At 33.8% G+C, this 69,898-nt stretch overlaps 9 protein-coding genes and 2 pseudogenes across 13 annotated transcripts; 2 read left to right on the top strand and 9 right to left on the bottom strand.

Moving 5' to 3' along the window:
- The first annotated feature begins 293 nt into the window (after positions 1–293).
- LOC146898412 (small ribosomal subunit protein eS19z) lies at positions 294–3,975 on the top strand. The gene is made up of 4 exons (XM_085737457.1): positions 294–443; positions 2,464–2,554; positions 2,677–2,860; positions 3,675–3,975. Exons 1-4 carry the CDS (start codon positions 360–362, stop codon positions 3,745–3,747), a joined length of 432 nt encoding a protein of 143 aa, XP_085593583.1. The 5' UTR covers positions 294–359; the 3' UTR covers positions 3,748–3,975.
- A 6,126-nt stretch (positions 3,976–10,101) lies between these two features.
- LOC146898410 (cytosolic sulfotransferase 14-like) lies at positions 10,102–12,713 on the bottom strand (annotated as a pseudogene). Its single transcript, XR_015023155.1, has one exon. The product of XR_015023155.1 is annotated as a cytosolic sulfotransferase 14-like (transcript).
- LOC146898411 (cytosolic sulfotransferase 15 pseudogene) lies at positions 10,155–11,579 on the top strand (annotated as a pseudogene). The gene has a single exon (XR_015023361.1). The product of XR_015023361.1 is annotated as a cytosolic sulfotransferase 15 pseudogene (transcript).
- Positions 12,714–13,259: 546 nt separating the features above from the next.
- On the bottom strand, positions 13,260–20,561 carry LOC146898409 (copper ion binding / methyltransferase). 2 transcript variants are annotated; one of them, XM_085737456.1, is made up of 13 exons: positions 20,300–20,561; positions 19,435–19,597; positions 19,073–19,338; positions 18,354–18,427; positions 18,154–18,248; positions 17,016–17,113; positions 16,427–16,510; positions 16,048–16,128; positions 15,867–15,950; positions 15,676–15,771; positions 15,453–15,532; positions 14,380–14,468; positions 13,260–13,839 (listed from the first exon to the last, which is right to left on the bottom strand). In XM_085737456.1, the coding sequence occupies exons 2-13, from the start codon at positions 19,568–19,570 to the stop codon at positions 13,496–13,498; spliced, it is 1,527 nt and encodes a 508-aa protein (XP_085593582.1). In that variant the 5' UTR covers positions 19,571–19,597; positions 20,300–20,561; the 3' UTR covers positions 13,260–13,495. The 2 variants fall into 2 exon arrangements, with proteins under 2 accessions (XP_085593582.1, XP_085593581.1); XM_085737455.1 differs by lacking the exon at positions 20,300–20,561 and adding an exon at positions 19,858–19,971.
- A 2,386-nt stretch (positions 20,562–22,947) lies between these two features.
- On the bottom strand, positions 22,948–24,434 carry LOC146898408 (protein MIZU-KUSSEI 1-like). Its single transcript, XM_085734527.1, has one exon. The coding sequence runs from the start codon at positions 23,849–23,851 to the stop codon at positions 23,090–23,092; it is 762 nt and encodes a 253-aa protein (XP_085590653.1). The 5' UTR covers positions 23,852–24,434; the 3' UTR covers positions 22,948–23,089.
- A 6,287-nt stretch (positions 24,435–30,721) lies between these two features.
- LOC146898407 (protein MIZU-KUSSEI 1-like) lies at positions 30,722–31,531 on the bottom strand. The gene has a single exon (XM_085737454.1). It carries the CDS (start codon positions 31,529–31,531, stop codon positions 30,764–30,766), a length of 768 nt encoding a protein of 255 aa, XP_085593580.1. The 3' UTR covers positions 30,722–30,763.
- A 3,612-nt stretch (positions 31,532–35,143) lies between these two features.
- Positions 35,144–36,007, bottom strand: LOC146898406 (uncharacterized). Its single transcript, XM_085736553.1, has 3 exons — positions 35,891–36,007; positions 35,629–35,775; positions 35,144–35,446 (listed from the first exon to the last, which is right to left on the bottom strand). The coding sequence occupies exons 1-3, from the start codon at positions 36,005–36,007 to the stop codon at positions 35,144–35,146; spliced, it is 567 nt and encodes a 188-aa protein (XP_085592679.1).
- A 1,841-nt stretch (positions 36,008–37,848) lies between these two features.
- Positions 37,849–42,232, bottom strand: LOC146898405 (protein LNK3). 2 transcript variants are annotated; one of them, XM_085737453.1, is made up of 7 exons: positions 42,029–42,232; positions 40,651–41,277; positions 39,893–39,981; positions 39,700–39,776; positions 38,831–38,941; positions 38,590–38,735; positions 37,849–38,274 (listed from the first exon to the last, which is right to left on the bottom strand). In XM_085737453.1, exons 2-7 carry the CDS (start codon positions 40,758–40,760, stop codon positions 38,178–38,180), a joined length of 630 nt encoding a protein of 209 aa, XP_085593579.1. In that variant the 5' UTR covers positions 40,761–41,277; positions 42,029–42,232; the 3' UTR covers positions 37,849–38,177. The 2 variants fall into 2 exon arrangements, with proteins under 2 accessions (XP_085593579.1, XP_085593577.1); XM_085737451.1 differs by having other exon boundaries at positions 40,897–41,277.
- Positions 42,233–45,866: 3,634 nt separating this feature from the next.
- Positions 45,867–47,056, bottom strand: LOC146898404 (uncharacterized). Its single transcript, XM_085736552.1, has 2 exons — positions 46,524–47,056; positions 45,867–46,413 (listed from the first exon to the last, which is right to left on the bottom strand). Exons 1-2 carry the CDS (start codon positions 47,054–47,056, stop codon positions 45,867–45,869), a joined length of 1,080 nt encoding a protein of 359 aa, XP_085592678.1.
- Positions 47,057–50,463: 3,407 nt separating this feature from the next.
- BUG22 (cilia/flagella-associated protein) lies at positions 50,464–54,475 on the bottom strand. The gene is made up of 6 exons (XM_085737450.1): positions 54,330–54,475; positions 53,139–53,194; positions 53,001–53,032; positions 51,346–51,587; positions 50,843–51,079; positions 50,464–50,746 (listed from the first exon to the last, which is right to left on the bottom strand). Exons 2-6 carry the CDS (start codon positions 53,189–53,191, stop codon positions 50,741–50,743), a joined length of 570 nt encoding a protein of 189 aa, XP_085593576.1. The 5' UTR covers positions 53,192–53,194; positions 54,330–54,475; the 3' UTR covers positions 50,464–50,740.
- Positions 54,476–55,408: 933 nt separating this feature from the next.
- Positions 55,409–61,243, bottom strand: LOC146898402 (ABC transporter C family member 8-like). Its single transcript, XM_085733120.1, has 12 exons — positions 61,088–61,243; positions 59,010–60,955; positions 58,591–58,911; positions 58,436–58,522; positions 57,741–58,361; positions 57,456–57,620; positions 57,078–57,372; positions 56,778–56,992; positions 56,352–56,657; positions 56,173–56,236; positions 55,803–56,042; positions 55,409–55,720 (listed from the first exon to the last, which is right to left on the bottom strand). The coding sequence occupies exons 1-12, from the start codon at positions 61,110–61,112 to the stop codon at positions 55,590–55,592; spliced, it is 4,416 nt and encodes a 1,471-aa protein (XP_085589246.1). The 5' UTR covers positions 61,113–61,243; the 3' UTR covers positions 55,409–55,589.
- Between the last annotated feature and the right edge of the window lie 8,655 nt (positions 61,244–69,898).

Here is a 69,898-nt window from a genome sequence, read left to right as displayed (position 1 = left end):
CTCACATCCATAGTTTCTTAGAAACACATGGAAATGATTAAAAAATCATAGTGGTAGTTATCTACCCCTGGCTTTAAAATAGAAAACCGAGGGCAGTTAACTATCGCTAAGTTTTTTTGGTTATTTCCATGTGTTTCCAAGAAATTATGGAGGTGAGAACAACAACTTTCATATTGCTCAATTGATGGGCCATATTATTCTTAAAAACAGCCCATATTAATCATAAGTTATTACATTCCAAAAAAAAAAAAATATCGATTACTAATAATGAACTTGTAACAAATTCAAAGAGCATATGAGAGTGAAACCCTAGTTGGCATTGCTGTGTAGCGGCGAAAACATCACCATTAGCATTAGCCATGGCTTCTTCAAAGACTGTGAAGGATGTTTCACCTCACGGATTTGTCAAGGCTTACTCAGCTCACCTCAAACGATCTGGCAAGGTATGATTTTCAATTTTTTTTTTTGTTGCAAAGATTTGAAATTTATTTTAAACCCATCAATTTTTCTTTGTTTTGTGAAATGGGTTTTTAATTTTTTTTATATTAACCCTTTTTTTGGTTTTTTAAGTTGAGTTTATAGTTAATTGTTGTGTTCTGTAGCTGAATCAAATGGTTAGATATTGTTGTTGTTTAAGATTTGTTATGGTTCTGTTACACTTAAATTAATTAATTAATCAATTAGTGTTGGATGTGAAGATAACTACTGTTGTAGGCTTAATGTATGTTTGGACTAGCTTATTTTAAGGAATTAATCAGTTTTTAATTATAGGTATTACTAGTGCTTTTGAAAATGAAATGTTATTTTTACATGAAAAATATGAACCAAACATGCCATTGATTATCGAAAATACAGGCAGTTTATGAAGCAAACATGCTATTAATAAATTGATTAATCAATTAATCAACTAGTTTTATAGGTTTAGGGCCTGTTTGGATTGGCTTATTTGAGTTTATCCACTGGCATAAGTTTTATGATACTTTTTTGGAGAATTTATGAAAACAGCTTATGACAATTTTCAAGTTTTTTTAAACGTATTTTCATAAGTTCTCCAATATAGCATATAGAAACAACTTATAACATTTACAAAAATAATTTAACGTTACATTATCTTTTGCTGTGAAAATAACTTATGCAAGCTTATACATAAGTTCTCATCATCATAGTGCTTGTGCCTGCATATAAGTTGTATATCTAAAAGGTCCTTAATGCATGTTTAGATTAGCTTGTAGTCAAGGAAATTATCAGTTGTTTATTGCGGCATACTAATAGTGCTTTTGAGAAAGAATTGTTATTTCCCCCTATGAAAAAAATTTGAAACAAACATGCTATTGACTATAGAAAATACAGACTGTTTTTTAAGGTGTTGTATACTAAGCATATATGCCTTTTGTGATTATTTCACTGACAGTTTGATGCTTGTTTTTGGGATTATTTTTGGAGAAAAATTGTTTTTGTTAAAAAATGTATGCAAGTAGGGCTGGCAATGAACCGAGCTAACTCGAACAAAGTTCGGAGTTCGACTCGACAATTAACTCGTTGAACTTGGTTCATGAACCAAATGAGCTGAACTTGAGCTGATAATTAAGTTCGTTAATTAAATGAGCTGAACTTGAGCTATATACAGTTCAGCTCGTTTGGTTCATGAATTAACTCGATAATATATAAGAGAAAAAATAAAAGCCAATTATAATAGTGTAACACAGAATGTTGATGCAATGGCAGTCTTTAAAGTGCAACTACCATTCTCCCCTAGTAATATTTATTTTTGAGGGACATTGGTATTATTATTTAGTTTTCTGGTACATATTATTCTTCCATATGGATATGAGTTATCATGTACTAGTCTGATAGAGACACAACGTTTTGGTAATCTTCGTTTTATTTTAGTTCAATCTTTGCCTTTTAAAAAAAAAAAAAATTGAAAGGCCAAAGATGTAGTTTTATTGAAAAATAAAAGATTTTTAAATTGTGTGATTTGAGCTAAAATTTTGAGCCTAACGAACCGAGTCGAGCTGAACCGAGTTGTTCGTGAATCTTAAACGAGCCGAACTCGAGCTCAAAAAAAAGTTCGTGTCGAACTCGAGTCGAGTTTCGTGCATAATGCAAGTATTTATTCCAAACTATGTTTGTCCACATGATTTTGGGAATTGGGTTGGCTTTCCGTGCTATGGATTTTGAAAAGCTAGCATGTTCGATTGTGTGTATACATTATAGCCTTATCAGATTTCGAGCGCAAAATTTCTGATTTAAAAAAAAAAAAAAAATAAAAACTAAATTTGCATTGACATCTGTACCGTTTGATGTTGATTGAAGAGTCCAAATGGGGCTTGCTGCTTGCAGCCACATTGCACGCATTCCGCATTGGTCGTCCCTTATTCGGTTTTGTTATTTGATTTAACAAGTTCATGATTAGTTTTGTGTACATTTTAATTTGAATTTTATTCTTTTGATTCTAAATAGTTGGAGCTGCCTGAGTGGACTGATCTTGTCAAAACTGCAAAATTCAAAGAATTGGCTCCCTATGATCCTGATTGGTATTATGTTAGAGCTGGTGAGATTTATTTCACTCATGAGTTTTCGCTGTAAATTTACTTAAACATGATACTTCTAATTCTTGGTATTTTGTTGCTGCTGGTAATTTTGCAATGATTTAATTTTTGTACTCAATTTCAGCTTCCATGGCAAGGAAGATCTACATAAGAGGCGGTCTTGGTGTTGGTTCATTCCAAAGGATTTATGGTGGGAGCCAGAGGAATGGAAGTCGCCCTCCACATTTTTGCAAGAGCAGTGGTGCTATTGCTCGTCACATTCTTCAACAGTTGGAGAACATGAACCTCATCGAGATGGATACCAAAGGGTAGAACTCTTTTTTCCTTTGCTCCGTTTTACTTAGCTCATAATGTCATTAAAACCTGCTTGAAAATTAATGCTAACATTGTGGTTTTTTTTTTTTCCTTTGAAGATATATCATTTATAGAATGATAGAATGTGAGTTACATAATAAAAGAGTAGATAAAATATCACAGGCCTAGTACTATTTCTCTCAACTGCTTATTGTGAAGTCCTAAAATCTAGTCTTCATACATAAAAGATAAGCTCTGTATCCCCGTGAGCATAGCTCAGTTGGTAGGGATAATGCATAATATATGCAAGGTCTGGGGTTCGAATCCTAGACACCACCAAAAAAAAAAAGATAAGCTCTGTTTTTTATTAATATTTTTTAAAAATACTGTTTGGTATGCGATCTTATACATAAAAGTTTTTTTTTAAATTATATAATCTAGCTTATGCGGTCGGTCTTATACATAAGCCCTCATCATGATACGCGCTTGTGCTATAAGTTGCAAATAAGCTGTTATCCAAACAGCTCTAAATCTACTTGAGCTTATACACCGTACAGTATTGTCTGTAGCAAGTTTAAAGAAATGCAAACCCAAAAAAGATGCAAACTTGATTTGCATCAAGGATTTTGATGTCTTTACAACTCCATTTTTTCTGAATATCAAGGATGGCAAAAGCTAGTTTAATAGTTACTCTAATTATTAGTATTGCTGTGATGTGAAATTATTGATTCTAATCATAGGTTATTATTTTTCTATTTTGCATTGTATTACTATCATTAAGCATCACACATTTGAAGGATTCATTTAAAATATATTTTTATATCCCAGTGGCAGGAAAATTACATCCAGTGGCCGGCGGGATCTCGACCAAGTGGCTGGACGGATTCTAGTTGCACCTTGATTTGTCAGCAAAAGCTTAATGAAACTTTTTATTTGGAGAAGTTTTGATGCCATATTATGCCTAAATTATGGTTTTAGCTACCTAATATCTTTTAAATTTGACATTAAATGTTTCTTTTAGTCATTTAGATTATATTTTCTTACATTTTAAGTTTTATTTTTCATTGAAGATTGTTCAATCTTCACTCTGGACATTATTGATCATTATCAATCTTCACCTTTGACATTATTTCTTTGCCTAATTACACGTTTTCGGATCACACAAAAGAGACATCAATTTAATTTTTGGACCACCAAGGAGACTTAACATTGCCATATTTGACCTAAATAATGTACAAGGTCAATTATAAATTGAACCTAACCTTCACCATATGCAACTTAACATTAGCCTGTTTATTTAGAAAATAGAAATTTAGAAAATAGAAACCATAATTGATTTAAATATGATAAATAGGGTATCTCAACATAGTTTCGAAGAATCTAACCCTTGTTCATCTTTCAAATGTAAGATCAACAACAACTTTGTCATGCATTGGAGCGAAACGCTTGATTTTTTTACATTTACAAGAGGCATTAAGGACACGCTAATGTGTTTCACCAGTGAAAGGGAAAGTTTAACAGTAAAGAGCAATTCTTATGGTAAAGTAGCATTGTCATCTATCAAAGCTCAAGCTTTATCATTTTTATTTTTTTAAGCAAAATCCAAGATCGATAATTATAATGACCATTTTGTGAAATTCTTTAATTACTTAATTCTTAATGTGTGTGTTCATTGCAATCTGTCACTTTTGTACTAAGAGACAACTTGTGCGGCAACTTTACAAAATGTGTAAGTTCGGAAGTTGCTTATGTGAGAGAGTCTTGGTGTAGAAGGGTGCAAATCTATCAAATTGAGGGAGTGCAATTAATTAAATATAGGAGTAGAGATAATTGGGGCAAATCTATCAAACTGAAGGAATTGTTTTTCGCAGCTACAACATGATGTTGTAACTGGTCTGGTCTGTTCGATTTTAAATCAGTGGCTGAGACCGTTTTACCGTATGAAATTGTGTTTGAAATCCGACCTGTTTGATCTAAAACCTAGAGTCGAGATCCACTAGAACATGTAACTACGTGAAACTCTACAACAAAAAATCCGAGTAGGTATGTCGCTGATTCCAACTATGTTGACACCCCAATTTACCACCAACAACGCTTTCAAAATATTATACATTTTTAAAAAAAATAATTCTAATTGTTAGACTATTTGAACAAAAAAGAAGAGTTGTAGTAATTCTTTTATGAACATGAAATGCTTCTTTGTTTTGGTACAAGAGCATAACATTTATTTTTTTTATTTGAATTACTAGAAAAATGCTCTTTTTTTTTTATCAAGTAAAAATGCTCTTTTTATAGGAAAATGAAAAAACATTCAAATCAAATATTTTATCTGGTCTTTATTATAAAATAAAGTTTACCTTTTCAATTTATTTAATAAATGATATATTTAATCTCTCATATATACTAAATATACTCCCTCTGTTCCTATATCTAAGTATCATTTTGACTAAAAATTTGTCTCTAAATATAAACCATTTTTTAAATTATTAGATGTATTTATTATTTTCTTTCCTAAACATACTTCTAATTAATACTATTAGTTTGTCTTAAAATATGAAAATTCAAATTTAATATACATACAAACAAATGACAATTTGATAATATTAACATACAAAATAATTACATTAATTGCACTGATAACTTTTTTAAAAAATGTAAAAGATGCTTACATGAATGAAGTTTATTTGATCTAACAAAAATACAAAAAAGGACGAGATCCATTTAATGTTGACGTAATGTCGTTGATGATTTTCTCGTGAGCTATTATATCACATGGCTGTCCTGATTTCTCTTGATTTTATGTACAAAGTGGGTCTACTGATTTTATTACTGGTGTGTAAATGATTGGGGTGCTATATGATTGCACTCATTATATTTACAATTTTCTTTTTGATAAAAAGACTTCATTTTCATTTTTTTTGTCAAGTAAGTTAGTGGTTAGATGCACAAATTTTTTAGATACATCTAATAATTAATGTATTTAATTTACAATGAAGACCGGATACATTAATTATTAAATGTATCTAAAAAAATAATTTTTTCTTATATATAAGACTGGAGGGAGTAATTAATAAAAAAAGCCACATAGGAGTGGTAGAATAGTGGTATGTCGGCAAGGATGTCAATGCATCACTACACCTAAATTAAATGGGTCCAATTAGTTTTGTTTTTTGCTTTCATATGTTAATGTTAGTCAAAGTTGATGGGGCAGCAGTAAGGTGACATAAAATTGGTGATATTATCCCCGTGAGCTTAGTTTAGTTGGTTGGAATATCGCATTTTATATGCAGGGGTCGGGGTTCGAACCCTGGACACTCCACTTCTCCACAATTAAATTGTGTGAGCTCTAGCCACTAGGCTACTTGACCCAAAAAAAAAATTGGTGATATTGATCAACCACAATATCACAAATGATTTCTCTCTCTCTCTCTCTCTCTCTCTCTCTCTCTCTCTCTCTCTCTCAAGAATTGTGACATTGTAATTGGTCAATGTCACCAATTCAATTAGATTAAACTCTCTTTTGATAATCAACACGAGGTTTTAGGGAATTCGACTATATATTGTATCATATTTCTATTCTAGTTTATAATAATACATTTATATATGCAAAAAATTAATGTGTACTAATAAAGCTTAAACTATTAAAAAAGTTTACAAATTTATATTTTAATTTAAAGTACAAAATATTATATAGTAATGAATAATATTATTCATATTACTTAAATAGGCCGGCCTAATAGGCTTAAGAGGCTTTTTAAGAGGCCTGTGGTCTGGCCTTTTAAGCTAAATAGGCTTTAAAAAAGCATAGGCCTTCTCTATTTAAGAAAAAAGTCTGGCCTGGCCTGGCCTATCGTAGGCTAGGCCGTAGGCCCTGTAGGTCGGCCTGACCTATTCCCATCCCTATATGTTATCCCAGTTGATGTGTCTAAATGTGGATTTGTTTACATGGAGTAGTTAAAATTTCACTTTTTATTTTCGTGAATTTAACTCTGTTGATGAAGATATTACATTATGTATGTAGGCTTGAAGTTCGAACTTCAAACACCCCACTTATTCTTCTTTAAAAAATGAATTCTAATAAATTAATTATTTTATTAAAAATAATCATTTTATAAGATAAACAAGTGAGATATCTAAAAACATCATTTTAGGATATAAGAGAGAAAATGGTGGGCGCCTAAAGAGCAAATCTTATTGTAAAGTAGCATTGTCATCTATCAAAGCTCAAGCTCGATAATTTTTATTTTTTTAAAAGCAAAATCCAAGATCGATAATTATAATGACCCCTTTGTGAAATTATTTAATTACTTAATTCTTAATGTGTGTGTTCATTGCAATTTGTCCCTGTTGTACTAGGAGACAACTTGTGCGGGCTTTAAAAAATGTGTAAGTTCGGAACTTGCTTATTTGAGAGAGTCTTACTGCAGAAGTGTGCAAATATATCAAGTTGAGAGTGTGCAATTAACTAAATATTGGATAATTGGGGCAAATCTATCAAACTGAAGGAATTAGTTTTTCGCAGCTACATCATGATGTTTTAACTGATCTGGTCTATTCGATTTTAAATCGGTGGCTGGAATTGTTTTACCGCATGAAATTGTGTTTGAAATCCGAAATGTTCCATCTAAAACTTAGAGTCAATATCCACTAGAACATGTAACTACGTGAAACTTTGCAGCAAAGAATCCAAGTAGGTGTGTCGTTGATTCCAACTGTATTGACACCCCAATGTACCGCCAACAACACTTTCAAAAATATTATTCACTTTAAAAAAATGAATTCTAAACGCTAGACTACTTGACCAAAAAAGAAGAAGTGTAGTCATTCTTTTACGAACATGATATGTTTTTTTTTTTTTTTTGACAAAATATGTTTCTTTGTTTTGGTACAAGAGCATAACATGTATTTTTTATTTTAATTACAAGAAAAATGCTCATTTTATAGGCAAATAAAAAACATTCAAATCAAATACTTTATCTGGTCTCTATTGTAAAGTAAAGTTTACTTTTTAAATTTATATAATAAACAATATATTTAATCTTTAATATAGACTAAATACATTATTTATTAAATGAATTTAAAAAGTAAACTTTTCTCATAGATTATGGAGTTGTATATCTTTGTGAAATGAGGTCTATTTGATATACCAAAATAAACAAAAAAGGATGTGAATGTGATCCATTTTGATGTTATCGTTGCTGATTTTCTCGTGAGCTATATCATATGGTTGGTCCTGTTTTCTCTTGATTTTATGTACAAAGTGGGTCTGGTGATGATTAATGAAATTCATGCATGTGCTTTTATTACTGTTGTTTTTATTCTTAAAAAAAAATTACTGTTGTTTTTATGTGCAGTGTACCCGGTGTCAATGATGGGGGGGCTATATGATTGCACTCATTATAATTACAATTTTTCTTTTTGACAAAAAGACTTCATTTTCATTTGTGCTATATATAGGAGAATAGCACAGAGATTTGCAAAAATGGACAAAATTGTCCTATAATAATTATTAAAAAAAGCCATATGGGAGTGGTAGAATGATGGTATGTCACGTAAGGATATCAATGTATCACTACTAAATTAAAGGGTTATGATAGAAGACACCTTTTGTGAAGGTGTCTTTTATCAAGTTACTCTATGAACATTTGTTAAAAGACACCAACTACTTTTTATGAAGGTGTCTTTTATCAAAGTTATAACTAAAAAAGTGAAAATCACACCTTGAGGTGTGACTTGATAAAAGACACCACACTACTTTTTATGAAGGTGTCTTGTAACATAACCCTAAATTAAATGGGTCCAGTTAGTTTTGTTTTTTACTTTCATATGTTAGTCACAGTGGATGTGTCTAAATGTTGATTTCTTTTACATGTTGTTTAGTAGTTAAAAATTCACTTTTTAATTTCTGTGAGTTTAACTTAATTAATGAAGATATTACGTTATATATGTAGGGTTGAAGTTTGAACTTCAGACACATCACTTATTCATTTTAAAAAAAATGAATTTTTAACAAATTAATTACTTTATTAAAAAAAAATATTTTAAAGATAAATAAGTGAGACATCATAAACTCAACTTTTTCTTACTTTAATGTTCTTACTAGTTAAGTATGGTAGCTAGAATATGTGAATATTTGTTTTAGTCAAATTCAAAGTTATGTTGTTAAATTGTGGGAGTTTGATCAATTTTTTTAACTCACGTTATTGATAAGGTCCATGTACTTCGATGACATAGTGTGTGGCTATATAATTGTACTAACTTTTTTTTTTGCTATACAGAAAAAGAAAGAAATGACAACTGCACTCACTTATTTTCTTAATCTATAAATAGATATATAAATCTTTCGAATAGCGTTGTATTTTACGATACAGTTCTTGCAAGAAGGGCAAGGATATATACATGTCATGCTTTTTTTTTTGTTTTTTTTTGGTAGATACATGTCATGCTTTATATAAACCAAAATATATAATCTCCTTAATTAGTGAAAATCATGCCGTTGCCTTAAAATTAATATGTGGCTCAGATTTTGAAATATTAAGAATCATCGAGATCTTTACATGGCTCAGATTTATAAACATTTTTGTTGAGTAAACCATCATTTTGGTCTCAGTTTTTGTAAGTCACTTTTAAATTAATGCATGACTCTATTAATATTTTAAAATAGTTATTATCTTTGTCAAAAGTTTCTTAATTAGATATTTGTCTCTATGTTTTTGACACATAACGAGACACTTAATTGAAAAACTTTTTAACAAAGACATGAACTATTTTGAAATATTATCAAAAGTTCTCAAATTATATCTTTGTCTCTATATTTTTATCATATGACAAAAACTATTTTGAAATATTAATAGAGTCGGTGACTGATTTGAGAGTGACTTAAAAGGACAGAGACCAATTTGGTGGGATGCAATTATTTAAGACACTTACATACTCCTTAGTCCATAAAGTCATTATTATTATTATTTAAGGAAAATGCTACAAATGTCTTTAGGGCATTTTTTAAGCATACAAAAGTAGTAATTTTTCCTTTAATAAAAAGTAGTAATTTTTATAGAAAATTATGCGGTTACAAGTTTTACAGATGTTTTGACCTGTATTTTCAAGATAAAGTTTAATTTTGTAGATTTCTTAAACAACGGCCTTAGAATTTTTTAATGCGATATTCTTTTACATATCGTGTTGTGAAATTGTTTTCTTTTCTGCAAACCCACTTATAAATTGTTCCTATAAATAATAGTTTGGTGGAGAGCAAAATTCACCACATTTGTGACTACAATAGTATATTAGCATTTGTGTTCTCCTTCAATGGATTCTACACATTTAAAGAGAGAGAAATCAAAGGATGGACAAGAAGCAAGCCAACAAGACAATAACCAGGTGAACCTCTCACTTCCTAAAGAAAATGCGTGGACATTGTCCCAAAATTTACATTTTCAATGTTTTTGGTGTCCATCAAATTTGATACAACCTATAATCTCTTTTCAAAACAATTTTCAAGCCAAAGACAATGATATTGTTGTTGCAAGCTTACCAAAATCAGGCACCACTTGGTTGAGAGCACTTACATTTTCAATTGTAAATCGCAATCAATACTCATTTGAGGGTCATCCATTACTTAAATCCATTATACATAAACTAGTGCCTTCCATTGAACGTCATCTTTATGCTGCTGATATCAAAGACCAAATTCCTATATCAAAAATAATTGAACCAAGGATTTTTGGGACTCACATTCCATTTTCTTCACTTGCCAAGTCAATTCAAGAAGAGTCCAATTGTAAGATAGTTTATATAAGTAGAAATCCATTCGATACTTTTGTGTCATATTGGACTTTCGTTAATAAAATAAGGTCAAAACATCCATCTTTACAAATTTTAAGCTTAGAGGAAGCTTTTGAAAGTTTTTGTAACGGGGTAACTCCATTTGGTTCATTTTGGGAGCATAATTTAGGTTACTTGAAAGAAAGTATGACTAGGCCAAACAAAGTTCTATTTTTGAAATATGAAGAACTTAAAGAAGATCCTATTTTTCATGTCACTAGACTTGCAACATTTTTGGGCTATCCTTTCACTCAAGAAGAGGAATCGAAAAATGTGATAGAAAACATAATCAATTTATGTTGTTTTGAAACGATGAAGGAATTGGAGGTAAATAAATCTGGATTTATTCGGTCAGACATTGAGAACAAATTCTTCTTTCGAAAGGCCAAAGTAGGAGATTGGAAAAATTACCTTTCCTCTTCAATGGAAGAAAAACTATCCAAAATTGTGGATGAAAAGTTAAGTGGACCGATGAGCCACTTAGAGAGTCACCCTACTAATAATATCAAATAATCAACATGCATGTCACAAATGTTGTTTCTTTTCTTTTGCAGAATAAAGAGCAAAAGAGGTATTTGTTAGGGTGGCTACTTGCCACCTTAATTCCTTATGCTTGATCCTCATTGTTTGGTGTTTGGATCTATTTGGCTGGTTAGATTTAAGTTTCTAGTTGTTATTGTTGTTGTTGTTGTGTCCCTTTCGATTGTACTGTTTTGATTTTTGTTTTTGGTGTATTGTATTTTAATGTTCTTGTTTTTTCTCATATAGGTTTCTTTCTAGTTGTTGATCTTCATTGTAGTTGTTTGTAGTATTTCATGTAATTCTCTTTATATATTTCCATTAAAAAAAGAATGTCTGCTAGACCAAATAATCAGTTGAATGGAAAAGTGTGTTTAATGATCTGGTTAATGTTTTTCTTTTGAGCTTTTATGAAGTTTCATATTATTTCCTTTACCTAGAAAAAGAGAGTAAAGCTTCTTCTAATTCTAACTTCACCATGATGGTCAACAAGATTTGCTTGCTCCCATTTTTGATAGGTTGAATTCAAAGAAATGTCAAATTCATGGGAAGTTAATTTATGTAAGATTTTGGTTAAACAAGTAGTGCCAGATTTTGGTACGGAGGCAACATCGTTATCTTTGGCTTGAAAATGATTTTGAAAAGTTTTTATAGGTTGAATTAAATTTGTGGAACACTAAACACCAAAAACATGAAAACAAAATATAAATATTGGGACCTTATCAACCCATTTTCTCTAGGAATTGATAAGGTCCCGATATAAGAGAGGCACGGTAATAAAAACTAACAACGCAAATAGTTTTGTCTCGAAATGGCCACGGGTTACCCCAACAGAAAAGAAACAACAATGTTTGTGTCATGCATTTAGGCTAAATGCATGTTCTAAAATGTAGCCACTTAAAACAATAGGATCATATAAAGCAATCACTGATGGATCCACATAATTTTTCTTCTATGATTTTGAATAGTTTTTCTACCATCGAAGGAGAAAAGTAACTTTTCCAACGTTTGTTCTCAATGTTTCGTCCTAGAGCTCCAGATTTATTTGGCACCAATTCCTTTATCTTTTCAAAGCCACATAAATTGATTATGTTTGCAATTTTGTTCACGTGAAAATGACATATTCTTTTAAGGTCTTCATATTTTAATAATAAAATATTGTTTGGTCTAGTCATGCCTTCCTTCTGGTAACCCAACGTATGGTCCCAAAACGGACCAAATGGACTTCAATTGAGGAATTTCTACAGATATAAATGATCTTACAATTGGACTCCTTAATTGACTTAGGTAATGAAGGAAATGGAATATGAATTCCAAAAAGCCTAGGTTCAGTCATATTTTTACGTCAAATTGAGAAATTTGGTCAAAGGTATCACCACTATAAATATTGAATTCAAAGAAAGGTACTGGTTCATGGAAATTAGATTGAAGTAATGGATGATCCTTTAAGGAGGAGAATAAAAGATGCCAAATGTACGTGCTTTCAACCAAGTGATGACAGATCTTGGTATTCTGGCAACAACAACAGCATTATATTTAGCTTGAAAATAATTTTGAAAAGAGTTTATAGGTTGGATTAAATTTGATCAACACCAAAAACCTTGAAAAAGATATAAATATTGAGACATTCACCACCCATAATTTTTCTCTAGGAAGTGACAGGATTAGTTGCTCATAAATTCATAATCATGGTTTACCTTGTGTTGTTGACTTGTTTCTTGTCCATCCCTTGATTGAAGACATTGGAGAAGAGCACAATGCTAACGTGACATAGTACTCGTTTGTGAGAAAATTTTGTTCTCAACCAGCTAATATTTATAGCAACAATAATTTGGTTCTCATGTTTAAATTTTATTTTAATTTTCTATAATGACTATGTAGCAAGCTAATTGCATGAATGTTTTCAAATCTAAATCTAAATGTGCAATGTTTTGTGTAGCTTTTCTATGACAATGCACCCCTTAAAAGAAGACATTACAGATTCTTCAAACCTTCACCCTTTTTTATAAGCTTTTAAATCTTCACATTTGACATTATTGATAACTCATTGTCAAACCTACGAAATGAAAGTTCGAGGGAAAATTTACCCAATGTTATCCATTCATTTTCACAAATAGAAAGACTACTATATCTTTTCCCAACTAAAACATCTTCATGTTCACCTAAAATGCTAATCTCTTTATCATGCATGTAATGAGAAGAGCTACTTTCTAAAAAACATCATATATAATGAGAGAAAAAAACTCATATTTATAAAAGAGGCACAATAATAAATGAAGAAAAAAACTAACACAACTGATTTTGCTTCAAAATGGCCACAAATCACCCCAAATAGATCTCTTGGCTTGACGATGCAAGGCAGGATTCTTGCTTTTTGTTACAACCATACGGGCAAATTCACCCTCTGAGGCATCTCTTTTGATTGATCTACACACATTCATAGTTACTTGTTTACCCCTTCTAATAGGCATGAACACAATTCTTCCCCAACCGCCTCCAAGATCAGCGATCTCTGTTTCTTCTTCCATTTCCCTAACCTCTTCATTGTCATCTTTGCCATCCTCGTCGGTTTCCAAACCATCAGATTCATATCTCCTTGCTACTTCACGTGGAGCATCATCATCAGCTTCTTGCAACTTCAACCAGTCCTCTGAAAAATTTAAAAGAAATAAATACAAATTGCAATTCAGTTCCAGAAAACATTTTCTTTTAATTTCATGTTTTCACTAATAATTAAATTGTAAAAATATCACATTCAAAGTCAGTTTAACAAGAGGAAAGTTTCTATTTCCTATTTTCACAGTTAATAACTAAATATGCTACCTTGGTTTCACACTGCAACTTATTTTTTGAAGATTTGTATATATAACAAGTCAAGGAAAAGAAGTTATTTTCAGTTTCCTATCAAAATATTTGAAAACAGGAAACATGGTGAAAATAATTACAAATAGAAGGCATTTTCTCTAACCAGAGTGTAAATCATTTTTGCTGATTCCAATACAACATTTTGAAAACAGGAAAAAAAAATTTAAAAAAAAAAAAGTGTCTTTGTAATTATTATTGAAAATAAGAAATCAAAACTGAATGTTTTCTTCAAAATTATTGACCATATATCATGAAAGGAAACTGATTTTACAGACCACATACTTTATGTTGAAGTATTTTAACAGAAAACAAGATAGCACATTACCGTAGTCAATTTCAAGATCCTCTGGATTTCTTTTGGCTTGCTGCTCCTTCAGAGTGTCAAATGTAATACCGTCAAGGGGCCAAGGTTCCCTGGTCCAAGGGATCAGAGAAAAACAAAAATCAGAATTATTGTGTTGAAGATAAATAACATAAGGATCCATGTATTTATTGTATAGAATAGACATATTACGATCCATGTATCTATCGTATAGAATAGACATATTTTATCGTGTAAATAGAGATCAAATATTATGTAATTGTTATATTTATGACTTTTAAGCCTGTATAAAGGGAGTTTGTTGTGTAGTTGAAAACACAATTTCACCATCTCATGCCACTATGAAAGCATATCATTAAATACTTCAAAAACATTTCTTATGCATTAAAAAAGGACATTTCTTATGCCATTCAATGGTCAGGGAATGAAGAATCAGAAATCTTCCATGTCAACAAACAAAAACAATTAAAAGTTAATTAAGAGAAAGTAATATGCGATATGCATCAAGAGGGTTGTTGAAATTTCACGTAAAAGAACTCAGCATTTTGTGTTGTCCTATTTGTACTCTAAAAAAGTTCAAACATGAAGGATTTATTTAAAACACTTATTTTCAATGTCCAAAATTCAAGATTGGCAACAGGTTGTGATAATTCCTACTTACATTTACATTGAATGTAAAAGGTTATGAACATAAATGAACCTTCTAAACATGAAGTAGAGGTGGTTAGCGATCACATGGGAATTTGGTGGATTGAAAGCCTTATGTGATAGTTCATTCGCAATGCATGGATTAGTAATGCTTAAGACTTGTGAACTGATACAGTCTGATCTGATCACAGGGGAGTTTGATTTTCAAGAATGCCGTTTACTATGTGGTGATGTGGAGTAATTGCTTTGGAGTAGCATACAGTCAAATTTTAGATTAAGGCTTGTTTTGTTGAATAGCCCGGGTGCTTTTTTGTTGTAAATCATTGTATCATTGCAAACTTTGATCTACCCCTTAGACAACTGGTGCTTTGTTTAGAGCTTATTAACCCATTTTACCTTTTCTAAAAAAATAAATTTAAAACACTTGCCTTGGTCTTGGGCCTCGTCTAAAAACAACATAGGAGAATTTTTCATCTTCAAAGCCACGTAAGGGTTCACCCTTCGAACGCTGAAATGGGATGAAATTTAGAACATAAATTAGTTGGTTGTGAGGTTAATCCTTCCTAATATCAATGAAAAGAGAAAATTAGGAATGCAGGGACAACATGACTCTCTTCAATACAGAAAGTAAAATATGGATAAAGGAGAAACCTTGTAAGCACGCTGTGATGATGTCCTTTCCAAGCGCTGAACAAAATGACAATATTTTCCAGATTTTACCAATGGACAAGTACCATCATGAGGACACTGCATCAAGAAAATTTGTCAAATCAAATATACCAATGGGAAACTGAAAAGGTGAAAAATGTTTCAGTAAAAAATTGAAAACACAATGTACTTACTGGAGCAACCACAAAAGCACCGGCCTTCTCAGTAATCAAATCTTTACAAACTTCATTGTTCTTTTTAGAAGATTTACGATGTTTCTGAGGAGAGTGTAAAAACAACCATGATGAGGAAAGGAAGATACAAAGCTTATTCATCATTATTTATAATTTTCTTAAAAAAAATTGGTAAACTTACTCTTTCTTCCATCCATAATATGTAAGATCTCATCTGAGCTATAATACTGGATCCGTGAGGCGTTCCTGGTTCAACCAAAACCTACAAGATTTTGATTTCACAAATGGAGATAGCCTTAGATACAAGATTGAAAAGAATTAATAAAATAATGAAAAAAGTTATAAAAATTTAAGAATTCCCTCAATTATTTCTTTTCAAAGAATTTTTTTTCTATAATTCATATATGTTTTTCTTTGCTCCCATCACTCCTTTTTCTATCCCATTGACTCTTTTAATATCCCAAAATAGTAAAATAACATCATTCCAGTAAGTAAAATAAGTTTGTAGCAGAGAGTCCTCTCCTTCATAGGACAACAAAACTATGAGCTTGAAATCATACCAGAACATCTTGTGTTTGATCCCAAAGCTGTCGAAGTATGGTAATTCGATCCTTTATAGACGGAATCTCTCCCAGCACATAAGACTTCATCCCACCAAAACAGAGCACAAGCAATTAGTATTAATTTATGTAAACCTACATAAATAATTTATATGCCTAATGCTTGAAAAAAAAATTATTAAACAAAAGTGCATCCCTTCCATTATTAGCAAAGAGGGTTCTAAAACTGAAAAAAGAAACTGAACTTACAAAACAAATTCAGCTGAACTATTTAGTTTGTTTCAATCTAAATTTGAAAATTGAATGGAAAAAAGTGACTAAATTTGTTTACTATTTGAACAAATGAACCACATATAGTACATACAAATAGTTGATGATCCTTTTATGTACATGTTAAATGCTATGGTAGAGTTTACAAGGTAGCAAGATGTTTACATCTTCAAATCCATCAAATATAGCTGCTTGTAAATTTGAGTGTAATCCATGAAATACAATATGCATAAACTAACAAATCTCAACTCAACTACTTAAATTGAAGAAGCTACATTTCGCAAAAATATACGTGAATAATCCAAAAGAACAAACTTACAGCAATTACAAGGTCATGCCCTCTCTCTGATTTACTAATATCTTTAGACAGAGCTTGAATACTGTCATAGCTATGAATAAGTGGCAAATCCTTGAGACCTATATAATCAACAGCAAAACAAAATCAATGTAACACCCAGAATTCCTTGAAAATTTCAGAAATGAGCAAGTTCAACATACTCAATTCCAAACATGAATATTCATTATTTAAATTAATGACATAAATCACATTATATAAGGGGAAAATCCTGGGACAGAGTTGATATTAAAGACTATTAACTCATTTGAGTGACTGCTACGAATTAGGTGCCACAACAAGAAAAAGAAGTATTTTCACTTTCTAACCAAAAATAGTGAAAACTGTCAGTCAGAATAGCTCTTCAACTTTTAAATTTTGTAATTTTTGTGAGTATCTCCTATAATAGACAAAACTATTATTTGTTCATCAAACTTTTCCTTTTACAAGTATATTGTTATGCATCTTAAAGGAGAAAATCATGCTTATCCTCAGTAAGGTTAGTAATTGTTTAATCATACAGTGTGAAGGTTCTTTCAGTCATCAACAGGAACTAAATAATTTAGAGCGGAATCATTTCACAGCAGCCAATCTGCAGGTCCAACAGGCAGCATAACTAACGTGTGTTACGTTAGTAAAGACCTAATTCTTAAAAGGTTCTCAACCATGCCTCAAAGAAACTAGAATTACATTCTGATGTTTCCCAAGATTTAATCTCCTTCATCTTTTATACATAATGCAGGATAAATAACCAAACTAACCCCAATTCCAATCGAGACATATGCAGACACCCTAAAAGATTTCAATTATAAGGATCATTATCCATAAACCAAAAACTTATATAACAAATTATGATTATTAAACACAGTGAAATCACTATTGTTATGCTATCCTCAAAGATCTCACTCAATACGAAGACCACTGCAGCACCCTCCAAAACATGGCTTTGGTTATACATCCAATGGAGCAATACCAAAATTGCCAAATTACAAATCACGTATATAATATAAAAAGAGAGCACCGTGCTGTAATTCTGAATACATTAGCAATTTTCGATTCTATTCGGTATTGGCAGTATCTTGGGCAATTGAGTATTTTGTTCAAACAAGTTATCAACATGTACCTTGTATGAGGCGCTGACCTGCACGCTGCATTGACTGTGATGGTTCTATTATATTAACTTTCTCCAAAGATTTTGGCCAAACTTCTTGCAGCGCCCTTTCAACATCAGATTTGAAAGGAAACAAATTTATTCAAGAACAATTCTAAATTTGTAATATGAAAGTTAACCATTGACCCAAACAAAGTTCAAAAGTCTTTTACCAGAAAGCTGAACCAGTCCCAGCACCAAAATCTAAGACCTTGGTAGGGGAGAAACCAGGAAGCCTTCTACTAACCTAAAAAGACATAACATTAAGATTACAGTAAAAAAGTTAAAGTAAACACACTAAAAAGACATAACATTAAGATTACAGTAAAAAAGTTAAAGTAAACACAAGTCAACTTTCATACTTCACACGTTAAGGAAACAGAACCTTAACAGTTGATCCGACACCCACATGAGAGAGAGAGAGAGAGAGAGAGAGAGAGAGAGTCCTACTAGATGCTAGGGATTACCAATCATTATTCACTCCGATACATAAATTACGGTCCCCAATTTGATTTAATTTAGACCTAAAATTTACCACCATTGTTCTTGCTTCCATTTGCAAATTAGCTATTGTCTGATTCCCTATCTACATCTCACAAGAGCATTCATTTATTTTAGCATCAACTTATGCAAATCCTGCCTTTAAAAAAAACACTTCCTCTAGAATTCTAATGTTTTGATATATTATCATGGGTGCACTTAAAAACCATCTTTCACACGTGCAACTTTCCTTCTTTTTTATTTTAACAGACTTCGTCTTCTTATTTTGCAGACCAAGTAAAGGATTAATATAAAGCAAAACTCTAATCCATTTCACCTTATTATGTCATAGTATCTAACACCGATTATTTAATGATTTGTGCTCCCTATCGGGATTATGTTTCCGACCTACCTCTTTAAGTACTCTGTAACAAGCAGAGTAAACGGCAGGCATTCGAGAAGCTACATAAGCTATTGTCTCCTCATCTCTATAGGTGAGGCCAATGTCACCATAGGAGCTCGTAATCTTCCAGCGTTTCGATTGTTCAAAGGACTTTAAAGGGTGTTCGACTATCTCCCTTGATGTGGTGGTTGCCAGCTGCAGATTGACATTCTTGATTTCATTGAATGACTGGGACAGTCTCAACACCTTCCTCTTCATATATGGCTCCTCTTGCTCTATAATCCCAAGACCACCATGAAAAATTTTAATCAGAAAAATATGAATACATGTAGACCTAATGTGAAAAAGTAAATCAAGAAAAGATAACGGACCTCGAAGGTATTTCTTAATGGCACGGCGAAGAGGAAGAGGGACAGTGAGGCAACGTTGAGATTGCTTTGCTGCATAGATGAGGGTTTCAGGGGTGACAATTTTCTGTGCAGCTTCAGCTATTGTCTGGGTAGCCATTCCAGCTCGCAATTTAACAACTCTCTCCTACAGATCCAAGCAACATGTTACATATATCATCATGAATTAGTATGTTAGCAACAGATTTCAAAAAATAAAAACCAAAGAGCCATGAAACTAAAAGATAACATTTTTTTCCACACCAAACGAGCCTTTCATTTTCTTCTTCATTCCCTTGAAATGTTCAAAATTTTAAACTTTAAAGAAGCACAGATGATGCGATCATAGAGGGTTAGGATTGATGTTATTTTCAAAACAATCCACAAAACCAATTTGGTAGCTCTTACGTTTTTATATTGTGCCCGACTTATCCCTATAAAACTGACTTGTAAGGTGAGGGTCGCCCATGCTTTATAAACACTACACAGTACACAGGCCATACCTATATGCAATGAAAGCATTGGAGGCTGCGATTAAGGGAACCCAAATTCCGCAATTAGACGGCTAGAGGCGGACCGCAATGAAGGCGAGTAGCATTCTTTTTAGCAACAAAAACATGCAGAAATTGATAACTCCATCTATATTTACAATTGTTTATCACTAGGATTAATCCCCATTAACAGAATTTCTCTCACTAGACTCCTATAAGCTATACTAGTCAGATAATACAACATTATCATCACTTATCATTCAGGCATTTTGTCGAACAGTTGGAGCAAATTAAAACAAAATACTTGAATCCAATTGAAATAGAGAAGAAATTAGAAATTGAAGAATGGATTGGCTTACCTTAGCTTATCTAACAACAAGAGGTGAGAGAGACGAGATAAGAGAGACGTTAAGTGAGAAGAATTGAAATAGTTGAAACTATAGCCATTTTCAACCTTCGCTTGGTGTTGTTGGTGCTTATGGTGAAGCTAAATTGAATGCATTTTCACACAAGGTTGTGGAAGGAAATGGTTATGGTGGTGTGGTGAGTGAGTGAGCGGTGATGGTAACAACAATGATAATAAAACCCTTCTTAAGCCCCTTCTTGTTTTTCTCTTTTTTAGCCCCTTATATTATTTGGAAATTTATTTTTAGTCCTTGTATTTCTTTTTATTTTGAAGTCAATTTGGGCGATTTAGTTTTTGAGCCACAATTTTTTGATTATGTAATCGCTTCTATGTATTATTACTTTTTTTCTTTGGTTGATAGACGAAATAGCAAAGTCATTATAAACTCACACACATAAGTGGAGGTGTCGGGGTTCGAACCCCGGTCGTGACGTCTGACCTAACAATTTCGGCATTTTGCCAGTTGAGCTAGGACTTTTGGACTTCTATGTATTATTACTACAATCAGAGAAATCTTATGGCAAACAAACTCTTTTTTATAATAACTATACATTTTTTTTTTTGGAAAATGATAGGTTGACATTCATTATTTTGTACACCTTTGTACTACTGCTGACATGGCATGGACATTTTAGTAATTTCACACTTTTTTAGATTTTGTGCACCATCGTTCAGATCTGGAACTCACTGCGATGGTGAGACCGTGGACGAAAAAGTCGGAAAACCATGGATGACGACGGTGAGACCGTGAACGGCGGCTGTGAGGAAGACACGACGAGATGCATAGAGGATGAAGGAAGAGGACCGGTGGAGGTGGTAAGGCGGTTGGTGATGATTGCGTCGGATCTGGGACAGCCGGTGGTGGTGTTCGATGAGCGAAGAGATGGTGAAGGAAGAGAGAATGAGCAGCAATAAGAGGGAGACGACGGCGATGACAAGCATGTGGAAGGAGGTTGAACAATGGCGACGGAAACAGAGACACTAGAGAAAGGCGTCGGCGGCGAGGGCTGAGAACAGTGGTGTGAGGGAGAGACGGATCTGATTTTGGTTAGATAGAGAAATAAAAAAAATTGTTTTGTTTTTTAGTTGTTGTTTGTTTGGCATGACAAGGCTGATGTTTTTAATTAGGAAAATGATAGATTGACCACTCAATTTTGTACGCACTTTGTACACTGCTGATGTGGCAAGGTGGAATTCTTTTTTATAGAAAAATAAAACAAAACAAAAATTAAAACTAAAAAAGATTGTCAGTGTACCCTCTCTCTCTCTCACTCATCCCAAATTTTTCACTCTCTCTCTCTCAAGTGTGAAAACAACACCACTGTCTCCTCCCACTCTCGTCGTCGATTTACTGTTCAGTCACTGACTGGTTTACGGGCGGGTTCTATGTAGATGGGGGTGGTTTGATCGACAATGGTGGATGGTTGTGGTGGTGAGAATTGAGAGAAGTGGGGCCAAGGGTGGTGGATGGAGGTTGTTCAAAGAGAGAAACAGTGGGGAGATCCAAGAGGATGAAGACGGCGGCGACGGTGGTGCTGCGTGTGGCCGTGACTGCGATGGTGTTAGTCGTAACCGTCGAAAGGGCAATGGTGATGATCATGACCGAGTATGGTGATGCGTGGCCGTGACCAGCGAATGTGAAGGCCGGAGAAAGGTGACAGTGAACACGCAGATGAGAAGAGGGGAAGATGGTAGTTTCTAAGGATTTTACAAAACTGCCCTTCATTTAATGTTAAAATAACAAAATTGCCTTGCCACATAGGAGGTGTATAAGGGGAGGTTGCCAACTAGGGATGTCAACGTATCAAACTCTTTTAATTATAAGTATGCCACCTAGAGTGGTATAAGGGTGGTACTGCCACCTAAGGTGGCCAATGTATAACCTCGTTTTTTTTTTTTTACACTGTCCATCATTTTATGATAACTATACATCACTTTTTTTATGTCAAATGCATCTAAAGGTCCTTTAAGTTTTTCGTTTTTCCCAAAGTGATCCTTTAAGTTTCAAAAGTCCCAAACAAGTCATTTAAGTTTCAAAAGTCCCAAACAAGTTCTTTTAGTTTTTGAATCGTTTCAAACAAGTCATTTTAGAGGATGATGGTGATGATTCAGATGATAGCAACAAAGAGCATTATCCACCATTTGCCATACCTAAAAAAAATGGCTAATTTTAAGTGAGTGTTAGGAGCCAGATTTGGTACCAAAGATGAGTTCAAGGAAGCAATTACCAACTATGCTATCTACAATAGGACTTGTTTGAAACGATTCAAAAACTAAAAGGACTTGTTTGGGACTTTTGAAACTTAAAGGACCACTTTGGGAAAAACGAAAAAACTTAAAGGACCTTTAGATGCATTTGATCCTTTTTTTAAGATAACTATACTATCCCTTTTATTACTAGTAAATGTATCGTTTTTTTTTTTTTCAGGTACAATCATCCATCGTCAATAATATATGTACTTCATAGTTTGGTCTATAATAATAAATATAAGCTGTCTTAGAAAAAAGATGTCAAGAAAATAAAATCATATAAAATAAATCTTTTTAATCAATACTATCGAACTTTTGATTAAATTTAACCTATATATAACGAAAACTAAGTTAATATAATTATTCTACTGATACGAATATACAGCTGCTCTACGCAATGCAATCGTGCATGCTTGTAAGTAACACAAGCATATTTAAACAAACTCAACATCTTGTTTAACATTTTTTTTCACTTACCCCCCAACCCCACATATCAAACCCTAACGAAGAACACACTAAGTTCAGGTCCATTGCTATTCCCATCAGGCATCATCATATAATAAGTCTCTGAATCTTTAGACCCAATTACACGTTCAAAATGTGCCCTCATGTATGACAATTCTCCATCTTGAGGGTCTGACAATTCGCTCGGAAGCTCGCCAACCGCCACTGAGACTGCATGCAACATATGCATCACATATAAGTCATCATCTGTTGGATCTCTCTTCACCCCGTAACCCATTTTCTTTCCATTGCAAAACAGCGTCCAAATTGGTTCATCAACGATCTTTGTTTTATCGTTGCTGGAGTGCTTCTCGCACTCCAGCGCTATTCTGTTAAGCCCCATTCCCATGTCTTGGAGAAGCTTTCCCGTGGGAATGGCCAACTCCAAGAGAAGGAATGGGTGACATTTAGAGTCTTCTTGAAAAGCAAGGTTTACCCTAGCTTTTCGGTAACCAAATAGGGTTCCAGTTATCCTCGTGCCTCCGTGAATGATTGTTTCACTTGTACGGTGGTTTCCGTTCATTGTGGGCATCTTACACGACGGAACAATGATCGGAAACGACCGAAACATGGAACGAAATTTGCCAAAGAATTTGTTGGTGGAACTACGTTTGCTTTTGCTTTTGCTGTTTGCCGGCTGTAAGGAAATTTGCATGGGAACTTTCGGTGAAGTGATCGAGGGCACATGCGATGGCGGTGGTCGTTGTGCCGTCGGTAATGGCATCATTTGAGCTGCATGAGGAGGTGCCATTGGTGATTATAAGAAGGGATTATGAGATATTTAGTCGGGGAGGAGAAGAAAGTTTTGTGGTTTGGTTTGAAGAAAATTTATGGTTGAATTATGAATGGTTTGTTAGGAGGGAAGTTATTATACCAGAGTGTAGAAAGATGCATTGTAGGGTGCACATTGAGGTTTGGTTGCTCTTTTTTTTTTCTTCTATGAATGGTTTGTTAGGTGTTGAGGGAAGTTATTATATAGGGTGTAATTGGTATGAAGAAGGATATATTGTGGTGTGCACGTTAGGGTTTGGTGGCTGTTCTTTTTTACTTTTTTCTTTCAAGTTCTGAAAACATAATGTTCTTTTTTTTATAACTTAATTTTCTTCATATAGTTTACTTTGACTTTTATAATTTAATTCTTATCTTATTTCCTCGTACCGATTCCACAATTTTGCAGGTCCTGATCGAGTTCGTGCGTTCGCTGACTGTCTTGGTTAGCATTATAAATTCATTGAGCATATAAATGTTATTTAACTATATATGAGATAGATTTTGTAAACCTTTCAAGAGAATAAACACAAATTAGAGGAACCAACCATGGTGCCATTGCTCCTTGTTAAGGCATGTTGGTGACCGTACTGAAATTTTCATTTTGGCCATGCTGCTTCAATTCTCTTCGTGTGCTCCGTTACTATTTGCAAGGGGTTAAAGTTGAGTTTATTGACATTAAATTTGATTCAAAGGTTGCACTGAATTTGATTCTTGGTGGGTGTAATGTAGAACATTGCATTTTCCACGTAAGAAGTTTCTTAAAACACATTGAAATGACTACCGCTGAGAGTTTTTGGTCATTTCCATGTGTTTTTAAGCAACTTTTTATGTGAAAAAAATAATTTTCTATAATGTAAGACATCCGTCTTATTTGATGGTTCGTCACATCCATGATATTCTCTTTAAGCTAGACTACTATGTGGATCATATTTTTTGATAAGCTAACTAAGTTCCAATTATGGTGTAGATGAAAATTAAAATTTGAAAAATAATTTAATTGTTAAGGAGGGTAATTTAGGTATATTGAAAATAGGCTACACAAAAAATAAACATTTATCCTCTTTGTTAATGGTATCTATATCTATACCAATATATAGAGAGGATATACTTTTTCTTCCACTTTTAACATTCAATTAAACTATTTTATCATTTTTATGATATAATATAAATTATCAATTGAAAAACTAGTTAAATTCCATTCAAATATGAACTTATCTACAACAATAGGAAAAACAATCCACAACAAAAGAAACAATATTGGACGGTATGAAGAAAAAAAACTAATTTTGACCATTGAAATTCTGGCACGCAGTAAAAGATGTTGAGCATGATGTCAAGACACGCGGAATGTCGAGAACAATGTCAAGACATCGTGACAACACAAATAACAAATAACTAACTGAAGAAAACAGCTGAAAGTAAAAGGCACAAGTTATTTGTTAACCCAGTTCGGTGCAACGTCACCTACGTCTGGGGGCTACCAAGTCAGGAAGGAAATCCACTATAATATTATTAGTTTGAAGTCTGCATAAACAACCTCCGATTTACTAGCTCCGTGGCAAATCACTACCCGTGCAATTTCTATTTAAGACACTCCTAGATGTGAGACCCCTCTCACTTCCCCTCAATCACTCTACCCGTGATAAGCACTAATACAATGAAAATAGAGACACACTTCGAGAAACAGAATCCACTCTTGCTTAAAAACTTACAAGTGATTCACAACTTACAACTCAACTACAAGTCAAACTCAAGCATCAAGATGATACATGAGTGGCTCACAAACAACAATGGACAGACTAAAACCCTAAATGACTCTTTTGCAAATGACGGCTTAAGTAGTTCTTTAGGTCTCGAGTCTTCCAATATATAGCCTGAATACATAATGGGCTTGAAGAGCAAATCAGCTAAACACACAGCTGATCCAATACGGACTTCAGCACAGAAATATATGTCGATCAACTTGGTAATTAGATGAATTTATTAGAAATAAAAGAATTTAAAAGAGATAAAGTGGTTTGCAGGGTTTTAATCGTCCTGCCCAATGCTGGATTATCTTTTGTGATTCAGAAGTATAACAGCGATTAGGGAATCTTTGAACCCCCCTCCGTCTTTGTTGGAATTAACTCGGTTTATTATTAGTTTATGTTGTTTATCGAATTCAGAAAAGTACCTTTAAAATTTTGAGATTACCACCGAAGATATTACCGGGTTGAGTCACGATCAGATCGCTTTCTTTAAGACGTTTTGCGGCACAACCCGAGTTTGTGCAAGATAGACTAACAACCGCGCTGTCTCTAGGATGAAACAGTCCAGTTCACCTGTTCAATTACGTACTGCACCATAAGTAATCATTCTAGAAATAACACCCTCAAATATGGTTTAATCAATCGTTCTATTAAACTACTATATATGGTATGTAGACCACTCAAAATCGACGAGACAAAAAGGAGGAGGAGAAGAAGAAGGACTCGTCAACACACGTCGAAAAAGGGAGAAGAGAGAAAAAGCACAAGAAGCATCAACTGTGAATTTCGGTGTACTGAATGAGTGGGGTGAGCTCTCCTTTTATAGGGAGAGTTTGTAACAAAAAACGGAGTGACTTAAGGATTAAGTCAACTTAATCATTAAGTAAAGCGCGTTTTATTTCCTATTGGATATATCCGGAACCTTACGGACAATTTGTTGGATCGAATCAGATCGTAACGAATTTATTTGTTACAAATGAAACGCTTTCGGATAGTGATTAAATTAATAAAAAAATTAATTTAACATTTTCAAGTGACAAAAAATATTCTATCTTTTTTTTATCAAAAAAAAATTTCTTTATTTTAACAAGCCCAAGCTCGGCCCGGCTCGGCTGGACAGCGGCGACGGCGGCGTGCGTGTGAAATATATATAATTTCTAAACGCTCACATGTTCTCAAAAGTGGGCATCCCAAGGGCACATCCTTGTAGGCCACCCCACAATTATATAAACACTTACTAGGTAGTATGGTGATAGGCCAAATCGCAAGTGCACGGTCTATAGAAGTAATAGTAGTAAAAGAGTATCGTTCCGCTAGGAAGTTGTTCAATCCAATTAACTTTTAGAAAATGATTAGAGGAGAAGAAAGTTTATAAAAAGGAGGTTTAGTTGGCTGAAGGTAAATAACAATAATATAAAAGAGCCTTGGGATCATTGGTACATCGTAACGACGAATCCTTCACAAACAAGCCTTAAACTTATAATTCTACGTTAGTCTTAATTTCTAAAGACAAGTTTCTCTTTAGCGTATCAAAGCTTCTCTCGAAGTCAGTGAGTGTATCCCTCTAACAACCACACCTATTCTCATGGGTGATTGCCTTTGGGACCCTTGAAGATTGAAACTTTATATGTCTCAAGGTTTGCTAGACTATTCTTATGTTTTGCAAACCTTGTCTAAATTCACTTGTGCGAATATCAAAGCTTCGCGTTCGCTTTATGAATTGATATTTGAGATAATGAATTAACAATTATCAAACCCTCCGCGTTCGCTTCCACAGTTTGATAATGGTTAATTCATGTTAAAGCAGTAAATTTAGATTAGAAATTAAGGTAACATATAATTAGGGTTTAAGGCTTGGTTTGATTCGGATTACGTCATTAGACTTATCCAACAATCCCAAGACAAAGAAGTCTACTCACTCATGTTCATTGTAGACATGGGGGAAGAAGAGAGAAAGCAATAAATTGCGAGAAAGAAAGTAAAGGAATAAAAGAACTTTATTACAATAATTGTTACTAAAATATTCCACGAAAAGGTGAAAGTTTATGATGGTGTGCTACTCTATTTATAGCTTACAATTGACTTAAAATCTAAGCAACTATTAGGACTAATCAGTAAAACTACAACAGAGTAACTTAGGCCTGAAGAAAAAGCAGCAAAAGGGACTCTGGAGGGTGGCACGGCCGTGCCACATGTTGGCACGGGTCGTGCCAAGCTTCTGACTTGTGGGAGACATATTTTTGTCTCCGTATCTTCGTATTTTTGCACTGTATTTGCTCCATACCTCTTTCTTTTGCTCCAAGACACCTTCCACCATATATTCAGTCCTGAAATAAAATAAAATGCAATTTAAAGTAAAAGATTCAAAAAGGAAATAATATTAAAATAAAATAAATCTAAATCTAAATAAAACAATACTAAATAATGCATAAAAATAGACTAAATTATGACTCATCATATGGCTCTCCAATGTGGGACATTTTTAAGTGATACCAACACTAGCTCTTGCTAAGGTGTTTATTCTATCCAACATCCACTATTGTTGCTAGTCTTCCAACAGTTTATAACATGTCTTTCAATTTAAGAAAGTAGAACATGACTTCGTGATGAATCAGTGGAAGTTTTATTTTAATATCGTCACAATTCAACCGGTTACAATGACGGCGTTCCCATAATATGACTCATAGCCCTAAATTCGTACTTGGAGTCGATTAAAAGAATTTAATTTAGAAAATAAGCAATTTACTACTGTCTGGTTTGGGCAGAAATAGGGTTGTCAATCCTAATATGCTCCATCTATAAAGATATTGTATAGAAACAGAATAATATATACAAATTATATCAGACACTTGAATCATAAACTGAATAAAAACTATATTAATTAAATCCAACAAAAAAAGGGGTTCATCATGAGACCCTAATCAAAAAGGTTTAGTTGCACATGACAAGATACATCATTACAAAACAAAAGAAATACACACCTTAGAGAGAACAAGAGGATGATGGAGATCCTATGTCTTGAAGCTTTGACCTTGCCTTGTACCACTAGCTTTCTGAATGAATAAAAGAGTGTGAAAGGGTCTATTTTTACAATACATCATTATTTAGGGTTTAAAAGATGAAAACTAGGCTTTTTCAACCGCTTCAACCTGAAAAACAAGCAAACAACACATTCTGCATGCAGTGCATGCGCAGGGCGCATGGCATGAGGCGCAGGGACGCATGAGGCAATCCTGGAGGCTGTCTAATGCACAGGGGGTGCATGGTTTGTGCGCAGGTGAGCATCAAGTATAATCTTTTGTGCGAATTTTGCTGTTTTCCATTTTTTAGGGTTCTTTTGTCTTGCAATTTCTTGAAACTTAAAATTAAATTTCTCCAACTTGTATTATCTTCAATTACCTTCTAAGAACCATTTATCTTCGATATTCATATCCTTGATCCTTCACGTGATGTCGTGTTTTGTCGATTTATGTGATTTCTCACTTAGACTCAAAACACCTATGGAGTTTCATGATTTAGGATAAAACTGAAACAACGACTCGAATGAAAACAATACAAAATGTTCCTCGATTCATTGACAACTCCTCCAAATGTCTTCTTAATTGCCTTCTAATTCAAAGAAAATAATTGTAAACATAACCAAAAATATCACATGATGTTTCATTATGACATCAAAACTGATATTAGGAATATTGCAGTGTTTTTATTATACGTAAAACCCTCCAATGCAATTCGTTATCTCTCAATTTTATCAAACCCATATTTATCTTTAGTCTTCTTTGTACGTTGATTTTCACTCACATATCAAGAAAACTAATTGAAAAGCAAATAAAAAGTCACTGGAAAAGTAATAAATCACTATCAACCTGAAAGTAAGAGCGGAGGCATAAAAGAAGAGCCCTTATACATGGACCATCTTAGGTGGCATACTTACTTTAACAACCACACACAATTGTGACATGTGGCAAAAACATTGAAAGAATAGATGAGAGGAGGTGATGGTGTGATGTGAAATTACTAATATACCCCTGCCACATGGGGGTGTACATGAGAGGTACATAAAAAGGATGTCTACCTATCTTTTTCTATAAAAGAAATGGGGTGGCATTTACCATGGGAAGCAAGACATGTAGTGGTATTGGTGTGCATTAACAAACAAAGTAAAAATGAAAAATAAATAAACTAAGATGAAGGCGAAGTTCATTTCTTTGGAATCTTTGCAATAAGTGAAGACGGAGTTCTACACACACTTAAGTTTGGAAACAACCCTTGTGACAGAAGGATGGGTGTGACCTAAGATGCATTCCACGGCACTTAAGTGCCGTTGGGAAAAAAATTAAAAATTTGCAAAGACGGTGGTTAACTGCAGCCGGAGTTAATTGGAGAATTTCGAGATGGGAATTAGCAATTTTGAAAGAGAGAAGAGCAATTTTCCTATAATTGTCCTTCTTTGGTGTCGAGTATATGTTCGGTGAAACTATGGTGGGCCGTGGCATATTGTTGTAGGCTCTCTTATGGTTTTGGATATACCTTCAAAATATGGATTGTCGAGCATAACTCTTAGATCGTCGATCATAGCCTTTTGGACGGTCCAGAACAATTTCATTATTTATAAGAATCATACTAAATTTTTTACATTTTATCGTAAAAAATAATCAATATTCACTATTATGAAAAACAAATATTGAGCGTAATTAAATTTTATTTTGGCGACACTTTTGATAAATAAGATTTGGTTATTATAATTGTAAGTGATAGAAAATAGTTCTTTTAAAAAAAGTATTCATTTAACTATTAATTTAAAGATTAGATGTACCAGTACAATCAAATTTTCGAGTGTACCGTATAAATTTATATAATGATTATCAAATGCTATGGATCTTGAACTTTTATACAAATTTTCGATATAATGAAAACTATATAATTTTCATTATATACTATGAACTTTAAATCAAATTAAACCTATATAATGAAAACCATGTTAATAGCAGAATTAATCTATTTATCTGAATATACAACTGCTCTAAGCGATGCAATCGTGCATGCATGTAAGTAACAAAATTATCTATTGGGTTAACACAAGCATATTTAAACAAACTCAACATCTTGTTTAACATTTTTTTTCACTTACCCAACCAAACATATCAAACCCTAACGAAGAACACACTAAGTTCAGGTCCGTTGCTATTTCCATCAGGCATCATCATATAATAAGTCTCTGAATCCTTAGACCCAATCACACGTTCAAAATGCGCCCTCATGTACGCCAATTCTCCGTCTTGAGGGTCTGACATGTCGCTCGGAAGCTCGCCGACCGCAACCGAGACTGAATGCAACATCTGCATCACATTCAAGTCATCATCTGTTGGATCTCTCTTCACCCCATAACCCATTTTCTTCCCATTGCAAAACAATGTCCAAATTGGTTCATCAACGATCTTTGTTTTATCGTTGCTGGAGTGCTTCTCGCACTCCAGCGCTATTCTGTTAAGCCCCATTCCCATGTCTTGGAGAAGCTTTCCTGTGGGAATGGCTAACTCCAAGAGAAGGAATGGGTGACATTTAGAGTCTTCTTGAAAAGCAAGGTTTACCCTCGCTTTTCGGTAACCAAATAGGGTTCCGGTTATCCTTGTGCCGCCGTGGATGATTGTTTCACTTGTACGGTGGTTCCCGTTCATTGTGGGCATCTTGCACGACGGAACGATGATTGGAAACGACCGGAACATTGAACGGAATTTGCCAAAGAATTTGTAGGTGGAATTTTTTTTGCTTTTGCTGTTTGCCGGCTGTAAGGAAATCGGCATGCGAACTGTCGATGGAGAAGTGCTCATGGACATAGGCGATGGCGATGGCGGTGGCGGTGGTTGTCCCGTGGGCAATGTCACCGTTTCAGATGCATGAGGCGGCACCATTGGTGATTAGGAGAAATGGTTATGAAATGGGAGAGGAGAAGAAACTTGTTTGGTTTGGTTTGAAGAAAATTTAATGTTGAATTATGAATGGTTTGTTAGGTTGTGAGAAAACATGATGTTCTTTATTATTATTTTTTGTCTTCAATTTAATTTTCTTCATATAGTTTACTTTGACTTTTGTTGTTAAATTCGTTTTTGTTTCCCTGTTTAATTATGAAGTGAATCCAGATCATAGATTAATTCGGTTGAAAAAATGGGCTAAAGATAAGTATTGTACAATGTGAATTTCATATGTTTTTTCTCGGTAATAAAACTCTTAGTTGTATGTAACAAATGTGATTTTCTTTTTCTGGTTTTCATCACATGCTGGATTTGCTAGATGCAAACGATTACCAGAATTAATTACTTTTTTAGGATATAGTACTTATCTTTTTTTTTAATATCGGATATAGTACTTATCCATTACAGCAAGGATATTAGTGAAATTAATTGTGACACAAACATTAGCTTTATAAACTCATTGTGACACAAACGTTAGCATTATAAACTCATTGTGACACAAACGTTAGCATTATAAACTCATTGTGACACAAAGGATTTTGTAAAACCTTTCAAGAGAAAAGGAACAAATTAGAGGAACCAACCATGGTGCCATTGTTGCTTGTGGAGGCATGGTTGTTGAGCGTACTGGGAATTTCAGTTTTGGCCATGCTGCTTCTCCTCATACTTGCTCCGGCGTTACAAGGGCAAGTACGAAGAGATATCGATGATGCTTGAGATAGAATTGCAGTGTGTATATTTACAAAGGGTTAAAGCTGGGTGTAATTTGAGACGTTGATGCTAGAGATATTGATGTTGAATTGCATTGAAGACATCCCTCTTATTTGATGGTTCGTCACATCCATAATATTCTCACATTGTTGGACGTCTACGATGTGGATCATGTGTTTCGTGAAGCTAACTAGATTGCTTTTACTTTTGTAAAATATGGTCTATGTGGGATATCATAATATGATTTTTTATGTGATCCCTGATTTTGCATCCTTAATCATGTACATTGGATAGGAGTGTTCCCCTTTTAGGGATAGATGAACATAACCAATAAATTATATTGAATATATTTGTCACTTTTTTTTTGGTACAATATATTTGTCATTTATTACTTATGAGTATATGTTAACGTTTGTTTTTAGGTTTTTTTTTTTTTTAACTAAAATGTATTTATGCATTAAAATATGCAATTTTTACAAAACCCAAAAAACATACTCTTTGATCAAACATGACTCCTCAAGTGCTCGTGAGTTTAGCTCAATTGGTTTGGACAATGCATAAAATATTCAAGGTTCGGGGTTCAAATCCCGGCCACCACCAAAAAAAAAAAATGACTCCTCAAACCCTAAAAATACAAAAAAAACTTATTTAAGCCCCACGTTAAAAAAAAAAAAAAACTTAGTTAACCCTATTTTTAAACTCAAAAACTAACTTAACACACGAAAATAACAAATGATCTTTTTGTAATTTTAAATCAAGTTCACTATGTAGAGATTGTGAAACTTAATTTTTTATTTTTAATTTAGTATGAAGGTGTGAGTTTGAGTGTAGGTGATTTTGTATTACACATTCAGATTATTTTTTTTCTACCCTTTCGTAATTTGTTAGTAACTTATATGTAGAGTTTTGCCCATATCTTGAATTGTACTCATTCATTCAAGTATATTCTTTCACCCTTATAAATATTTACAACTTTTACGTTCTTCCCAAATTCTAATTTGTATTTGTCCATCTTACATGCTTAAATTAACAATTAATTTGAACTTCTTGTATCGTATTTCCAACTTAACCTTTGCTTATATTGACAATAACTTTATCTATAACTTTTTTGGTCTCACTGTTGGTGCTCATTTTGGTAACATTTCCTCTTTGTGGTTCAAATACATTTTTAGTAGTGTTCGTATCTATGTTGTTCTTTATTCCTTGTCTTGAAGATTCTAGCATGTAATGTGAAAATTTTGTGGTTTTTATACCAAACCCTTCTACAAAGACCCATATTTATATATAACGAATGTCACTTTGCATGATAAGAATTTAGGTCATTATTAGTGTTAATCTTAGAACATGTTCCTTGTGCTTGAATTGTTACTACATGTTGTTTATGAATTATGTCTGTGAACCTTTGCTTCCACGTTCAAAAATTCACTTACTGGTAAAGATAAAATCATAAGATAGGACTGAAATGAATTTGATTGTTTCATGTGTACAGTGATGAATAAAGAAAATGATTGATTTAATTTCTTGCATTTGCCAATGGTTTGTCGATTGCTTAAGTCCTAGTTAGTGATTTAATTGAATAAATATGATATTAGTTAAATTGAGACTAAAATGAGTATTAGAAACATTATAAAAATGTTGTGATGTACTAAACTTAATAAATAAAGATCGTGAAAGCATTTGAATTTCTTTCGATCTTCCAAATCGACACTTTAAAACTTAAATAGTCAAATTGGAGCTCAGTAGTCAAAATTTCAAGAATTTCACAACATATACAAAAGTCAACTTTTTGAAGTTTAGTATAAAAAAATAGACTTTTTTTTTGTTGTTAATTCTAGCTCTAAAAAGGAAGGAAATGCTAACAAATCCATGAGAACACTTGCTAACAAGTCTAAAGAATTTATTTATTTTTAAATGATACATTCAACTCTTATAAAATGACTTTTTTTACATAAAAACTATCACCAATTTTCTGTTTTAACTTATTAACAAATGTTTTAGGTACAAAATACTGTAATGGGTATATTTATTATTTTAAAAAATATTTCTATTTAATACTAGTAGTACTAATTTATCTTAAAGATAAAAAAGATAAAAACATTAAATATTAGATGCATTTATATATATACAAAGAGAAGTGGCATAATAGTCGTACACAAAATATATATTATAATTACACTATCAATTTTTTGAATATATACGACAAGCGTAAAAAGGAGCTTAGATGTGATACCGTTTGGACTTTAGCACACCAAATGTATCCAAAAATAAATAAATAGTAAACAAAAAGTTTTTTTAAAAACAAACAGTAAACAAAAATTAGTAGATATTTTTAGCTGCATGTCACGCTGTATGGTGGGAGAAAAGGAAAAAGAACCAGGAATGCTAACAATATCACGCATGTCACGCTGTATGGTGGGAGAAAAGGAAAAAGGAGTACTTGTTATCTTGGTAAGCCAAAATGGTTGTACAACCATTTTGTAACAACTTTTTGACAATTTTTGTCTATAAAGAGAAATGATATTTGTACAACTATTTTGTAACAATTTTTTGACAACTTTCTCTCTCATACTCACATTATGTTTTTATTCTCTCTCTTTCTTTTTCTCTCTCAATTATTTTTGACCAATAGAAATAGAGAAAATGAAAGTTGTCATGAAAGTTGTCACTAATGGTTGTTCATATATCATTACTCTTGTTTTTTTTTGAAGAAGCTAAAATGAATTATATTACCACCTCAAAAGAATCCTTCCTAGCACAAGACGTACTAAGGAAAGGACAAAAAGTCAAGAGCAATATTTACAAAAGTTGCCTGAACAGGTCATAATAACAGAAAAGAAACTCTTAGCCTATTCCCAATATGGTAAACGGATTTAGCCACCAACCATGGTAATTGAGGGGAAGAGAAATATACTTCGCCTTCAACCACGTAAAAGCAAGCGACTTGATCTTGTCGACCACCTGGAAAACAGTGCAAACTTTGGCATTAAACAACCTGTTGTTTCTTTCCTTCCATATTTCCCAAACCACAGCAAACCAAATAGCCTGAAGAATAGAGCAGTGCACCTTTGTGGTACCACCACTACCGCTAAACTGGTAAAATGATCCGACACCTGAAAAGGGGCAACCACTGACAAGCCTAACCACCTATAAATGAGATGCCAAACAGATCCAAAAAAATTACAGTGTAAAAATAAGTGTTGTGATGATTCCAAAGAACCACAACCAGACACACACAACCTTGATGCTTGATCAATAACTCCACGACGTAGTAAATTGTCTTTTGTCGACAATCTGTCTCGAAACAAGCGCCACGCAAAGAGCACTACCTTCAACGGAACATCTTTATGCCACAAGGAAGAAGAATCCACCGAGGATACCGAAGGAGGTTGAAAAGTAAGATATTTGTAGACACTTCGAACAGTGAAAGCATTTGAGGATTCCAACGACCAGAGCCATCTATCCGCCTTATCAACCTGTAAATTCACATTCTGAAACAATAAAATTAGATCTCCCAACAACCCTTCCTCCCACGCAAACAACCTCCGCCTCCACCTCCAGCGTCACCGTCCACCCCCCACCCTAACTGACACATATCAGACCCTGATAACCCCTGAAACAACGATAAATCAAATAATCTAGTGAACCTGACTCTAAACTCCTCTCCACCACACCAAACATCCGACCAAAATAGAGTGTTCTCCCCATTACCTACCGACCTACTCACGTGGTTGGCGAACCACTCCTCTCTACATAATGCATAAATATCATTACTCTTGTTTAAACATCTAAAATGGTCAATTCAAAAAAAAAAACATCTAAAATGGTAACTTTTGTATAAAAAGTTCTATAATCATTGTTTTTACATGTAATTGACATATACTTTTTAGATAAAGTTTTTCATAATGAATTCTTTAACAATATTTTTAAAATATTTGTTAAATGTTCAAAGAGTAGCGATATTTGAACAATCATTTGAAACAATTTTGATGACAACTTTCATTTTCTCTCTTTTTATTGGTAATAAGAGATAATCATAAAATAGAGAGAAAAAGAAAAAGAGATAATAAGAGCATAATATAAGTATGAAAGAGAAGATTATCAAAAAAATGGTTGTATAAATATCATTTGTCTTGCTAAAAAAAATAAAAAAATCTTGAGTAAATTACACTCCCCTCCCCTCAAAGATGCTTGAATTACACTCTCCTCCCCTCTTATGTTAAAATATACACTCCTCTCCCTTGAAAAATAAAATTTATACTCCCCTCCCCTATAAGATGCTTGAATTACAACCTCATCCCTTAAAAATTAAATATGCACTACACTTTAATTTATTTTAACATAAATAATTTTTTTATGATATATACTAATTTTGAACCACATTTTAGAAAAATAAATTCATTTCTTTATAGTTTAAATGTCAATGATAATTAAATTTAAATATTTTTCTATTAATATTTTTTTTAAAGAGTTAATTTTATACTCTATAAAAAAATAGAATATAAAATTAACTTTTAAATAACCATATTTTATTGTCTGTAGTAATTTTTTACATATTTTAATTTTATTTTGAGTTGTTTCATATTTTATAATAGGGTTTAAAATTATATTTTAATGAAATTGTAAAAAAAATAGCGAACAAATACGTATTCAAATTTTGGTTATAATAAAATAGACCCGCAATACTATTTGTTTTCGAAGTTTGTTAGATTATTATTTATTTCTAAATTATTAGAAATAAAAAAAATTATTGAGGGAGTAAAATGTAGATTTTAACATAAGAGAGGAGGGAGATGTAATTCATGCTTATCTTAAGGGAGGGGATTGAAATGTTTTCTAATATGTTTTGAATAAGAGGGGAGGGGAGTGTATATTTTAACATAAGAAGAGAGTGGAGTGTAATTCAAGCATCTTTGAGGGGAGGGGAGTGTAATTTACTCAAAAATCTTTTGTCATATTCGAATAAAATGCGGAGGCTAATTAATACTGTGGAAGTCAAGTCACTTAGTGGACATCCACATATCGTCGTACAGCGTGTAGAGTCATGGATGCATTTGCTTGCATCCACATATATACACATTATTAAAGTCAGAGCCTGACATCTATAAAATTATCTAGTTTCCCAAATACATTTTATATATAAGAGAATGAGATTAAGAGAGACTCTTAAAAAATAGAGATTAAGAGAGATTTATATATTTACTTCCCATTAATGGTTTTCTAGCACAGATATACCAAAAATAAAATCATAATCATTGACCTGCATTTCATGTCCTTTCTTAGGAATAATTGGATGAGGATTCTTTTTTGCGAAAATCGGTTTTTATATAGTTCTTAGAATGATAAAGAATAGCTTACGATTGGGAGCCTTAGAGCAACAATAAGATTGTTGTCGGATGATCTAGAGATCACGAGTTCAAATTTCAAAAAGACCCCACAGATACCACTTGATGAACGTCTCGTGCACTCGACAATCTCATAAAAATAGTTTGTTTAAAAAGTTCAAAATATGAATGTATTAACCACAAAAAATTATGACCTAACCCAAGTTTGCCAAAAAAAATGGTCTATAAACTCACTCATTTGCATTCAAACAAAATATCAAGGTATTAAACACTCATAGAAGAAAAACTAGGTACTGTTCAAACCTAAAATTTCTTACCCTAGCATAGCTAATAAACTCCATAACTTACATTACAACCAAAATTGAGCTGGGTGGAAACAGCTATATCCTTGAACAAGACTTACATAATACATATAATTTCTGGTACAAAGTACCGAATAATTACAGGGAATTGGTTTTTGGTTATTACTTATAACTTTCAGCTCAGAATTGCATTGCCTGACCAATTTTTGCATGAACAATCTCTTAGTTGGATCAGCATTCGCAATATGCGGTTCCGTTGAACATGAGATTAGCAACTGCTCTGTCGACACTGTTGGTCTCTGATTCCATTGGTTTCTTGTCGTCAGACCTATAAACAAAGATAGCATTTGACGTTAAGTGTGTGTGTCTTCGTTTACTACATGTATGAATCAAATTATAATAAAAAATTATTTTACAAAATCAAGATCATCAGGTATCATTTTTTAATAAAACTCACTCAAACACATACTTTAAGTTTGGATAAAGAAAATAGAAGTGTATGTTTGGTTGAACGGTGAGTTTGGCAAAATCACGGCGAAGCTATTATTTTGTTGAAGCTCCAAAGTGTCTGACCGTGATTCCGACAATCTCACTGTCAATCGAAAAATGCACGAAAAGTTTGCAGCAAATCTAAATCATATACCTCAAGGCTTCATTGTGAACTGCCCATGGCATTGCCTCTTGCATGCTAACATCACCATCCAGGTCCTCTACTACATTCTGATGTTTTGTATCTCTGGCAAGGCGGTAAAGTGCATCGCGGAAGTGAATTCGAGTCTTGTCATTGAACTAGTTAAGAGAGAAAGGGAGAAGATAATTTAGCAACAAATATAATTGCACATTAAATCAGATGCGAAGGATTTCTTAGTTATAAGCTATGTTACCTGTGAAATTATTGCCTCAAGATTCTGCAGTGTAGATTCTTCAATAGACGAGTGTTTATGCATTGCTTCATCTCCACTGAATTGCTCAGAATGATCCAAGATTTGGAGTGTCTGGAATAAAAGATAAATAATAACTTAATAGATGTTGCATTACACAATAAGGCTTGAAAGAAAAACCATTTGCATGTTTTGCAAAATAAATACAAAAGATAACGATGAAGCATTGACATAGACAGGAACACCAGAGATGACACTGACATTGACATGTCAACATCTGTAGTAATTTGAGAAAATTGAATAATTGAATGTAACCAAATGTGTCGGTGTCATGTCGTGTCAGTGTGATACGGGACTATTGAAAGTCCAATTAAAAGAAAAAGGAGAAAGGGAGTAGCATGGGGAACAGTTACACAGAAAAGGTCTCAAAAACAAGGGACAATTTTTTAAGAAGCTTTTGAGTTTGAGGCCCTGATTGGATAAACAGCTTAATTAAGTGCTTAAAGCATAAGTGACTATCATATAAGCTTTTTGAGTTTTAGACCTTGTGTTGTGAACTTGTGATGACTAAATAAAAAACATCATTGCAAAGCATGGTTGCTGTCAGCATGAAATGACTTATACTGGTGTATAACAAATGACTTGCAGGACACATAGACAAGAGTATTTGGATCTGACAGCAAAAGTTCTTAAGACTATATGGTGGTTTATGTTTGACAAAGAAACAATGAACTACAGATTCATGTTTTACCACCACGGGTCTAGCGCTAGTGGTTGGTGCGCAGTGTGTGTGTTGTAAACCCTGAGATACCAAACTCAACTCTTAATCGTAAAAAGAAAGAACAGATTCAAGATCTTGTGTTCAAGCATACCTCTATGTTCAAGCAATCATCAGAATTAGAGTTGCATGTAAGATACTCGGAAGCTGCAATATCATTCTGCAGTTCACCTGATGGAAATAAAAGAATGCATGTGTATTAAGCAATTTTGTACATCAATACCATAGAAATTGTTCAGGCAACTTATTCACAATAAAATATAGAAAAGTGTAAAAAGAGTAATTACCAGGTGTATTGCTGCATTGGTTTTCAGGATAAAAGTAAAAGGACTTGTTTGAGTTTTCAGCACAGGGAAAATCTTCAAGTATAGAATCCCTGCATTATGTGAAACATGTGAAGACTGTAAGATAACATAGTCATATCATATAAATTGAATTAATTTCATGCCTATGGTAGCCAGTGAGAATTGAATGTCTCTGTTAAGTATATTTTTTTATGCAACATTTAAAATATAAGATCATTTTCATGCAACAATCATCATAAATACATGTTTAAATACGTTTTCCGTACCAACAAATCTACCACTTTTTGCTTTAAAATCCCTGTAAAAAAATATCGTTTTGAATCCTTACAAATATACTACACCTTTTACTTTAGGTCCTTGTTGTCTTTGGTCACCTTTGAATTAGTCTGTGCAATATGTACACTATTTGATTTTAGTCCCCCCAATAGTTGTTTCATAAGGACTAAAACGAATATTACATACTTATTACAGTGACTAATTTCAAAATGAACAAATTTTACGGAGACTAAACCGAAACAGCAAAGACCAAATGTAAAATGTAGTATATTTGAAAGGATCGAACTATATTTTTTTACAGGGCTTAAACTGCTTAACCAAAACAGCAAGAACCAGAAGTAAAAAAGTAGTATATTTGCAAGGAACAAAATGAAATTCTTTTTTAATGGGACTAATACCAAAAAGTGGTATATTTACAGGGACCAAAAACATATGTAAACCTCAAAGAAAATAGTAGCCCTTACCCTACTATAACAGGTTCATGCTTATAGAGTTGTGCGGAACCATTTTGTTTTGGCTCCAATGATAAAGATAAATATGGTGAAATTTGGAATGCAAAAACAGAATAGAGCATTCAATTCCCACTGGACTTTGCTAAAATGCAAAGCATACTCATGCTAGGTTAAAGCATTTTCAGAAGCTACATGATGATTATTATCATACAGGCATTAAAACCAAGCATATTAATCCCAGAAGTTACGCTTGTGTACAAGAAAATGTCATCGGTGGTCTGCTCGAAACTTGATGATAGTTCTTGAAGCTGATTCTGCTGATGTTGATGACGTGATTGTTGAAAAGATTGCTCAGTCAATCCTCCACATACACTTGAACTGCTAGATTGATCTTTATCATAGGAAGATGGTTCGAACTTGCCTCCGTTACGGAAACTTTCACTGTTGAAATTGAATTCTAATTCTGTTGTATTTGAATCCATGGTCATGAAATTTTTAGGTGAATTGTAACCTTCAGGTGTATTTATTCCCCATTTTGACCAGTTTTCTGGTGATGGATGCCTAGCCATTAAATCTTGATCGCCCGGTACAACGAAATCGTTCGTTCCACATCCATAGTACCAATCCATGGCAAATAGTCTGTAAATGTTTGAAACACAACAAGATCAGCATATAGAAAATGAAATTCATAATCAAAAATATGTAGAGTTTGCTAACTCATAGACTTAAAACTTCTTTGTTTTACATGAAAGATAAATTTTCCTATGTTCCTTGTATAAACTATGTTGGATCTATCACAAATCTCTTTCTCCTTCTAGATCCTCAATTAATGAAAACTTAATTGAACATGGTTTCTTACAGAATCCCTTTAAAACTGTGTTGTCGACGCAGATCGAAGAAAATAGTGGTTTGTTCATCAAACTATTGTGCCATATAGACACTATTTAACAACACTGATTATGTTCAACAAAGTAACAAACTTACTAGAATTGAATTGTACATACAGAACCAATAGATTCAAGTTCTTAGCATACACTTGAAGAAACTAGGCCATAAAAACCAACTTCAAAAACCTGAAGATTTGGAAAAAACTCTTTGAACCAATCATAGGAAACTTCATTCAAAAGAGTAACATTAAAACTAATGGAACCACTACTCTTAACCCTTTTCAACCCTTATGAAAAGAATCAAAACCCACTTCAGTTAAGCTTTAAAATCTTCAAAACCAAGCATCAAAAACAAAAAAACCACAAAAAATTAAAACTTTATCAAAATACTTAAACACACCACATATTTCACATCAAAGCTACAAAACATGAACATCCATAAAAACACTGCAAAAATAACAATACATAATGAAAAAAACAGAAAAATGAAGAAAAAAACATACTTTTTCTTGAAGATGGTTGATGAAAACAAAGCTAGCAAAAGAACAAGACTTGTTGAAGGATGAAACTAGTGTTAATATTTTGTTCTAGTTCTTGTTGTTGTATGAGTGAGTTTTGTGATAGGTGAAAAATAGAGAGACAGAGAGAGAGAGAGGCGGCTATAGCAAATGAAATGTTATGTTGGAAATGAAATAATAGAAAACTGTAAGAAGAGTTAAGAAGCAATGGACACTTGTAAGAAAAACAGAAGGCAAGAGAAAGATGCTTTATTATGAGTTTGTGGCTGAAAATGTTTTGGTACTAAGGTTTGTGGTCTAGAAGTTCTCCATCTAAATCTGGCATGTGATTGGTGCACGTGGATTTGTGTGTCCATTTTTAGATGATTTCGTGGTCGGTAATGAAAGATACCATTTGCTTCATAGACAAGTTATTTCTGCTCCCTCCGTTCCTCAATAGATGACCTAGTTGACTCCGACACACGTACCAATGCATATGTTTTATCTTTGATATCTTCAATTCTCTACTATTTTACCAAAAAAAAATTCTCTACTAAAAAAATTATGAAAATTTAATATTTTAAAAATATTCACCGAGACGAATCCAACAACATCTTACTTGATATTATTTAACTTTGTGAATTAGTAGAAAAATGTGGTCAAAGTATGTCAAGTCAATAATGTACACCATCCGGTCACTATTATAAGCAAAATTTTGCATTTTAGATACATTCAATTAATGATATATATGGTCTTTATTATAGACTACATACATCATTTAATGAATGAATCTAAAATGCAAAGTTTTGCTTATAATAGTGACCAGAGGGTGTATATTGTTAACGAGGTCATCTATTGAGGGACAAAGGAAGTATTAGATATGCTTTCAAGGTTGAAAATCACTTTCTCAATAAGCACTTGTGTAGTTGTGTGTAGATATACATACCCTACCGTATTGTTTGACTTGTGACTGGTTGGTATGTGTGTTTGGTTTTATATTACTCCATCTGTCCCGCAATACTTGACCTATTTGAGAAAAAAATTGTCCCACAATGCTTGACCTTCTCAAATTTTTAAGCTTAATTTGATAAGTTTACCCCTTATAGTTACTTTTTATGGTCTCCATGTAAAAGTTTGTAGTGGAACAAAGAGAGTAATCATTACTTAAAAAAGTGAAGGTTTAAAAATAATAATAAGGGCAATTCAGTAAAAATATCATTATCTTTCTTTCATCATTACACTTTTCTTAATCTGTGTGAAATGGCCAAGTAGGTCAAGTATTGCGGGACGGAGGGAGTATTTGTTGAGATTAAGATAAAATGATAGAATTGATTTTTACCTCGTTTCAAACTGTTTCTCTTAGCGGCGGAGGGGTTTCATGTCATGATGGATTCCTTGAATACAAATAATATTTTTATTGGTTATAAGGTTGGTTTGGGTCGTTCTGTAACTGTGTCTCACCTTCAGTTTGCAGATGACACTCTCATTTTAGGGGAAAAAAGTTGGGCTAATGTTAGGGCAATGCGCGCCGTTTTGCATCTTTTTGCAGCTATGTCTGGTTTGACAGTTAATTTCCATAAAAGTGAGTTGGTGGGTATTAATGTTCCTCAATCTTGGTTACTGGAGGCTGCGGATGTTTTAAATTGTAAAATTGGTAGTTTGCCTATATTGTATTTGGGCCTCCCTGTTGGAGGTGATTCGCGTAGACTGCATTTTTGGGATCCTGTGGTTAACTGCATAAAATCTCGCCTGTCCCGGTGGAAAAGCAAACATCTTTCTTTTGGTGGCCGTCTTGTTCTTCTTAAGTCTGTCTTGACCTCTCTCCCTGTCTATGCTCTTTCCTTCTTCAAAGCTCCCTCAGGTATCATCGCCTCTATTGAATCTCTTTTAATTCGTTTTTTTTGGGGTGGGTGTGAGGATAATAGGAAAATTGCCTGGATTGATTGGGAGGCCATTTGTTTGGCCAAGGAGGTTGGAGGTCTGGGGGTTAGGAGACTTAGGGAGTTTAACTTGGCGTTGTTGGGGAAGTGGTGTTGGAGGATGGTAGTGGATAGAGAGGGTTTGTGGTTTAGAGTTTTGTTTGCTAGATATGGTGGGGTTGAGGGGCGGTTTCAGCCCTGTGGTCGGGAGGGGTCAGTGTGGTGGAAGGATATTGTCAGTATTCGTGATGGCAGTAGTTCGATGTTGGGAAGTTGGTTTTCAGACAACTTGCGTCTTAGAGTTGGTAATGGTGTTGACACCTTATTCTGGTTGGATAGATGGGTGAGTGATGTCCCCTTTTGTGAGAAATTTCATCGCTTATATGATTTATCTGATAATAAATTAGCTTCTGTGGCGCAAATGTTTCAATGGGGGTGGGATGTTGGTGGGGAAGCTTGGAAGTGGCGGAGGAGGCTTTGGGTGTGGGAGGAAGAATTGCTAGAGGAGTGTAGACTTTTTCTGTTAACAGTTACTTTGCAGGTTGATTCAGTTGATACTTGGAGGTGGACCCCTGACATGTTCAACGGTTACACAGCTCGTGGTGCTTATCGCTTGCTTACAGATACAACGCAGGTCAATGCTCTGATTCCAGCCAACCTGTTATGGAGGAAGGATGTGCCTTTGAAGGTTTCGGTGTTCGCTTGGCGTCTGTTTCACAACCGTCTGCCTTCAAAATTAAATCTGTTCTGTAGAGGTATCATTCTTCCTGAGGCTCGTAATTGTGTCAGTGGTTGTGGTCTTCATGAATCTGAATGCCATTTATTTCTATCTTGTACTTTTTTCGGGCATCTTTGGCAAATGGTGAGGAATTGGCTTGGTGTTTTCTCAGTAGATCCACCATTTATTTTAGATCATTTTATCCAGTTCGGTTCTTCTATAGGTTACGGTAAATCTAGATGCTCTTTTATGCATTTGATCTGGTATGCCACAACTTGGGTAATTTGGAAGGATAGGAATGCTAGAATTTTCAGAGGCACTCAGAGTTCCCTTATGCAACTTCTGGAGAATGTCAAACAGCTTTCCTTCTGGTGGTTTAAAGCAAGTTCTGTTTCTTTTCACTATAGTTTTTATAACTGGTGCCAAAATCCTTTGTTATGTGCAGGAATTGGCTAATTTTACTGTGTTGTTGAACACTGACTGTATTTGGTGAGCATTCTCTCTGGCACACCTTGTACCTGGAAGATGGCTCTTGTTTCAATATATCATTTTGATTTATTCAAAAAAAAAAAAAATTTCACTTGTGAAAAAAAAAGTGATTTTACTTGTTGAAATTGATTTTACTTGATAGAATTGATTTTTTACTTGTGAAAAAAAGAAGTGATTTTACTTGTGAAAAAAAAAAAAAGAAATGATTTTATTTATGGTTACGAAAATTGATTTTTAATGAATTGATTTTGATTAAAAATGAATTGTATGTAAAATAAATGGTTTTTTTAGGGAAAATTAAATGGTTATGTTAATTTGTGTCGGTACGAATTAAAAAAGAAATTAAAAGATAAATTGTATCTTGATAAAATATACTTATGTAAGATATTGAATAATGTTTAAGAAAATGCATCTATAATTAGATACAAGTTAGCATTTTTCTAAAATAAAATATTTTTAAATAAATTTATGTAAAAGTGAATTTATTTGATAGTAAATTCGAATCGTACAATTAATGGTAATGTTGGGGAGTTTGAGGACACATGGGTAATTCCATACCACTAGAGAGGAAGATATCACATCTCCATCTAAAACATTAAGGTGTTAGGTGTATAGATCATCTCTCTTATTTATTTTATTTTTTTGAAAGGAAAACATTAAGGTGTTAGGTGTATAGATCATCTCTCTTATTTATTTTATTTTTTTGAAAGGAATAAGCTTATAGCTTTTCATTATTAATCAAGGTAGAAATACAATGAGGAGTGTTATGATAGATATGGAGACTAGCATTTTGTGGTGCTTCCTTAGCTAAACTATAGGCAACACCATTGGCTTGTCTCCTAATGAACTTCACATCTAAGTTCGTTAATTCAGAACTTAACAACTGTCTACAATCATTGATAATTGACATGAAATCAGAGAAACCATCTTTTCCATATATGCTATCTGCCACAACTTTAGAATCTGTTTGGAAATCCATGTTGATCATGTTGAGCTCTATCACCCACTTCATTGCAGATAAAAGGCCTAAGGCTTCACCCATGTCAACATCGAGTATGGGAACCTGCCATTCGGTTTTGGCTATAACAAAGTTTCCTCCAGCGTCTCGAATACAGGCTCCAAAACCCACTTTGTTAAGTGAAGCGGAGAAAGATGAATCAACATTGCATTTATATCTTGCTTCTGCTGGCTTGGTCCATTTGGCAGTCTCACTTTGCAAATTATTTAAAGAGCCGTGAGTCCTTACTTCTTGTGCGTTCTTCCAACTATTCAAAAAGTCTCGGCTTGGTCCACAATCTGTTGAATTGTTTCCACAACATTGTTCCAAACCTTATTGGTTCTATGCTTCCATATCCTCCATAACATAACCCCAAACCTTTGTTGTTGTGGATTATCGAGCTGTTGAAGAATGGCAGAAATCAGCTCGGTGCATGTAAAGGTGGGTAGCCAAACTTGTTGAATAATATGCCACATGCCTACACGTTGCCAGAATCCTATGCTCTTGCTGCATTCGAAAAACAAATGTATTCCATCCTCTGCAGATGTATCACAGATGGCACAATTGATGGGACAATCTACCCCTCGTTCATTCAGTCTAGAACGGGTTGGTAAACAGCTGCGACAAACACGCCAAATAAAATTCTTTACCTTTGGGGGGAGTTTGAGTTTCCAAGTAGCATTCCATTGCCCCGGTATTCTGTGTTGCATCACCCGATATGCACTACGCACTGAATAAATTCCATTTTTCTCAAACCTGAAGGTAGCTTTATCCATATGAACAGAAGGAATAAGAGGTGTACATAAAATTTGAGTTTTCGTATCAGCATCAAAGAGAAAATGGATAAAATTTTCATTCCACTTCTTCGTGTTTGGCTTAAACAAGTGAGCAACGGTTAGTGCATCCCACATGACCTGCACTTCCGTGAGAGGGGGATAAGCGAATAGGGTCTTTTAACCATGGTTGATTCCAAACCGAAATAGACTCTCCCATTCCTATACTCCATTTGAGAACTCTACTTACCACTTCTCTAGCGTTCCATAGGCTTCTCCACACATAACTTGGATTATGTCCTATTGAAGCGCTAAAGTAGTCACCATGCGGAAAATATTTAGCTTTGAGTAGCCAAAATTTTATTCATAAGATGATCTGTGAATTAACCACTCACACTTAAAAACCTAACAATATCCCATCGAGAGTAAGTGCCACCTTTTTTTTCATTCATTTGATGACCTGACTCAAATAAACATGTTTAGTACTCCCTCCGGTCTCAAATGTAAGCAACTTTTTACTTTTTAGGTTCATTTAATAAATGTTGTATGTGGTCCATATTATAGACCACATACATCATTTATTGAATGAATCTAAAAAGTAAAAAGTTGCTTATATTTGAGACCGGAGGGAGTATCAAGTTGGGTTGATATGAGTTTGAGGTAATAAAATATATAGGTTTTTTATTCAACTCAACGGAATAAAAAAAAATTTATTGCCAGGTAGCCTGGTGGATAGAATTCAGCTTATAAGGTGAATAAGTGGGGTGTTTGGGGTTCGAACCCCGGCCCCTCCATATAATAATGCATTGTCCTACCAACTGAGCTATGCTCACGAGACAATAAAATTTATTGAATCATATATCGAGTTTGGCCGAAATCAACTCAACTCATAAACTACTCTACTTATTTTGGTTGTTACTTAAAAAATATTTGATTTTTAACCTTATTCGAAATTTTCGGTCACTATTGTGTCTAAGGCAGATCCAATTGATATTTTCAAGTGACACTTGGTAATTTTTATGAAACTTAGAACAATTCAGTCAACAAATAAATATTATATTTTCCTTAAATCCAAGGACTTATGGGAAAGGTTAGTGGAATGAGCTTAATATCCTTGGAAATAGAAATGGTATAGGCATGTGACATGATTGTGGGACATAAGTAGAGATGTACGTGGTCTATTTTAAGATAATGTTAGATTTTTTGAATTGGTTAAGTACTACCTCCGTCTCATATTTGGATCAAGTTTGGTTTTGGGTTTTTATGGTGTTTCTTTCGGTGGATCGAAGGTAGAGAGGTTGTGGAAGGTGCATGATCTTTTGGATAGGAGCTCTTCGGATGTGGCTCAGTTTGGGTGTTGAAGTATGAAAGTTTAATTTTTAGGGGTGTTCTTTAGGGGTGAGTAGTGACGATGGGTGGTTGTGGATCCTGTGTTTACAATGTTTGTTTTTGTTAAGGTTTCTGTCTTAGGTGGTGATGTGTGTTGGTGAGTTTATCTTTAGGGGCTTTGTTTGGTGGTTATGGTATACCGTTTATATACAATACTATTTGTATCTTATTTCGTCCATACCTCGCGTCTTGCGGGGACGACGTTTAATAATATTTGCTTATTAAAAAAATAATAGAGTTAGCCTCTAAAAAAGAATAAAAAAACTAGTATTATCTATAAACTGATCTTAATATCCGTTTCCAAATCATGCGAAAACTTTTCCTTTTTTGGTGTATCCAAACAACTTGTAAGAATAAACTAAAGCCAAAAGAAAGATGCCATATTAGGTAGGTAGGAGGAGTTTGTGGCTGAAAATGTTTTGGTGCAAAGATTTTTGTGATCTAAAGCTCTCCATCTAAATCTGAAATATTATCGCGCCACGTGGTTTTGTGGGTCCCTCTTTTAGATCTCAGCTACTGACTCTCTTGGCTCAAAACACAAGTTAGATAAGCTTTGAAAATCACGTTCTCCACCTCAATTAGGACTATACCCTACTGTTTAATTTGACGCGTCACAGAATGAAGGTGGATCATGTTCATGTATCATGTGAGTTTGGTTTATTAACAAAAGTTTTTGAATACCTCGTTTCAAATGTGATTTAACTATTTTAAGGTGTGTGTGAGTTAGGTTGATTGTTGAAATAATTGATTTTAAATGAATTAATTCAATACTTGACAAAAATAAAAGTAAATTGGGTATAAAATAGTTTTTATTTGGACATATTTATGTTGGGTATAAAATAGTTTTTATTTGGACATATTTATGTAAATGTGAATGTACAATAAATTCGAGTTTAAAAATCAATTGTTGAGATATTTTTAAAAAAAATCAATTGTCGAGACAAAAGTTTTATTTTAACTTCAAATTAGAATCAATTATAAAAACCAAATTAATTTAATTTAAAAACATAGCGTTTCCTAACTTTTAGGGGGTGTTATTTACAAGTTAAAGTTAAATGTAAGAGATTTTAAAATAAAGTTAAATTGTTTGTTGATTTCATTTTAGTTTTAGCTTAAATATTACAAGTTAAAAAGTGATTGATAAATAATTTTATAGAAACACTTGTTTATTTAAATTTACAACAAAGATGAGTGATTCAAATATCTACAAATTACAAAAAAAAAACTAATATTTCCCTTTAAAAATTATTTAAAAATAAATATATCATTTAATTTTAGTATTTTATAACGTACTTCATTTGATAATATTTTGATTATTTTTACTGTAAAAATTTTCTATGCATCAGAAAACATCTGACTATTGATCCATGTCATGATCCTCTAATGAGATGATAGTTTTAATTTGTCCGTTTTTTAGACTTTTTACATATGGATTGGTTGTTTTATGTTTCGCTTGACAAGACTAATATCATAATATGTGAGGCTCCCGATCATAATATGTGAGGCTCCCGACCATTGTGGTATCAATGTCTCAACTAGAATATGGGTACATATATATATAGCATGAATATAATAGAGTAGAGCAATTATTCCTTTCACCAAAACTAAAGAGCAGCAAATTATACATTCCGTGTTGGGAGCAAGAATGGCAGTTCATGTTATAACCATGTTCCTCAAACTTTGTTTTGATTGTTTGCTGTACGATCTTTCAACAATATCATTTCGCAGAAGATTAATATTGAAAATAGGAGTGACGGTTACATAAAATTCTTTAAAAGTGAATATATTAAATTTGAACTTTGTATATTAAAGATAAAAAAAAAAAAACGTTCAGGGCAACAGTTCACCAGGTCTTAACAGCTTCAAAATGACATAGAAGATACCCAAAACTTCAAATGGGGGGTATTTGATATGATTGGTATTTGGTACAAAATTGTACCTGCTCTCTAATTATAGTTAATTGCAAATTTGACATAATCTTTTCTATTCAAAAAACTTGAATTGTGTCACTATTTCTTGTCAGGTGGTGAATGGTTTCATCACTTTTTTTTAGTTAAAAAGGAGCATGATAGTATACCCAACCCTCACCCCTACCTGAAATGAAAGACATCTATTCATGAATTTACTCTTCATGTTACAACACTACAATCAGGGAATCATAAACATATTCTCTGGCATTCATAACATATCGACCCTCTTTCTTTGGTACGACAAAATAAAAGCACAGATCAACAGTAAAACTTAGTTCAATATTACAGAAAAGCATCAAAACACCCTACAACTTAATCTGCCTGAGGAAACAGAGCAGTTGTAAAAAGTTCTTGGGCTAGCATAATAGAGAATACAGTTTCTAGTGCAAGGAAGCCAATGCACAACTACACATAACGTCCAACCATCCTGTGGCTTAAATTCCTTCCTCCCATGGCATTTTCATTATTTCTGCATCATGAACAATACAAGGTGAAACCTGACATGCAATTGAGATGAAAAGATAAACACAAAGACAAGCTGTTCATATATGCAGACATCTCATACCTGCATTGGAAGGTACAACTTGAACTCTGGTGGGAGTTCCTCTTCAGAGTAGAGACGATCAGAGAAGTATATCCTTCTCAAGCGACAGTTTGCATGGACCTGAACTCGTAGTGTCTCCACATAATTAGTCCCATATGCTTTCTTGGTAAAATCAGCCAGGTTAAACTGGATTTGATTCCAACCCTCATCCATTCTCAGTGGCATAGTGCAAATGTACGGCTTTACTCTAGTGACAGCCTATGACATAAAAATAATAAAACAAATCACTTGTAACGTGCATCGACGGCAATTTAGGTAGTAATAGCATCACTGTATTTGTGATTCTATATAAATAGTTTATTTCAGTAAGAAAGAATCATGCAAATGCGTTACTAGTCAGAAAATCAAAGTTCTCCATATAATTAAATGGAAGAAAGAACACCACAAAATATATATGAAAGAAATTAAACATCTGCAAGATTGGCAATCCTATAAGACACACAAACATGGGCAGACTTACACACTTGGAAATTAGAAGCTCGAAATCGTCGTCTGACATTCTTATCATCCAAAACTTGAATCTCAAATGTGAAGTACTTCTTTAGATTCTTCACAATCATAACCAAGAATGGAAGTTTTATACCAAGTGTGGCAGCTGGGTCAGCCGGGCACGTAATGTATGTGGACTGAATATTCGATCCAATTATTTCCAGTACATTAGATTGTATGTCTTCATCTTGTGGTCGCTTAATATGGCCATCCACAACTATAAAAAGAGTCCCCAAGACAAAATCGTAAGTTTAAAAAAATTGTTACTATCATCAAGAAAATCACAAGTATGTTAAGACAAACAATTAACTGTTAGAGACAACTTCATTTCTCAAATATCACCAAGAAACGAAACAAAAGAATAAACCAGTTAATGGAATCAAATCAAACAACAACAACAACCAAGCCTTATCCCACTAAGTGGGGTCGGCTACATGGATCAAATGACGTCAGTGTTCTATCAAAAACCATATTTGGATCCAACTCATTGACCTCTAAAACCTTTCTAATGGTTTCTCTAATGGTTTTCTTAGGTCTTCCTCTACCTCTTTTAACTTGACTCTCCACCATTTGATCTACTCTTCTTACAACAGCATCTACGGGTCTTCTCTCTACATGTCCAAACCATCTAAGTCTATTTTCTACCAACTTTTCTACTATAGGTGCTACCCCCACTCTCTTTCTAATGGAATCAGATCAAAGCATTAGAAAAATTACCTATCATTTCTCTAATGTAGTCATGCTTCAAGCCCAGTACACATATCACACAAACTACGTCTAACATGAAAAAGAAATATCCTAGAGACAAGGAAAATGTATCTAGTTTGTTATGTTTTTATCAAGCTCCTTCAAACAACCACGACCTATCCTACTAGAAAGTCAATTAAATGGATCAACTTATGCAATAGGGCTCCATCAAGAACTAACTTTTCAAAAATACTATTCACAATGAGTTATTCTTAGTGGTTTTTCCATAAGTTTTCTTGTCTTTCTTTCTCTACCCTTTTAAACCAAAATATTAGGTTCAATTTAATCCGGTTTATTTTGTCATTGGAGTCACAGCCACATGACATATAACAAGTTTCTGCTGTCTTGTCCTCTATAAGTTTTATTCCAACTTTCTCATAAATGTATCCATTCCTAATATAAGTTGCTCTTTTCCATTCATCCACATAAATTTCCATTTATTATGAACTACACCAAGAGCATGGTGGTATTGTGAATCACATACTGAAACAGTAATATAGATGGCTTACAAAGCACAACATTTCTCAACGGATGGAAAGAGTACTTAAGTTAATTGCATAAAGGGTCACTTTATATATTGATCTAAATACAGAATACATCAATTCTCTTTCGCAACACAAATGAGGGTCAAAATACCATATTTCATCCCTCAGTCACTCTTCAACATATTTACACACCAGCCTTTCATAACATGGCCAAATGGACAGCACAACACATAAAGCAGCAGCCTAACCATTTCAGAAGCACAACTAAACAAAACTTCAACAATGAGAATAAAATAATCAAAGTAAAATGATTTCGGATCAATTCAATTCAGCATATCAAATTTCTAACAAGCAGAAAAATGACCATCTAATGTCACTGCTAACAAAACAAAAATTACCTTCTTTGTCCCATATCTGCAAAGGTTTGCTCCTACAATAATAAAAAAAATTGAAAACAAAATGCAAAATTTCAGCACCTTAATCACAACAAACATATGATACTGAAATATGAAATAAACGAGCCAACCACATCATACCCAAGGCTGTATAATATGGAAAGAAATCCAGACTGGAATGTGTTCTTGAACATTTTCTGCAATGAACAAAGATACAACAAATATAAAAAATTTCAGTACTATTAACAAAAAAAATGACATGTTTTGGAAATTTAGTAGTGAGGTGAGACCTACATCGTACCAACCGAATACAAAAAGAAACCATAATTCATTAATGAAACTTTCACTATCATCCATCATATAGTACATCTAAAGAAATGATATCATTAAATATTTCATTGCATAGTTTTATCCCAATTTTGCCACACTATTCTTTAGTGACAAGAAAAGCCAAGTTCTTTTATCGCACTATTGCCAGAGTTTTATCAAAAGAGGAGTTATATCGTGGCATGAAACTATTTAATATCAAATGCTACCATCCAGCTTATAGTAATAGTGCTGCAGAGTAATGATGCTGCAGAATTTAGAGTCTAGCATATATTTCAACAACATAACATAATGGCACTACCGAATTTAATGGCACAAGGTGCACTGCATATGTTTGAGCTAGCAATACAGCATACATGAGGTCCCTAACAACTTGAGCATTAATTAAGTTGAATATTCTTACCCTCCATCAATACAAAACCAATAATCACAATTTAGGGATTCGAGAGCACAATGGGTTTAGGGTTTAGTTTAGTGACATTCACAGAGAGAGAAAAAACAGAAACACAATGATGGGCACAGAGAAATACACAAAGAGAGAGTTGGAGACTTATGATGGTGAGAAGAGGGTCTCAGAGCAACAGATGCAACGGACAAAGCTGTTTGGTAGCAGTTTGTATAACTTGAAACTAACTCATAAGTACAAATACATAATCAGCAAATAGACCCCTAAAATTCTATGAGAAATCATTACCATACATCGAAAAATAAACAAGTGTGTGAATAAAACATGAGAAAAACAACCACAGGCACAAAGGTAACCCTTCTTAAATCATAAACAAGCAATGACTACTTAATAAACGGCGTATTGTTCAAATTTCGCTACAGAATAGTGCTATAGCAGTATGGATCAAAAACCGAACAAGCTTCCAACATGTGCTACAGAACATTTTTTCTTAATAAAAGTGAATTCAAAACTAGTTATGACAATTAGGGTTTAGTGCGATTCACAGATAGAGAGAGGGAAAAATCACATACAAACAGAACGAAGAGAGAGAAACTTACGATGATGAGCGTTGGGAAGAACAGCAACGGACGCCAGAGAGACGAGACGAGAGGAGAGGAGAAAAGAATCAGCACTTAGTTTAGGCTTTGTTTGGTTTCAAAAACAAGGTAAAAGGAATGAAAAAAAAAAAAAAGTGGAAAATAATATTTTTTATTAAGATAATGATTCTTATAAATATAAAAAATATTATTTTTAGTCTATATATAAAAGAAAAATTGCACTTTTTTAATTTTTGAAAATTTTTTCATCAACATTTTTAATTATTTATCAAATTTTTTATTAACATTTTTGGTCTTCGTAAGATTTTCTGTCAAAATTTTTGTATCACTAGAAATGCTAAAAAAAATGTTAGAAAAGCCAAAAAATACCGTTTTTTTTTTTTGTAAAGCCAAAAACCAAAATTCTAAATATTTATATAGACCATTTTTTTTTGGTGGTGATTATATAGACCATTTAAAGAAGAAATATAGACCATTTACTTAATAACTATATTTTAAAACTTTTTTACATGTCTATTTGGATAGGAAAAAAAAAAAACCTATCCAAATAGACCCTATAAAAAATATATAAGCTTTTATATATTATTCATAAGTTTATCATAGTAGTTTATATAATAAAACAACTTCCGAAGATTTCTTTTTTTTTTGCGGGGGGAGCTTATGAATATATAATTTTTGTTAGTAATAACTTATGAATTAACATAAAAGCTTATTTATTTGCATAAGCTATTTTTTATTTGCTAAAAAAATAAGTCAATCCAACCAGGCCCTATGTGAGTAACTTAAAATTGGCTATGGTAAAAACATAATGTTTTTAATTATGATCTTACTGTTTTAAATACTGAATTGTCCTAAAAAAAGAACCTGTTTTGAAATTGTGCATGTATGGTTACTAAATTGGTATTAAATGACTTGAAACAAGGACCAAAATGAAACTAAGTTGTAAACATGACAGTAACTTTTGTTTGGTCAACCGAATGCATACTACATTTTGGTATTCATAGCTTTGTTAATGACAACTAGACCATTATTATTTCAAGCTCAAATTTGAAAAGTATATTAACACAAAGATGAGAGCTGTAGACAATTATATTATGCAGCAAAATAATATTGATTGAATTTGGTGAGAGGTATCTCCACAATACCTGCTTCAAGTTTCATAGATTATTATAGATAGATAGATTAGGGAGAGCAACTAAATTGAAATATGTACATATATAAATAATTTCAAGAAATCTTTATTTTGCATTAAGACATTATTCATTGATGCTTCCTGCTAATATTTGGAAGGTAATTCTTCCTGCAGCTGGACCAATATTCAGCTACCAGCTTAGAGAATGACGAGTCGGCATCCATTAGCTTTGAAGGTTCGTCATATTCCACCATTTTCCCTTAAATAACCAGCCAAAGATTAGGAGGGAATGGATAGTACTAGGAAATAAAAGCGCGGAAAAGAATAAGGAATTAACATACCATAAGATAGGACCATGACCATGTCACTGTCTATTACAGTTGGAACTCTGTGAGCCACAGTTATAACTGTGCATTCTTCAAATTCTTGTCTAATTATTCTTTGTAGAATCGCACCTGTGGCTGAATCAATGGATGCAGTAGCTTCATCCAAAACAAGAATTCTGTTTCTCTTAAGTAGAACTCTTCCGAGGCAAAACAATTGGCGTTGTCCCAAGCTCCAATTTCCACCTTCATCGCTCACTGCAAAACTTATCAGAATTAGACTTTCATACCTTATTTATTGGTTGCAAAATAATATAATGAACGATAGAAAGGAGAAGGCGTAGCTTCAATGTGATAGAAACCGGTACCAAACATAGAAAATACTGACCAGAAGAGTCCAAGAGACTTGGTAGCTTGCCGATTGTTTCCTTAAGTTGACATTTCTCTACAGCCTAAACATGCAAATCAAATATAATCAAACTGGTTCTTATTGAATGGATCATGTAAATTTTAAACACATTCAATGCATACATATTTTTCTGCCATTTGTTATGTTAGGTCATTCACCTTCCATATTTCATCATCTGAGTACAGGCCTTGTGGGTCCAGGTTTGTTCTAATGTTGCCCTTGAAAAGAGTTGGTTCTTGAGGGATTATGCTTAGCTTCATTCTCAAATCCTTCAATCCCATTGAGCAAATGTTTATCCCATCAATAAGAATATCACCTCTTGAAGGCTCAACCAAGCGAAACAAAGCGCTAATCAGTGTACTTTTTCCACTTCCAGTCCTTCCAACAACTCCGACCCTACTTCCTCCTTTAAATGTACAAGTGATTCCCTTAAGGACTAATGGAGCATTAGGACGATATCTAATCTGAAACCAACGTACAAAAAACAGAAATTATTGGACAATTTTATGTCTAGTTGTGACAAATAAAATAGGCGTCAACATCGAAAATAGAGGTGGAAAAGAAGACAAAGGATGGAGCATTACCTCTAAGCCTTGAAGATCAATGTTGCCCTTGGAAGGCCATGAAGATGGAGGTCGGTTATGATCCACAACGGCAGGAGGCTCAGCTGGTATGTGAATGAATTGCTTGATTCTTATAACTGAGATGATATAGTTTGATAAGTTGGAAAACCATCTAGTCCAGAATATTTGGGCTCCATTCAAGGTAAGAGCATAAGAAAGAGACAATCCCACACGGCCTGCGCAGAACAGGAGAATTTTCAATAGATTTTTAGGGACATTTTAATTTTTTTCTTAAGGGACAAAAGTAATTTTATGCATTACCTGGGGATAGATATCTTTGAGGAAGTAGAATGAGTAACAAAGCTGCAGTGACGACAGTCAAATTTAGAAGTGCTTCAATCCTTAAAACTAACCATTCCATTGCCACATTGGAATGAAAGAACAATGAAGCATCTGTGTCCACAAGTTTTAAGTAGTTTTTGAAAAAACTGTCTACCATGTTGAATGCTCGTACAGTAACCACTCCAAGCGATGTCTCGGCTGCAAAATTCATGACTGGAGCTTTGGTGGTTCCGTTGATCCGTATTAGTTCCCTTGCAGTGGCTTGATAATATTGCTTTTAGGAAAAAAGAAAGAAAGAAGATTAAGAAGTTCCTAGCTGAATGGTCTTACCTTTGACAGAGAATGAGGAAAATAAACCTGAATGAATATTGATGCAACCATTGCAGGAACAGCAACAATGAGAACTTGCCATGTGACTGAAGCAATCACAAAAATCATCACCAAAACTTCAATTGCTACAATTGCTACACAGGTGAGGGAATAAGGTATATCAAAGTCCAAAATACTCAAATCTGATGAAGCCTGCATTAGAGAGAAAATATTGGTAAAATTATGGAGGTTAGTTATATAGTACTGAAGGAAAGGAACAAAAGAATAATACATAGTTTTTTTTTTCCCTTATTAGGAATGAAAATTTCTTACTCTAGTTAAAATTCTTCCTACAGGAGTTGAATCAAAGAAAAGCATTGGAGCATTGAAGATAGATGTAGTGAAGCTTGAGAAGAAAGCAGTAGAAGCTTTTAATCCCAAAAGTGCAGCAAAGTAAGACCTTACATATACAAAAGAAGTACTAGAAAAAGAGAGTAATGCATAAACTCCAATCAAGGTGGCATCAGTTACTTTTGGAATTTCAATGGCTGTAGCAAGCCAAAAGTTCGATGAAGTCTGCAAAGCCAAAAAACTACACTGTCCTAATATGACCAAACACAACATCAATGTCCCTTTGGAATAATTAATGTAATCCCAAAGTGGCTTCCATCCAACATTACCAATCACTTTTTCTTCCTCTTGTGTAAGCTGTGCACCAATTGAACCCTTGATGCTAGAAATCTCTCCTTCACTTTGATTTTTAGTGAGATAAAAACCATGAGAGTCTTGAGGATTAGACAAAACCTCATTTTCAGAACCTCCATTATTTTCACTATCTTGATTCAACTCGTTAACTGTGTCTTCATGTGCACTCACAAGTAGTTCAAAGGCTGTTCCAGATTTTAGGAGATTCTCATAACTACCTGATTGAATAACTTTTCCATCCTCCATTACCTAGAATTTGAGTTCATCATATTAGTTATGTTCAAATGTAATATAATATAGGAATTTCAAATGAAAAACTTTACCAAGATAGTATCAACTTCTGAGAGAAACTCCACTTGATGAGTAACTAGAATGACTGTTTTGTCTCTTAATGCAGTCATGACACAGTCCTGTAATGTTGTAGATGCAGTTAGTTTGATACACCGAAATGAGGACAATATTAGTAATATTTACTTACATTGAATAGTGTTGCAGCTGTATGTGCATCAACTGCACTGAAAGGATCATCGAGGAGATAGATATCAGCATCATTGTAGACTGCTCTAGCAAGCTGAATCCTTTGCTTTTGTCCTCCACTCATGTTAATCCCTCTCTGACCTATTTCTGTAAGATCACCATGGCTAAAATCATTGATATCCTTATCTAAAGCACAAGCTTTAATTGCTTTCCAATATCTTGCTTTGTCCATTGGTTTTCCAAAGAGTATATTATCTTGAACTGTTCCACTTTGTATCCAAGAAGTTTGAGAGACATAGGCCAGTGTGCCACCTACATTAACCTGTTTTCCAATATAGTAAAGCTTCAGATACTAATGCAATGTTTATTCATATGAATTTGGCATTATAAAAACCTAAATATGTTCTAATAGTAACTTACAGTTCCTGAAATCTTAGGGATCTCTCCAAGTATTGCATACAAAAGAGATGATTTTCCAGATCCAACTGGTCCACAAACTGCAATTTTCTGTCTCCATTTTATCTCTAAATTAACATCTTTTAAGGCTGGAGACACAGATTCATGATCCCAAATGAAGTTTCCATCTTGAATTTGTAAAGCATTAACTGAACACTGGTTTAAGTTTTTCTCACTCTCATTATTGTTAAGGTCTTCATCAAGCAAAAAGTTATTAAGACGATCGAATGAAACCTTAGCTTGAATCATATTGGATAGAGCCTCTGGGATAGTTCTAACAGGTTCTCCCATGTTCCTTAATGTTGCAAGAACTGTGAAAATGGTTTCAGCATTCAATGGTGCACTTTTAGTGACAGAACATGCAAGGAAAACAACAGCAGAAACCATTGTAGGAGATATCCAATAAAGAAATGAACCAGAAGCTTTCAGGATCTGTGCCTTAGACAACCATACGAACTCTTTATCGCGCAGCGACTCGACTAAGTTCTTGAATTTTTCTTCCAATGATTGTAACTTAATGATCTTCATACTATTTAGAATCTCTGAAGTTGTTCGAAGACGTTCGTCCTGTGCAATCATAAACTGTGATTGACAATTTTGTAGGATCCTTGCAAATGGTACATTGAAAAGTCCACATATAAGAAGAGGCACTAAACCAGGAAGAGCACCAATACCAACAACAATAAAAAGGACACCGATGGAAAGAACAAGTTGCAAGGCAGAAGTCCATGTTATATGAAACCACCATGGAAATTCTCCCATTCTATAAGCATCAACTGCAATGTAATTCACAATTTCTCCAGCTGAGTGTCTTGTCCTTGCCGAGCTAGAAAGCTTTAGCTGCTTTTGATAAACTGCTACCATTAGAGCTGATCTCATTTTCATACCTGACCTCCTCGAGTTAAAAAACCAATGTCTTTGAGATATCGACTCAAAGACTTTAGCGACAACCAAAAAACCAACTATGGAAAGACCATGTTTGAGATCTTCCTCAGTTCTATTTGAGTAGTTAACAAAAGCATATAGTATTAAAGGTGAAACTACAACAGCTATAGTTCTGATTAATGCATAAAATGCTATTAATATGTTTTCTTTTAGGTAAGATCTAACTATAGACCAAAGAACCAAACTCTTTGTATTATTCTTAGTCCTCTCTCTAACAAGTGATTCCCAAGCATGAACAAATTTTTGATAAGCCATGTGTGCTTCATCGTCAGAAACAAGGGAAGGAATGTCTTCAAGAGCTAGTGGCTTTGAGTAACCTAAACTGAGTAATGAATTAACCCAAGAGAAAATCAACTTGCTAAGAAAAGTAGCATGACCTAATTCAGTTTCTGCAGTTTCATTTTTTTGAGGTAATAGTGGCTCAGATAAACATTCTTGGACTCTATTATTTCCTATGTGACCAAGATTTTTGAAGGCACAATATAGAAGAAGGAAATGTACAAGCCACTGTACTATATCAAAAGTTTCAATGACATGATATTTTAACAGAATTTCAATGTTGAGAGATGAAACCAATATACAAGAAGAAAGCCACCATATAGAGTTTAATATTCTAACCAATTTGACTCTTTGAACAATCAAAGAAACAGCAAAAGAAAACCAAATGAATCCTTTGATAATGCAAACTAACAAATTCAGTTCCTCAGAGTTATCAGTTTTAGCTATAAGATTCCATAAGCCAAAGCAAAAAAATGCAATGCTAATAAGTGCACAACAGATTGAGACAATAAGGAAAATCCAGCATTTTCTTTGGCTTTCATTTGTAACACTTTTTCTGATTAAAGTGATAAGCAAAGATGTGTAGTAGACACAGAGAAAGAGTATGTTGATTGTGTCTATTAAGCTTCTTTGAGAACATAAAGAATTTAAATCAAAATTCTTAAGACAAGTCCATGAAATTTCACCTGCATATTAAAGAGAATCAATTAATAGAAGGTTGAATAGTTGTGACATACATAATTCAAATGGTGCAAAAAAGCATGGAACTATTACATAAGTTACACAATACTAAAGAGTGGAAAAAAAATCAAAGTTACCAATTGAAATCCAAAAGTTAGCCATTTTTTGAGCTTGAATTTGAATGATTTGTGTTAACTCCTCACCTCAGCATAACAGACTCAAGAGCAGTGATTATTACCTAGAGTTGTGAACCACATGTTATAACAAAACAGTCTCCTATTTGTTATGAAGGTAGTAAGGATGATCGTAAAATGATCATTAGTGTCGCTTTAATTAATAATTTTTTCCTTTTTGGGTTTTTTTTTTAAAAAAAGTCTCATATTTATTAACATACGGGATTAGAATAATTGTTACGAGTTCATATATTACTACTTAAAGCTATGTTTGGATTGATGGATTGAAGTATAGTTGAATGCAACAACATAACGTTCCTTTCTCTGAATATTTAAAAAGATTATGAATTAGAACATGATAAATCCATTCCATCACATTCCACTACTTGCACCCATTTTTTCCCACCAATTAATTTGGGAGGTATGGAATGACATATTAATTTAATTTTAGAATTATTAAAATACTATTATATCCTTATTTATTGTCTTCTACTCTTCATATTCTCACACCTATAAGGACCTCCATCCATTGTCACCTTCCATCTCTATCTTTATAGTTATAGTAGGTGCATATATAATGTTGTTAATTAATTCTATATATAAAATGAGATGACAATTGACAAGCTTTTCCTTTCCTTTTTTTCTTTTTATTTTGTTTTTTCTATCTTAAATTTATCATTTTAATAAAAGATAATATGTTTTATTTCTACATAATAGTATTTTTTTAGAAAATAATTTTTAAAATCTCAAATGCAATCTACCACTAGAGAGAGAGAGAGATAAAAAGAGTGTTAGGATATATTTTACTTTTACTTACGCCAATATATATGAAGCCAAGCAAATCGGACTCAAAAGTGAAAAAGACGTATACGGAATCTTACAACTGTTCAAACAAAACCAAAATGGCTGGAAAGACAAATATTGCCTCAACAGTTACGTTGTATTTTACAAATATTACAACATCTTTCATCCCTGCTATACTATCCTGAAATGCCACTGTCCAATATCACTTAATAATGACACCAAGATTCTAATTATGCTCAACTTCTACCCTACACTGAGTTTACAAGTTTAACCAAACGTAAGCTTCTGAAAAATCATAGCTTAGAGACTTCCCATTTGATGCTTGTATTTGTTGGGCTCGACGTGCTTAACGCAAGTGCAAATTAAAATTCCAACTCTTACTCCTCTTTTCTTCTATAAATAGAGGGGTTCTTAGAACACAGGAGAAGATAAGAGAGCAAGTGAAGCAGTAAGAAAATTATAAAGCTTCTTGTGTGTGTAGAAGTGTGTGAGAGAAAAATAGAGTGTTGAGTAAATCCAGAGAGTGTGGGAAAAATACACCGGGCGGGTATCATCTCTATAACTCCTAGGTGATATAAAATAATAGCATTAGAATAGGAGTGGGTCTCACGGGAAACACTATATTGTATCTCTTGAGTGTGTAAGAGAGTGGAGAGAATATTGTGTAATATTCTTAATTATAGTGGAATATTTTTTGGAGTTTGTCCCGTGGTTTTTCCTTCGGTATTAGAAGGTTTTCCACGTTAAATATTGGTGTTCAATTTTTATCGCTACCGCTGCGCTGCAAGATCCAATCTTTTTTGGATTTTGGAATTTTAATTTACACTTGCGTTAAGCACGTCGAGCCCAACAAGTGGTATCAGAGCTCCGATTGGAGCTCGAGCTTATAGTGTAAATTAAATGGAGGAGAACACTGGTAACACTGGTACGATGATTAAACTCACTTCTACAAACTACTCCATTTGGAAGCCAAAAATGGAGGATATACTTTACTACAAGGATATGTATGATCCTGTAGAAAAGGGAGACACGAAGCCAGATAAGGTGACTGATGAAGACTGGAAAAAGTCTCATCGGAAGGCTGTCAGTCTGATTAGGCAGTGGGTGGATCTCAGTGTATTCCACCATGTAGCCACAGAGACAAATGCCCAGACTCTGTGGAAGAACATCGAAAAGATGTATCAAAGAAAGACCGCACAAAACAAAACTTTCACTATTAGAAAGTTGGTGAATTTAAAGTATCAAAGGGAAGATCAGTTGTCGAGCACTTGAGTGACTTTCAAGACTTGGTAAACCAATTGGTTTCCATGAAGCTGGTGGTGGATGATGAATTACAAGCACTGTTACTTTTGAGTTCTTTGCCGGAAAGTTGGGAAACTTTGGTGGTGTCATTAAGCAACTCTGCTCCAAATGGAGCGCTCACTTTGTCCCAAGTGAAAGATAGTATGTTTAATGAAGAAACAAGAAGAAAAGACATGGGATCAAGTAGCTCTCAAGCCCTTGTCACGGAGAACAGAGGCAGAAGTAAGAGCAAGGGGAGATCCAATAAATCCAAAGACAGATCACAATCCCAACCAAGAAAGTTCAAGTGTTTTCACTGCGGCGAAGAAGGTCACATCAAAAGAAATTGCAAATCTTGGAAGAACAAAGAAAAGAAGGGCCGGAGGAATCAAAGACCAGACGAAGATGAAAATACCACAAACCCAGTAGTTGATGGGGACGTGGTGTTGCTTTCTGTTGAAGAAGAAGAATGTCATGTTGCAGATTCATGTGTTGAATGGGTCATTGACTCAGCAGCTTCTTATCATGCCACTTCCAACAAAGAATTCTTTACGATGTACAAAGTAGGAGACTCTGGCAAAGTAAAGATGGGCAATAATAGCATTGCAGATATTGTTGGAATTGGTGATGTGTGTGTTCAAACCAATATCGGTTTCACACTAACACTGAAGGACGTGCGACATGTGCCGGATTTGCGTCTAAATCTAATCTCTGTCCATGCTCTTGATTTAGCCGGATTTCAAAACAACTTTGGTAATGGAAAGTGGAAACTTACCAAAGGATCGTTGATTGCTGCTAGAGGCGCCATGTATTCAACGCTTTACAAAACTCAAGTCAAGCTGATCAAAGATGATTTGAATGCGGACGAGAATGTTGCTTTGCCAGATTTGTGGAATAAAAGGCTAGCTCATCTAAGTGAAAAAGGATTGCAAATTTTGTCAAGGAAGTCCCTCATTCCATCTGACAAAGGTACTAAGTTGAATCCTTGTGATTATTGTTTATTTGGCAAGCAACATAGAGTGTCTTTTAGTAGAACTTCGAAGCTGAAAGATAACATATTGGATATGGTGTATTCTGATGTGTGTGGACCCATGGAAGTGGAGACTCTTGGTGGTAGTAGATATTTTGTGACGTTTATTGATGATGCTTCCAGAAAGGTGTGGGTGTACTTCCTTAAAAGCAAGGATCAGGTGTTTCAGTACTTCAAAAAGTTTCATGCGATGGTGGAGAGATCGACTGGTAAACCTTTGAAGTGTCTTCGTTCGGATAATGGGGGTGAATATACTTCCCATGAATTTAAAAGTTATTGTTCTGAGCACGGCATCAGACATGAGAAAACGGTACCTGGCACCCCACAACATAATGGTGTAGCTGAAAGAATCAACAGAACCATTATGGAGAAAGTTAGATGTATGCTGAAAATGGCTAAGCTGCCTAAGCCATTTTGGGGTGAAGCTGTTCAAACCACATGCTACCTGATTAACAGATCTCCATCTGTTCCTTTGGGCTTTGACATTCCTGAGAGAGTATGGTCCGGACATGATATAAGTTACTCTCATTTGAAGGTGTTTGGATGCAAAGCCTTTGCTCATGTAAATAAGGAGCATAGGCAAAAGCTTGATGATAAAGCCATTCCTTGCATATTTGTGGGCTATGGAGCTGAGGAATTTGGCTACAAGTTATGGGATCCAGAAAAGAGGAAAATAATTAGAAGCATAGACGTAGTGTTTCATGAGCAAGAAACTATGTCAGATTCTGCTATTCCAGAGACACCAAAATGTGATGGTAAGGTTGATCTTACACCGATCACTCCTCCTGTAAGAGTTGCCACAGAAGGGGGAGATCTTGATGAAGACCCTAGGGTTGATGGAGAGCCAGTGATTGAAGATGGTGATAATGATGAAGATGTTCAGGATATAGAGCAATCCCCAACATCTCAGCTCAGGAGATCAAACAGAGATCATCAACCATCTACCAGGTACCCTAGTTCGGAGTACATCCTCATCACTGATGAGGGGGAGCCGGAAAGTTTCGATGAAGTTCAAACTCATAAGGATAAAATCCAATGGATGAAAGCAATGCAAGAAGAGATGGATTCCTTGCAGAAAAATGATACTTATGAGCTTGTGAAACTTCCTGAAGGCAGAAAAGCCTTGAAGAATAAATGGGTGTTCAAGCTCAAGAAAGATGGTGACAAGCTAGTGAAGTACAAAGCTCGCTTAGTCGTTAAAGGTTTTGTACAAAAGCGAGGAATAGATTTTGATGAAATCTTCTCTCCCGTTGTTAAGATGAGTTCAATTCGAGTTATACTCGGATTGGTTGCTAGCTTGGATTTGGAGCTTGAACAAATGGATGTAAAGACTGCATTTCTTCATGGAGATTTAGATGAAGAGATCTACATGGTTCAACCAGAAGGATTTGAGAAGACTCGAAAGGAGCACTTGGTTTGCAAACTGAAAAAGAGCTTGTACGGATTAAAACAAGCTCCAAGACAATGGTATAAGAAATTTAACTCGTTCATGATGAGTCATGAATATACCAAGACAGATGCAGACCATTGTGTATATGTCAAAACATTTCGAGGTAACAAATTCATCATCCTTCTGTTATATGTAGATGATATGTTGATAGTGGGACAAGACGAGGATATGATTGGTGATTTGAAGAAGGAATTATCAAAATCATTTGACATGAAAAACCTAGGCCCTGCAAAGCAAATTTTAGGCATGAAGATTTTGCGAGACCGGAAAGCTAGGAAGCTATGGTTGTCACAACAACAATATGTGGATCGGGTTCTAGAAAGATTCAACATGAAGGGTGCTAAACCAGTCAGCATGCCGTTAGCCAATCACTTTAAACTCAGCAGAGTGAGTTGTCCTACTAGTCAAGATGAAAAAGAAGCCATGTCTGCCATACCTTACTCCTCAGCAGTTGGGAGTTTGATGTATGCAATGGTTTGCACTAGACCAGATATTGCTCATGCAGTTGGAGTTGTTAGCAGGTTTCTTTCCAATCCTAGTAAACAACATTGGGAAGCTGTGAAGTGGATCTTAAGGTATCTGAAAGGAAGCTTTGATAAGTGCTTATGCTTTGGAGGAACAGATTCGATTTTGAAAGGCTACACAGATGCGGATATGGCAGTTGACCTGGATGGTAGAAAGTCTACTTCAGGAATTGTGTCTACTTTTGCAGGGGGAGCTGTATCTTGGCAATCCAAATTGCAAAAATGTGTTGCCTTATCAACAACTGAGGCCGAATATATTGCCATGGCCGAAGCAGGGAAGGAAATGCTTTGGCTAAAAAGATTTCTCGATCAACTGGGAATGAAGCAGGAAAAGTACGTTATCCATTGCGATAGTCAAAGCGCTTTGGATTTGAGTAAGAATGCGATGTACCACTCTCGTACAAAGCATATTGATGTTAGATATCATTGGTTGCGTCAAGCAGCGGAAGAACAACAATTTATGTTGGAAAAGATTCACACTGATAAAAATCCTGCGGATATATTGACGAAAGTGTTGTAATTTTCAGTTATTAAATATTTCAAAAGTTTTTTATTAGTAGTAAACAATTTAATAAAGAGAAATTTTGCTACATATCCATTTGTTGACCGGTTCCATACGTTAACTAATTTTCCTTGAATGTCTCCATAAATCATCATTATTAAGGGAATATTTATACTCCATGTTTATTTGACCAAATCCTGGCTTTTACATCCACGTTTAATTTTTGTTCAGATGCCTTACTTGCTTACTTTTAGGAACCACTCAACCTCCCTATTTAACTATTTCATACCTATATATCCCTTGATTAACTTATGTATAAAAGTGATAGCACTATACAGAGTAATTTTTTACGGCAGAATAAGAGAACCACTCACCTTCAAGATTAGTTTCTCTAGTTTTAGAATTGAGTTTCTGGGTTACATCTTCTGCTATCTTTGAGATAGATTCAAGCTGTTTTGTCACCTCTGATGTGATTCATATCAGGGAAGAACATGTTGTATCCTGGGAGGATATGCGCTTATGAGGCGTATAAATCCTTAAGGACAGTGACTTTGTCACGCCTCATGTTATATAACGGTTTACTATGTTGCAGGTCATGATTTCTTGTTTGTTTTCCTCACCGCTATCGACGTCAAATCACCGCAATTTCAAAAAAGATAAGTTTAATTGTTATCCCTCTTGTTTATTCTCTTTAATATTTAATTTATGCTCTTATTTATATGATGATTATTATTTATAGAGATAATTTATTCCTACTTTTACAACAATCTTAAGGATTTATATTCGACATAGAATTATTAATTTTGTCTTGAATTTGTAAATTGAATTATTTGTTGATGAAAAGAAAATTACGAGAATTGAAAGTGTACTTGTAATTTAATTATTTCGTTCCTTTTCTTGATCTAATTAATCAATGCTAGTAATTTTTATATACAAAAGTTTGACGTGTTGATTCTTTAATATTTAACCTCATGGTTGATAGCTATGGTTTTCTTTGTAATGTTTGTTGAGCGTTTCTCTTCTGCAAAGTAAAACTAAAGTGAACTTAATTCTATGAGTTGTTTATACCGTTATGAATGAGAGAAAATTGGTACTTACATGTTGTGTTTATTTTTACTATTACTGGTCTTCTATAATAGAAGTCGTATTATTATGTACTCTCAATATCTAATCATGTTTATTTGTAAAATTGGAGGATGTTCGTTGACGCTGAAAATTTTGGTAGCGGTAGTGAACCTTTGATTTAAAGAGAACGAGTTGCAGAAAATTATACCGTGGATATGTCACACAGGTTCTATACTGTCTTTTTGTAACATATTAACTTAGTTTGTTTACCTTCCTTAGACAAACAAAATGATTGAATCTTTATGATGTTTTCGATATTAGAGTTTCTGTGTTATAAGCCCATTGAAATTTGTATACATGTAATTTGTGAATCCAAATTGATGTGTGTATATTATGAGAACAATAATTTGAGAAAATTTATCAGTTACGCATGATAAAGGGAATCAGATTTTGAATATTATATATCTTGATGATCACATATAATTGAGTATTTTAATTATTGAATCTAGGTGGAGTTAACAATTTTTTTTCTTGTTGCATATACTAATACCATTTATACTTGTTTATGGTAGTGTTTACTTGAAGGATGTATGTGGTATATATGTTTGGATTGATAGATAAAATTGATATAAAAGTTTGTTTATCTTTAAACTTTGATATGCAATCGGTGGTCAACTTTTGCTGTTTTTCATATTGTCTGCTAATTGCTAATTTAAGTTATGTAGTAAGGTTTTGTTGCCACTATGTCGACCACTGTTGAACGAAAATTTAGAAACAAATGAGTGAATTACAAGTGTGATAAAGTTTTTGTCACTTAGACCTAATCTAAGTAGACCTGAATATATTTTTGTGGCACTTGATAAACTCATGAGATATATATTGAGATACACCTTAAAATATTGGTAACATATTGTGGATTATCCATTTTATTAAAATAATACAATGATGTTTGATTTATCTATGTGTGGATTTATTTTCCCCAATGTGGGGGTGTTGTCACTTGGAAAATAATTCAAGCAGACTTGAATAAAATTCACACAAGGATTTATAATTACCCAATATTGGGTGTTGTCGCTTGGAAGCATTTTCAAGTAGACCTGTATAATAAATCTAAATGTAAATTTATTGTGTAATCCGAGTTTATTTTTATAGACTTGATGAAATAAGAGGTAATTGACTTAGAGACGTCTTAGTCAATATTTGTGAATTTAGCGGATCCGTATATAAAATCCCTTGGGAAGAAATTTAGGGAAATGAGACTTTGCCACTCGAAAACGACAAGTAATGGGAACCCAACCTTTGTGATTGGAGATCCCATGAAGAAGGTTCAATGGGTAAAAACAAGTTACTTGTTAGTTCTGTTAGCACTAAAATAACGTTGTCTCTTTCCTATAGTGTATGATAATGGATGAGATGTGCTAAATAATATAAAATTGATGGGTAAGCTTTAAAAGCTTTTAATGATTACCATAAGCCCTTATGGGTGGTGTATGGTATAGTAGCATACACTAGATGGAATCACCTATATGAGTGTCAAGTGGGGCACTTGCATGAGACCGTGGCGGGTCGCTAGAGCACTCATGAATACTAGGCACGCGCACGGCCTATTAGCGCACAACCGCGTAACAGCAAGAATTGTGGGGGTGTAGTGTGATTATAAGACCTCTAACATACAACAAGTGTCTTGGGTTCCATAGCTTGCTAAACCAATTCACTGTGTGTTAAGTCTTATTAGTCTAGGACGGGTTCCATAGCTTGCTATACCGTTCCGATGCATTACATCTACGATGTTTACCTAGGAAAACTCTTTTTATCCTCTAATTTTTAAACTTTTGAAATATGTGGGGGATTGTTGTAATTTTCAGTTATTAAATATTTCAAAAGTTTTTTATTAGTAGTAAACAATTTAATAAAGAGAAATTTTGCTACATATCCATTTGTTGACCGGTTCCATACGTTAACTAACTTTCCTTGAATGTCTCCATAAATCATCATTATTAAGGGAATATTTATACTCCATGTTTATTTGACCAAATCCTGGCTTTTACATCCACGTTTAATTTTTGTTCAGATGCCTTACTTGCTCACTTTTAGGAACCACTCAACCTCCCTATTTAAC

Source organism: Medicago sativa, chromosome 8, assembly GCF_051527215.1.
Source record: "Medicago sativa cultivar Bolivia chromosome 8, Bolivia_mono, whole genome shotgun sequence".
Lineage (NCBI taxonomy): Eukaryota > Viridiplantae > Streptophyta > Magnoliopsida > Fabales > Fabaceae > Medicago > Medicago sativa.
The sequence above is the reverse complement of the archived record's forward strand: the minus strand, read 5'-3'. Positions and strand labels throughout refer to the sequence as shown.

Bases quoted from the DNA above. Each gene is read 5' to 3' on its own strand.
- LOC146898412 (XM_085737457.1), top strand. From the start codon at position 360: ATGGCTTCTTCAAAGACTGTGAAGGATGTTTCACCTCACGGATTTGTC. The intron at 444-2,463 runs GTATGATTTTCA...GATTCTAAATAG, and splicing joins ACCTCAAACGATCTGGCAAG to TTGGAGCTGCCTGAGTGGAC. The intron at 2,555-2,676 runs GTGAGATTTATT...ACTCAATTTCAG, and splicing joins TTGGTATTATGTTAGAGCTG to CTTCCATGGCAAGGAAGATC.
- LOC146898409 (XM_085737455.1), bottom strand. From the start codon at position 19,971: ATGCTTTCATTGCATATAGGTATGGCCTGTGTACTGTGTAGTGTTTAT. The intron at 18,428-19,072 runs GTAGGTCGGAAA...ATGTCTTTTTAG, and splicing joins GTTACAGAGTACTTAAAGAG to GTTAGTAGAAGGCTTCCTGG. The intron at 18,249-18,353 runs GTAAAAGACTTT...TGATGTTGAAAG, and splicing joins GGGACTGGTTCAGCTTTCTG to GGCGCTGCAAGAAGTTTGGC.
- LOC146898408 (XM_085734527.1), bottom strand. From the start codon at position 23,851: ATGGCACCTCCTCATGCAGCTCAAATGATGCCATTACCGACGGCACAA.
- LOC146898407 (XM_085737454.1), bottom strand. From the start codon at position 31,531: ATGGTGCCGCCTCATGCATCTGAAACGGTGACATTGCCCACGGGACAA.
- LOC146898406 (XM_085736553.1), bottom strand. From the start codon at position 36,007: ATGGGGAGAACACTCTATTTTGGTCGGATGTTTGGTGTGGTGGAGAGG. The intron at 35,776-35,890 runs GTCAGTTAGGGT...GTGAATTTACAG, and splicing joins GTTATCAGGGTCTGATATGT to GTTGATAAGGCGGATAGATG. The intron at 35,447-35,628 runs GTAGTGCTCTTT...TCTCATTTATAG, and splicing joins ATAAAGATGTTCCGTTGAAG to GTGGTTAGGCTTGTCAGTGG.
- LOC146898405 (XM_085737451.1), bottom strand. From the start codon at position 41,267: ATGGATTGGTACTATGGATGTGGAACGAACGATTTCGTTGTACCGGGC. The intron at 39,777-39,892 runs GTAATTACTCTT...TATTTCCATCAG, and splicing joins CCAATGCAGCAATACACCTG to GTGAACTGCAGAATGATATT. The intron at 38,736-38,830 runs GTAACATAGCTT...TCTCTTAACTAG, and splicing joins TTGAGGCAATAATTTCACAG to TTCAATGACAAGACTCGAAT.
- LOC146898404 (XM_085736552.1), bottom strand. From the start codon at position 47,056: ATGTGGGATGCACTAACCGTTGCTCACTTGTTTAAGCCAAACACGAAG. The intron at 46,414-46,523 runs GTTTGGGGTTAT...CTTTTTGAATAG, and splicing joins GATAATCCACAACAACAAAG to TTGGAAGAACGCACAAGAAG.
- BUG22 (XM_085737450.1), bottom strand. From the start codon at position 53,191: ATGTTCAAGAACACATTCCAGTCTGGATTTCTTTCCATATTATACAGC. The intron at 51,588-53,000 runs GTAATTTTTGTT...CTCTTTTTATAG, and splicing joins GCAGATATGGGACAAAGAAG to TTGTGGATGGCCATATTAAG. The intron at 51,080-51,345 runs GTGTGTAAGTCT...TTTATGTCATAG, and splicing joins TTCGAGCTTCTAATTTCCAA to GCTGTCACTAGAGTAAAGCC.
- LOC146898402 (XM_085733120.1), bottom strand. From the start codon at position 61,112: ATGGCTAACTTTTGGATTTCAATTG. The intron at 57,621-57,740 runs GTAAGAAATTTT...TCTCTAATGCAG, and splicing joins TAGGAAGAATTTTAACTAGA to GCTTCATCAGATTTGAGTAT. The intron at 56,658-56,777 runs GTAATGCTCCAT...CGTTGGTTTCAG, and splicing joins TTGATCTTCAAGGCTTAGAG to ATTAGATATCGTCCTAATGC.